The sequence below is a fragment of the Arvicanthis niloticus genome, chromosome 22, assembly GCF_011762505.2.
Source record: "Arvicanthis niloticus isolate mArvNil1 chromosome 22, mArvNil1.pat.X, whole genome shotgun sequence".
NCBI classification, from domain to species: domain Eukaryota; kingdom Metazoa; phylum Chordata; class Mammalia; order Rodentia; family Muridae; genus Arvicanthis; species Arvicanthis niloticus.
This window is the reverse complement of record NC_133429.1, coordinates 50,761,691-50,833,470: the sequence shown is the minus strand read 5'-3', so window position 1 is coordinate 50,833,470 and position 71,780 is coordinate 50,761,691. Positions and strand designations below refer to the sequence as shown.

Sequence of the window (71,780 nt, the reverse complement as noted above, 5' to 3'; positions counted from 1 at the left end):
AGAATGCCGAAATGGATGATTCAAGATTTCATAAGATATTGATGGCCCAATCCTTCTCTAGCCATGAAAATACACCATCAGGTACAATGACTATATGCTACTACTAATAAAAAGTATACGCCAAATAAAAATTTTAATTCAGAATGTTAATATTAATAAAAATATTATGTTTATAAGAAAAAGTAGCAATATTTTATTAGTCTATCTATAACTACCCACAACTAAATCCTTGACTTACTATATATACATTCATTATCTCATCCATGATCAAATGGATGATCAAAATAAAACACACAAAAAAACACCTATAACCTTGCACTCATATAACAAGAATTTATAGAATAAAAGTATAGCTAAAATGTCAAACTACATCCCCATCACTGACCAAGTTTAAGTGAAAAGCAACAAAACAAACTGCTTGTACAAAAATTAAGATATAGATTATTACTCAAAACACCCCCAAAAAAATACACGGAAGCATCAGCAACTATTATACATCAAATAACCAAAAACTACTTACAGTCAAACCAGTAACATTTAAATACATGCATATTATAAGGACAGCTAAAGTGGCTTTTTACTCAGATTGTCAGACTACTAGATAAAAATTATACTGATGTCCAAACAAATAAAAATGCACAGCTGAATGAAATAACAAAGATAATTCAGGATTTAAAAACCAAATTCAATAAGGAGACAGAAACATTGTAGATAACACAAGATGAAGTGAAAATAGATTGAAAAGCTCAATATCCCAGCTGAGAATTCAGGAAAAGGCTTTATAAGTAGGATGAAGTGGAAAACTAAATATAAGGACTTGAATAAAAAACAGAAGATCTATGCCAAGTGATCAAAGAATATGATTTTTATTGATAATTTTTATTTACTATACATCCCAATTGCAGCTTCCCCTACCTCTCACCTCCCCTCCTTCCATCCTTCCTACCTATCTCCTCAGAGAAGCGGAGGTATCCCATGGATATTAGCGCTCCTTGACATATCAAGTCGCAGTAGAATTAGGTGCATCGTCTTCTATTGAGGGTAGACAAGGCAGTCCAGTTAGGGGAAAGGGATTCAAAGGCAGGTAACAGAGGCAGCCCCTGCACCTGCTGTTAGGAATCCCAAGTAAAGACCAAGCTGCACATCTGTTACATATGTTTAGGGGGCCGAGGTCTGTCATATGCATGTCCTTTGGTTGGTGGTCCAGTCTTGACCCAGTTAATTGACTCTATAGGTTTTCTTGTGTCCTTGACCTCTCTGGCTCCGTCAATCCTCCCCCTCTCCCACAAGACTCCCCAAGCTGTTACTGATGATCAGCTGTGAGTCTCTATTTCAATCAGTCGCCAGGTGAATCCTCTCAGATGACAGTTATGCTAGGTGCCTGTCTGCAAGCGTAGCAGAATATCATTAACAGTGTCAGGGGAGGGCTCTCTTTCATGACATGGGTCTCAAAGTGGGCCAGCCATTAGTTGCTCATCCCCTCAATTTTTGTTCTCTCTTTATCCCTGCACATCTTGTAGGCTGGGGAAAAAAATGTGGATTGAAGGTTTTGTGGCTGTGTTGGTCTCCCCATTCCTCCATTAAAAAGCCTTTCCTGAGTTTGGATTCCCTAGTGTTGGGGAATTTCAAGAGCAGGGAGGTGGGGAATGGGAGGATGGTGGGAGCATACCCTCATAGTAATTGGAGGAGGAGGGATGGGGTAAGGGGTTAAGCATCAGTGGAAGTGGAGGGCCTTGGTGCCTGAAAGTTTGGATTCCCTAGTGTTGGGGAATTTGAGAGCAAGGAGGCAGAAATGGGAGGATGTTGGGAGCACACCTTCATAGAAACTTCCAGAATTATATGGATTAGACACAACAGAGGCAGGCCACCAGGAGACTAGATTCCAGAATTCAAACAAAAAATTATCTTGATATTAAATTTTGTTTTGAGAATTGTATATTGCAGAATGATCAGCCTTGGTGTATCTACTCATCAAGCAAGCTGAGCAGACCTGCTCGAACCTTTGATGTTCTGGAATTCCAGATGAATGCAGTGAAGACACAGCATCAAAGGCTTATCAGTTTACTCCCCCCCCACACCTTCTAATATCTCAACACCCATAATCAGCTTGAAGAAGTTAATGAAGAGTCGGTGTTCCTATTCCCTGGACTTGGGGACTGACGTGGTTAATATTGAGCTGTCTTTTTAGGGAAAAGTAGTGGTTCTGTTGGAACAGGGAGGATTAGCTAGGATTTATTGCATAGCCATTACCTATTCTTAGAAATATGTATAATTGTTATTAAGATGAAGTTATAATTTCTTAAATGGTACAAAATTTATTTTGATTTCAAATTTAAGGTTTTCATTGGTACGAGCTTCTTGTTGATATAAAAGTGAGATGAATATTGTTACTCTCATAGGCATTGTGCCTGTATAACACATTTAGGAATACAAGGCTTAGACCCAGTCCTTCTTTAACTTTTTTAACAGATTTGAGATGGTTAGCCTGTGAGTTAAGGGCCTATAGCAAATTCATGGCTTGAAGTTTATTGTTAGGGTGTTTTCTATATTTTATTTAGAAATAGCTGAGAGGAGTTAACAGACAACAGTCCAGATTACCTTACATGGATAGTTGGTTTTCAAAACATCAGAAGTCCACAGAATTGACATTACAAACATTTCTGTAGTAATGTTCATTTTGATTAGAGACCTGTCTGCTCCTGACAGCTTCCTGTCTTGGATTCTAAGAAGAAATTGAGCATCTTTGGAGTTACTCCAGTTTTGGTGAGACAGCCACTGGGCAAGAATTGCCTCTTTCCATCTACAGACAAAATACTGTCCGGAAAAGGACACACTTACAGAAGAGTTAACTGAATATATCTGCCCAGACAGAGTAATCCGCCCTTAATAATTCTGCATCAATAGGTCTGTCAGATGATCCTGGGCCAAAGCTGAATATTTGATGCTCCATCATTCTTTAGTATAGGGACTGTCCAGGTGTTCAGCAGTCTCTATAAATTGGCTAAGTTTTAGAAGCTATGATTTGTGCTTCCCATAATTTCAGTTAGCTCAGTCATTCTGGATTTCTGACGAGGTTGAAAACTTATAGTCTCATAGCCAATCCTGGCTATTTACTTTGAAAGAAAAGATTTGAGAGGATGGTTTTCAGCTGACATTCATTCTAAAGCCAAGAAAAAAGCCAGGTTCAAAACTAAGTCTTTTAGTTAGGAGAGATGACAGAGGTTCTGTTTAGTCAACAAAATGATGGACTGGGTATTACGTCTATCTTGCACCTTACTGACACAAATTGGTATAGTTATGCTCTAATTGTATTTTGAGAAAAAGTTTTATTTTAACAGGAAGGGGTGATATGTAGGAGGAGCTAAGGTGGGAGGAGTATGGAAAGAAAGAGGTGGAGTAAGGAGAGGAGGAGAAGGAGAGGAGGAGCTAGGTGATGAGAGAGAGAAAGAGAGAGGGGGGATGGAGGCAGATGTTCACATGTCTCTGCCAGTCAAAGATGGTTAATATATCTAGGTTGGGTATTGAGTTATACTTCTGATTGATATTGAGCATTACTAAACTTATAAAGCCTTTGGATAACATTTAAAAAATGTATAAAAGCAAAAAGAAGAAGGAGGCCTGGGATATGGGTTTTCTAGGAAGGGGAAATGGGGAAGGGGGATGGCATCTGAAATGTAAATAAAATATCAAATAAAAAATAAATTATATATATATATATATATATATATATATATATATATATATATGAAAAAAAGCCTTTTCTGGTTACAGGAGGTGGTCATTTTAATTTTCATATCCTAGAAGTCTTAGCTAGGGTCACCCTCATAGACTCCTGGGAGTTTCCATTGTCCTAGGTTTCTAGTTCGTCAGAGAGATGGCCTCTACCAGTTTCAGTTCTCTCTCCCAGTACTCACTCCCTCTATCCTGCTCACACTTGATCCCTCCTGTTCCCCTTCCCACCCTCTGTCCCACCCAGTTTCAACCATCCATCCCACCACAATGTGTATTTTATTTCAGTGAGATTCAAGCATCCTACGATCAGCACTCCTTGTTACTTAGCTTCTTTGAGTCCATGGATTATCGCATGATTATCATGTACTTTATGGCTAATAGCCACTTTTTTCCCCAATCTGCTTTTATACCATTTTAATTACATGCAAGTATTATGGTCTGTTCTAGGTTGAGGAACTAGCAATACAATAGATGCAAATAGTCAAGGAATAAGCAAGACAATAAACACAAATAGTCAAAGAACAAGCAAGGCAAGGGGATCCAGTTCATGTGCAGTCACCAAATGCAGACACTGTTGTGGATGCCAGAAAGTGCATGCTGACAGGAGCCAAATATCCACTTATAAATGACTAAAGACCATGTGCATCTTTCTGGGTTTAGGTTACCTCACTCAGGATGATCTTTTTAGTTCTGTTCATTTGCCCACAAATTTCATGATGTCTTTGTTTTTAATGGCTGATTAGTGCCAGGAGCCAAGACTCCCTTCTTCCTGAGAGCAAATGTCAGTTAAGCAGATAGCCTGAGTTAAGGAATACCTTAGTGCCCTTCTTCCTGAGAGCAAATATCAGTTAAGTAGATAGCCTGAGTTAAGGAATACTTTATTGCCTTTCTTCCTGAGAGCAAATGTCAGTTAAGTAAACAGCCTGAGTTAAGGAAGACCTTATCACCTTCCTGCCTAGGAGAGAAAATTAGCAACTTGAGCCTAATAAATGTTTTATTGCCCTCTTGCTTGTGAGAAAGTGATTTGGGCTAAGGAATGCTTGCAAAGAACTTAACAATTACCAGATGGCCCTGAATCCTGACCCTCCTGCCTGCTTGCCTTTATAAGGCATCCCAAACAATAAAGTTTAAGCACTCGATCAGGCATTCAGACCTGTGCTTCTTCTTTGTGTCTCTTGTCCCATCTTTCACCCTCTCTTTTCTAGGGTCCCACCAGCCAGGGCACTTGTCACCCAAAGTGTGGCCCTTTGGGTTGGGGTCTGATCAAACGTTGCTTCCACAGGGACGACCTGTGGATTGATGCTTCTCTGGAGAAAAGAAAGAAGATCCACATTGTGATCGATGCAGAGTCACCCGCCTGCGAGATTGATCCGGTGAAGGTAAGAGACAACAATGCAATTATGGGACAAGCATTGAGCAAACATGATTTGTTCTTAAAGGGTCTCAAAGAGTCCTCAAGGCACAAGGATTAAGGGTGAAGAAAAAGGATCTTTAAAAATTCTTTAATTTTATTGGTGGTGTTTCCCCAAGAGGGAACTATTGATGACAAAATGCTACACCTCCTAAGGAGGAGATGAAAAGTTAGACCTTGAAAATGAGAGAAAGAAAGGGCTAAAACAGTTGTCCACTCTCAGGCGTGTTAGCAAAAGAAAAGGAAAAGCCTATTTCAGAGCCCTTTTGGGAGCAGGAGAGAATCAGGAGGTTTCTCTCTGGCTCCTACTGGAGAGATTCTTAGTTGTGCTTTCTCTGTCTATTGTCTGTCTTTGGCCAAATTTGTCCAAATTTGTGTCGATTGTCTGTCTTTGTTTCATTGTGTGAATGATTGTTGTTCTGTTTCATGTCCAAAAGAAAAAAACTGGTTAAAAATGGCTGGCTACTCACCCCTTGATTTAGCTTAAAACCTGCTTAAAAGGCAGTCTCAATTTACACAACAGAAGCTGATAGACAAGTTACCCTGCTCTGTGGCTGGAAGTAAGGCACAGCAGGAGGAACCCTGGCAGGAGTGATTATTTGCGTAAGCTGCTCTTAGAGGGACCAACAGCCTTTTGGCTTCCACAATTTAAAAAAAAAAAAAAAAAAACTGATGGCTTTTTTTTCCTAGAAAAATTTCTGTGACAGTGTTTATTGGCTTATTTGGTTCAACAAATGACAAGGTGCTTTTCTCTTGAAATTACAGCTAGAAAAAGTAAGAAAAAAATTTGTTTGGATAAAATATATAAGATGTGCATCTACTTCATTTTTTGTTTCTGACTGCTGTTAAAAGTATTAAAATGTTCTACATGTCTTGGTTATACATTATTAGCCTGTAAGTTACTGGGTATGATTAAAAATTTGCAACTTTTGGTAACAAAAAGCTGGATTAAAACTGATAACTCAGGGTTGGAGTCATTCAGAAACCAGATGTGTAAAGGATCAGATTTAAAACATCTCTTTAATGAGATATTAAAAGCTTCACTACCATACATTCATATATAAGAACTGGCAGCCAAACTTTGTAAGATAAAAGTAATACACTTGGTGTTGATTTTAGAGAAAATAGGCTTAGCAGTTAAGAGCACTGACTGCTCTTCCAGAGGTCCTGAGTTCAATTCCCAGCAACCACATGGTGACTCACAACCATCTGTAATGGGCATCCAATGCCACCTTCTGGTGTGGCTGAAGACAATGACAGTATATCCACATACATGAAATAAATACATAAATCTTTTTTAAAAAATGGTTTTGTTTCCCAAAGTTGTGGTTATACTCTAATATTGCAAAAGTAACTTGAAAAAAAAAAATAATAAACTGCCAGTATTCCATTGGCTGCAGTTGACAGTTCAATCACAAGCTTGAGAATTTCTGACTCACCCATATTTATGGTTGAGAAGAGGATCGGGCAAGTGGAGATGATTACAAGAGTAATATGAGTTAAAAACAGCTGTGGCACAGTACAACCCTGCTGCCACTTTTATTAGATACAGTGGTAGAGGCAAATTTAGCCCCCCAAGATTGAAAAGGAGATATCAGTGGGAGTTTTGTCTGGGATCAAACAAGGCCCTGATGAACAGTTCCTCTTGTTACACAATTGGCTTATAAGAATGCTGATGTGGCCTGCTACACAGCTATCTAGCCATACAAAGCAAAGACAGACTTACCTAGAAGATTTATGAAACTTGTGGGACATTACAGCCTGATTTGCCTACTCCAGCTGCCATTCCAGGAAATACATATAAAATTATTATAGATTTAGAAGATTGTTTTTATATTATTCCTTTACATCTTGATGATTGTAAGAGGTTTACATTTAGCGTATTTGCTTGTAATTTTTGAGAGTCCATGAAGTGATATCATTGGAAAGTTTTGCCTCAAGGAATGGCTAATAGCTCTTCATTATATAAAAAATTTGTTGTTGCTTCAATACAAAAAGTTAGGAGTTGGAATCTTTCAGTGTATATCATTCATTGTATGGTATTTTATTAGCTGATCCCTCTGAAGGAGTTTTAATACAAGCCTTTGCTCTCATACAACGAACTTTAAATTTTTGGGGAGTACTTGTTGCCCTAGAAAACATTCAAAGGCAATATCTTTTCAATATTTGAAACACCAGTTATATTCCTAAACAAATTGTGGCACAGAAAATTTAAAAAAAAAAAAAAAAGATAGTTTACTTACTTTAAATTATTTTCAAAAAGCTTCTAGGAGATGCTAATTGGATAACACCTCACCTTAAGCTCACCACAGGAGGACTTAAACCTCTGTTTGATGTTCTCAAGGGGGATGCAAATCCTAATTCCCCTAACAATTAATTGATGAAGGAGGAATAGCTTTGCAGAAAGTAGAGGAAGCTGTTAGATATCAATAGATATATTATGCAGACTGGTCAATTGTTGGCTGTTTCACAGCAGTTCTTTGGCAAAAGGGACCATTAATGTGGATTCATATTTCTTTATCTCCAAAGAAAGTTTTAACACCCTGTTCTGAAGCTGTTGCTGTGTTATTACAGAATTGTAGATCAGGATCACAAAAGTATTTTGAGAAAGAACTTAATGAAATATTCCTTATTCCAAACAGCAATTAAATTGGTTATTAAAGAATACTGATATTTGGCCTATTACATGACCAACTTTTTAGACAAATTCGATAATCATTATCCAAGAAACAAGTTGTTACTGTTGGGAGCCGACTTTAGTAGAAAGCGGCTAGATCAACTTTGCAGCCATCTGGAACCATATACCCTGATGAAAGACTTAGTTGTCAAAAGCCTATAACAGCTGAAGCACACTCTGATAAATATATTGTTTATCCCACATAGCTTGTTTTGCTGTTTAGTGACCTCAGCTGTATGGTGCACGTGGTAAAGTGTTTTCACCTGTGTTCTCCTGCTTGTGTATATAAATACCTCAGAATTCCCTTCAAAAAAAGAGACTTGATCACACCCTGTCTTGTCTCCATTCTTCGAGTCTCCTGCCCCTGCAGCCCCCCTCTCTCTCTTGACCACAGCGTTGAGGCAGAGTAAAGGTTACCAACAGTTACAGTTTTCCTTGATGCATGCTTTTGTATTTCTCATAAATTTACACATGTAGCCCATAGAAAATCTGTTTACTGTATTTACAGACAGCTCATCTAATGGGAAGACAGTATATGTAATTAGGTCACATGTTCATTCTCTTGAGTTTCCCCCTGCTTCAGCACAAATAGTTGAATTACATGCTGTAGCCACTGTTTGAAATGCTGAAAAATCAAGCTTTCAATTTGTATACTCATAGCCAGTATATAGCTCATGGTTTATAATTGCTTGAAATTGATCCCTTTTTAGATGTTGCTAATTCTCAAATTTTACAAATACAGCTTAATTTAGGCAGGAGAGGGGGAAGAGCGTCGGCAGGAGTGGGGGGGCATAGGACCTTGTTTTAGGAGATATTTAGAGTTGCAATATAAAAAAAGTTTACTTGTCTAAGTTACTATACCACTGTGGCTGGCCTGCTTTCTGTGATCCTCTGAGGCCAGAAACTACAGTTTCTGCCACTTAGCACCTCATCCTAAAAACAGCCAAGGATTAAGTCAACAGCCTTTGTTCTATCTCGGCAGGAACAACTGGGCTCTAATTTATGCCTGCTAGTCTGAGGCCATAGAAAGAAAAGACACTTAGAGAAGTTATTGTGGAGTTTATTACTGAGTGTGTAAAGTTTCCTGTGAAAGCTATCTAAGGGGAGAAGTGGAAAGGTCCTGAGTGGAGAAAAGGGAAAAGTTCTATTCTATCTCTCCATTGTATCTGCCTCTCATCTCTTTGTCCTCAGTGCTTATGCATCTTTCAGAATACATGATCACATGCTGCAGGGTTCATCACAAGTTCATACCAAGGGTCAAATCATAAACTGAAATAGAAGTTTGCAACAGAGGATATTTACATACATATTCATTAGGAATAATTGTCTGGTTAAACACCCATCACCTGTCTGGCTCCACAGGTTCACTGAAGGTTTGAAGCTATAACTAAGTTATTAGTAAAGTTTGGCATAGATAGGCCCAGGCAATATTTTCGCTTCTGTCCTGGCACCTATAGTAAATCATTGGTTCCCTTTTAATGACTTTTGGCTAATTGTTTTATGACCTCTTGGAATGTGCTCTGAGTAGGAAAAAGTCTAAGAGCAATTGACTGATGACACTTGGGAGACTGGCAGAGTTCTCATTGCAGTTTTGACAATCAGGGAAAAGCCTAATGGCAGTCCCATTATAAAAGAGCTTAGTAATCATTATTATTATAATGAAGGAGTGTTGAATTCTATCAAAGCATTTTTCAGCATCTAATGAGATGATCATGTGGATTTTTTTTCAGTTTGTTTATATAGTGGAATACATGGACAAATTTTTGTATATTGAACCATTCATCCCTGCATCCCTGGGATAAAGACTACTTGATCACAATAGATGATGTTTTCAATGTGTTCTTGGATTTGGTTTCTAATTATTTTATTATTTTTGCATTAGTGTTTATAAGAAAAATTGGTCTGAAATTCTGTGTTGTGTCTTTGTGTGTTTTAGGTATCAGGGTGACTGTAGGCTCACAGAATAAGTTTGGCCATGCTCCTTCTGTTTCTGTTTTGTGAAATAGTTTGAGGAATGAATGTTGGCTCTTTGAAATTAGCTCTTTGAAAATCTGGTAAAATCCTGTACTAAAATCATCTTGTCCTGGGCTTTGGGGCTGGGATGTTTAATGACTATTGTTTCCCTGATCTTTATTTAACTTTGGTAAGTTGTATTTATCAAGAATATCATTCATTTCATTCAGATTTTCCAATTTTGTGGAGTAAGTAAGTAGGTTTTTTAAGTAAGACCTAATGATTCTTTTGGATTTCCTTGGTGTCCCCCTTTTCATTTCTGATTTTGTTAATTTGAATATTCTCTCTCTCTGTCTGTCTCTCTCTCTCTTTCTCTCTCTCTCTCTCTCTCTCTCTCTCTCACACACACACACACACACACACACACACACCTTTTAGTTAGTTTGGTTAAGGGTTTGTCTATCTTGTTGATTTTCCTCAAAGAATCAGCTCTTGGTTTCATTGATTGTATTGTTCTTTTTTTATTCTAATTTATTGATTTTAGCTCTGAGTTTGCCTATTTCCTGCCATCTACTCCTCTTGGTTGTATTTGCTTCTTTTTGTTCTAAAGCCTTCAGGTGTGCTGTTAAGTTTCCAGTATGAGACCTCCCTAATTTCCTTATGAAGGCATCTAGTGCTAAGAACTTTCCTCTTAGCACTACTTTTGTTGTGTCTTATGAGTTTGGGTATGTTGTGTCAACAAAAATGATTGAATTCTAGAAAGTCATTTTTTTCTTTATTTCTTCCCTGACAGAGTGATTATTAAGTAGAGAATTGTTCAATTTTCCTGAATTTGGCAGCTTTCTGTCTTTTCTGTTGTTGTTGAAGTTCAGCTTTAATCCATGGTGGCCTGATAAGATACAGGGGATTATTTTAATTTTCTTGTACCTGTTGAGACTTGTTTTGTGACCAAGTATGTGGTCAATTTTGGAAGAGGTTCCATGAGGTGCTGAGATTAGTTTCTGCCTGGATGACCTGTCCATTGGTAAGAGTGGGGTATTGAAGTCTCTCACTATTAATATGTGGGGTTGATTGTGGGATGTAAGCTTTAGTAATGTTCTTACAAACATGGGTGCCTTTGCATTTGGCGTATACATGTTCAGAATTGAGACATCATCTGAGATAGCATCTTGGTAGGTTTTTCTTTTGATAAATATGAAATGTCCTTCCCCATTTCTTTGGATTAATTTTGGTTGAAAGTCTATTGATATTAGAATGACTATTCCTGCTTGCTTCTTGGGTTCATTTGCTTGGAAAATCTTTTTCCAGCCTTTACTCTGAGATAAAATCTATCTTTCTTGATTAAGTGTGTTTTTTGTATACAGCAGAATGATGAATCCTGTTTCAATTAAATTTTGTTAGCCTGTGTCTTTTTATAGGGGAATTGAGTCCATTGATGTTGAGAGATATTAATGACCAATGATTATTAATTCCTGTTATTTTGATGTTGACAATGGTTGTGTGTGGGGGGGGGGGTTGTTGGGAGCCGACTTTTAACAGAAAGCGGCTATCAGCTTTGCAGCCATCTCAAGCCATATACCCTGACATGAGACTTGTTTTTTAACAGCCTACAACAGCTGAAGCACACTCTGATATCCCACATCCCACATATTTTGTTTTGCTGTTTACTGCCCCCAGCTGCAAGGCGCACTGGTATCCATACCTGCAAAGCATGCGGTTCACGTGCTATCCACCTGCTATCCACGCTATAGACGCCTGTAAGGCTTACGTTATATCCACACCTGCAAGGTACATGGTATTCACATGCCTACAAGGCACGTGGCAAAAGCCTATAAATACCCCAGATTTCCCTTCAATACAGGAGACAAGAGAATACGGAGACAATGAGAGAGACAATAAAGGAGAGAGGGACACAATAAAGGAGACTTGAGACTTGATCAGACCCTCTGTCTTGTCTCCACACTCTCTCTCGCTAGACCCTGACCTGCAGACCTAAGCGGCAGCTTGGGCCAGGAAACAATGGCCACCAAGCATGGAGTGGAGAGGGCCGCAACAGGGGGTTGTGTGTGATTTCCTTGGCTTTAGTAGTATGGAATTACCTACTTCCTGTGTTTTCTTAGGGGTAGTTAACTTCCTTGGGTTGGAGTTGTTTTTTCTAGTATCTTCTGTAGGTCTGTTTTTGTGATTAGATATTGTTTAAAATTAGTTTTGTCTTGGAATATCTTGTTTTCTTCATCTATAGTGATTGAAAGTTTTGCTGGGCTGATGTAAAAACATCAGTCCATGGTCTTTCTGTCCTTTAGAGTCTCTGTTGAGAAGTCAGGTGTAATTCTAATAAGTCTGCATTTATATGTTACTTGGCCTTTTTCCCTTAAAGCTTTTAATATTCTTTCTTTGTTTTGTACATTTAGTGTTTTGATTATTATGTAGCTGAAAGACTTTATTTTCTGGTCCGATTTACTTGGTGTTCTGTAAGCTTCTTGTATGTTTATAGGCATCTTTCTTTAGGTTGCAATTTTTTGGTTTTGTTGAAAAATATTATCTGGGCCTTAGAGCTAGGAATCTTCTCTTTCTTCTATTTTTATTATTCTTAGGTTTGGTCTTTTCATAAATTTTGTGGATGTTTTGTGTCGGAAACTTTTTAGATTTAACACTTTCTTTGATCTATGTATCGATTGCTTCTATCCTATCTTCTATGACTGAGATTCTGACTTTCATCTCTTGTATTCTGTTGTTGATGTCTGCATATGTAGTTTCTGTTCTCTTACCTAGGTTTTCCTTTTCCAGGATTCCCTTAGTTTGTGTTTTCTTTATTGTTTCTATTTTTATTTTCAGGTACTGATCAGTTTTATTCATTTCTTTTGTTGTTTTTATTGTTTTATTGTATTTTTCTGGATTTCTTTAAGGTATTTATTCATTTTCTCTTTAAAGGCCTCTATCATCTTCATAAGATTAGATTTAAGATCATTTTTTATGCTTCAACAGTGTCAGTATATCCATGGCTTGCTAGGATAGCTGTGTTCTGGTTCATATTGCCCTGACTCTTGTTGACTGTGTTTCTATGCTGGCCTTTAGCCGTCTGGTTGTCCCTGGTGCCAGCATGCCTTTGAGAATGCAGGCTGAATTGTGGACTAGAAAATGGAGCACAAGGGAGAAGAAGCAGTTTACTGCTGGTGGGTATGCTTTAGAAGGATTGGGGAAATGGGGCTTTACCTGGCTGTCCTAAGTCTGACAGGCATCTGGGAATGCAGGTATAGTTGTACACCTGAAAATGGAGCAAAAAGGATAAGGCACATTGCCTGCTGCTTGGCATGCCCTAAGGGGGCCTGGCAGCCAAAGGGTCTGGGACAGGGTCCTACCTCATTGTCCCAGGTGCTAGCAGTCTTCTGGGAATCCAGGAAGATCCACAGGTTGGAAACCAGAGCTCAAGAAACAGGGAAAAGCTCATCACTGCTGGGTGTGCCCCAGTGGGACCCACTAAGAAAGCAGGGGATTAGCAGGTCTCTGGGAATACAGGCAGAGCTTTCAGTATATCCTTTTTTTTTAAGATCACAGGAAAGAAATATACAATAAATGTGAGTCACCATCTTTAAAATTTAATTAATAACATTAATTAGTCATTAATTAATTAAAACAATTAATTTGAACCTTTAAAATTTAAGCAGAGATTGTTGGGAGTGACCTTGCTTATACATTAATGGCCTAAGTCAGCCATAGGCCTAAGTCAACCATAGGTCTAAGTCAACCATACATGCCTATTAACACAAAGTCTTGGTCTCTGTGGGAAAGCACTAATCCTAGAACAGATAGCTACAGATCTTGTAGACAGGTAGCCCTGGTGGGAAAGTACCAGCCTAGATAAGAACAAATGAACAATAGATCTTATGGACAGGTAGCTTTGGTGGGAAAGTACTAACTTAGATAAGAATAAATGAATAATAGATCTTATGGACAGATACACATAGTGACCTGTTCTGCCCTGCATCTTCTGTGAACTTTTCACCCAGCCAATATCCTGTTCTAGAAGACATCTGTACTCTCCCTGAGAACACCTATGCTCTCCAGAAACAAAGAAGACCCTGGGCCATCACCCTCCCCACATCCTGCCTCTATGTATATATAACCCCGTGTAAAAAAAATTAAAATTACAGCTTGATCAGACTCCAGACAAGCCATTGTTCTTTGCGTACCCCTGTCCCCCAGTTCTCTCTTCCCAGTTCTACAGATCCTAGTTCAATGCCCTGTGGGACTGGGACAAAAAAGAAATGAGGACAAAAAAGAAATCCTAGGACAGTGTCATAGACCTAATCTTTAACAAGATTATAGGCGAAAAACTTCCTCAAGCTAAAAGATATATCCATATAGTTAAGAAAAACAGAAAGAGAGAGAGAGAGAGAGAGAGAGAGAGAGAGAGAGAGAGAGAGAGAGAATTTCATCTAGACAAAAGCAAAATTCCCTAGAAACTCACTAGAGAATGTCATAGACAAAACACTAAATATACAGAACAAATAAAAATATTGAAGGTTACAAGAGGAAAACATACAAGTCACATAGAAAAGAAAAGCCATCTACTTCTCCAACTGTACTCCTCAATTACTTGCTGTTTGAATCTTTCTCAGTTATTTCTTTTCCAGCAGTCTTCCTGGGTTATTTCTGTTCCTGCAGTCTGGTGTTCTGATGAGTTCATTCTAGCACATGCTGCTGGTCCATCATGTCCAAGGAAGACCTTCTGTTCTATTCATCCTCTCTTCCTCCATGGTCCTCCTCCCTCTCTCTTCTTTCTCCTTCTTTCCCCAGGGTACCTACTTGTGACCCCCCCAACCCAGTAACTCAAACTCCACCTCTATTCCCCTCAGTAATTGGCATCTGCCAGTTTTATTTAACCAATAATTTCAAATTGGGGAGTAAGATTTGTACAACAAAGGCTGGTGTACATGGGAATTTGCCCATCTTGGGGAAACCAGGTGTTGGGATACAGAATTTAGTATATGAATACAAGGAGGACCAGACCAACTCCCAACATAAATGATAGATAGATAATAGGAATATCCTACCTTTTATAAAAGAAATCTTGCTTATTTTGACAGTATGAATTGAATAAAACTGAAGGGTAACATGCTAAATTAAATAAGCAAGATACTTCCACCCCTACATAAAGAACTATGGACAGTATTAATGGCTGATGGGAGAATGAAAAAATGAAAATCAATTTTATCAGTGGATGAGCCCCTGATAGGTTATTCAATTCCAAGTGGTCATTCCTAGACACAAACACATATATGGACTCAGTTGTGTGTGTGTGTGTGTGTGTGTGTGTGTGTGTGTGTGTGTGTGTGTGTGTGTGTGTGTATGCTCTCATCTTTATTATTGTGATATATCTAACAGTAATACATATACAGTCTCAATGTCAACATCAGGTATATTCTTCAATAACCTTCTACCTTATTTTTTGACATAGAATCTCTCATTGAGCCAGGAATTTACCAGTTGACTAGACTATCTGTACAGCAATCCTTGGACTCTTTCTATCCTCATTTCCCAAACTCAGACAACTCCTGGCTTTTTATGTGAGTACTGGGGATCTAAACTCAGATCCTCATGCTTTTCCAGCAAGCACTTTACTGACTAAATCATCTCCCCAGCCCAAGGACTGTATTTGTTAAGAAATTAAAACTATCCTAAGCATTGTGCATATAAGAGTTTTGAAATACATGAAGTAGAAACTGATAAAGACACAAGAATCAAAGGACAAAATTTTTACTGTTGTCAGAAATTTCAATACATTTATGTTAATAATTAATTAAATCAATGTCCAAAAATTCAATAGTAGGCAAGAATTAAGCAATAGCATTCATCAACAGGATCAAACTGAATTATTCAGAGAACACTTCAACCAAATGACAGCAGAACTATTCTAAAGTCCACAGACACTATTACCATTCCCATGACAGACAATATTTGAAGGTCTGTAAGAAGCCTTGACAAATTTGAAAGAATTAAAATTATACAAAGTATGTTCTCTAACCAATTGAAATTAAAGTGAAAGTCAGTTTTGAAAGATTTATGGCATGAAATCAGAAGTGGGATTATTTGGATGAGAGACCTGTAGGCTTATATTTTTCAAAAATCTGGTTTAATAAGTGTTCTTAAATGCTTCAACCTCCCTTCTAGCCCACTACCCACCAGAGGTAGTAGGTGGGGCGGGGAAGGTTAATAGAAAATGGGTGTTGTGGACCTGTTTAAAAATAGTTCTTTGGGGCTATTCAGCAGTCCAGTCCTCTAGCAAAACACCAACACAAATCAGCAGCCACAGTCCAGGCCACTCAGCAATTATGACTCATAAATCAATAATAGCAGTTCGATCCAGAAGAAACTGTGAGGCTCCCTCAATCAACCCAAATCTATAGAAGCAGCAAGAAGCCACAGGAATATCACAAGAGGTTCTTTGGTGAGTTATTCTCTACGAAGTCATGACATGCGAAGATCAGCAACACAATGCAAGACAAACCAATACTTAGTCAGTGAAAAGTAGTGAGGCAACACAAGACAAAGTAATGACAGAGCCTCCTCCTACTGTCTGTGGGGACATATTTATATTCTTTCTAAACATCTCTAATGTGTCTGCTTCAACATTCTTTCATATATCTGCGTTACTAAAACTTCCTTTCACCTGTGTCTGCTTCTGCAAAGCATCATATGACATAACTGAGTTTCCAAAAAGAACAGAAATTTCTACTTCAGAGACCAGAAGAATGGGGGGGGGGGGACTGATGTGCAGCAAATATCAGCAAAGATGTGTGAAACATTATAAGAAAACCCAATACTTTATACACATACTAAAACTATTTAATAAGTTTCTACAAAAAAAAATGGATTTCTGTGAAGCATATTTAGAAGATCACCAGAATTTTTCTAAAGTAGTCTTTATAGAGATGTGTAGAGCTCATGTTTGATAATTAAAATAATTATAGAGATATCATTTAGTCTTAATCTTAGTCACACAGCAACACCATCTATAAGGGAAATGGATAGTGTTCTATCTTGACACCTCACCACAATCAATAAAACCTACACTCAGTAACTTTGGTTCAATTCAAAGAATGTGATTCAGAAAATTATTAGTCTCAGTCATAGCCCATCAAAATATTCTATAAAATTTTGCTCAATAAAAAAGTATCTCAGTTTTCTTTTTACAGCCTATCCCTTTCTCCAGAAAAAAAAATTCAGTCAACATCTTTCAAACACAGGAAGCTAGAAGTGATATGACATAATTAAGTCAGGTAAAAACCCTCAGTTAAACAGCACTGAATGGAATGAGGTGGGCAGTGGAGACACCTCTTTCAGTGAGGGTGATAGAATCAGGCCTATAGGCAGCTATTCCATCCTTTGACACAAATACCAATGTGAGAAGCAGAGAGACAATCAAAAAAAAAAAAAAAACTGTATTAACCTTTGTTGTGTAGTCATAGGTCAGGGCAAACACCCAGATACCAAAAATTTTTATCTCAGTGCTTGAAAAGAAAAAAATCTCTGTTGGCTTCAAATATATAAAGCACTTTTGCTGCCTGTCTTTTTAAAAATTGCAATCAGAAAATTATGTTATGAAGATTTAGTCAGGGTAGCATGAGGAAATCACCAAGTTTGAAGTTTAAATATTGGTAAGCCTCTTATTGGGAGAAAGCCATAATGTGGCTTGCCAAGGAAATGAAATCTTTGAATTAAGATACGCTTTCACCCTGCATCAGAGTTTCACCCTGCATCAGTCAGAGGCTTACTGACTGGTCAGGTCTCTGCTTTCCAGAATTTACATCTATAAAACATGAATTGTTCTTTATTTTATTTGAGAGTAAGTATTTCATTTTGCATGAGATCTGTGTCAAATATAAATGATATATAATAAAGCTGGGCATGGCAGAACTTTGCCTCTAACCCTAGCACTCAGAAATGGAGGCAGAATCAGAGGTTTGAGGTCATCTTTAGCTACATAATCCAAAGAGAAATGTATACTCAATGAAAAAATCCAAACAGAATTCAGACAACATTAAACCAACCTCAAGGTCTCTGAGGACATTTTCCCTTTGCTCTACAAATTTTCACGAGGTGGATTACACCATCAACTTGTTAGTAACTTCTGAAATTGAGTCACCAAGGACTCTTGTTGTTCATGCAGTCACTCTGTGTGTGCTGGTAGCAACATAAAATGAATGCTGAAGTCACAGAAATTACAGGAAAGCCTGTCTCTGTTCCCTCCCCATCCCCCAACCCTAGAAGATGGATAAGCAACTCTGACAGTCTGGAAATTTTCCTGATCTTTCATATCACCTGCTTTTTCAACAGAAAGGGTGCTGAGAAATCTAGTGTAAGATGTAATTTTAGATGTGGTAAGAGGGAAGGACACTAAGGCTGACCTCATTCGAGAAGAAGCAATGAATGTCTAACTTATGAGGAGAGAGAGTTGTATGCTTATGTGAAGACTGGGGTCTATGGTGAGATGGTAAAGTGTGACAGAACACACGCAAGTCCCCTCACTAGCTACTACTCCAAAAACTGTGCTTCTCTCAAGGACCTCCGATGAATAACCATCAAACAGCAAGTATGATTGTGATCTACTTTTTACCATATTCTCAAAATGCAGACAGGGCACAAATAGATTTAAATTTTGGGATTCACTTCATGACAATGGACATTTCAGAAAAGGGAGAGAAGCAATTGTCAATCATTTCTGATAAACTGTTAGTCTGAGGAAGCGAAGCTGGAATTATTGTATAGTGGTCACTCTTTTCTTAACTATAAGTTGGATAAAAGACAGTTTCTACTTAATAAAAATAATAAACTATCGAAAATGCTACCTACCCAAAAAAATACCACTATTCTAAAAGAATACAAACAGTATCTGTTTCAGAAGGTAGTAGAAGAACCCTCCCATCCCCAGTAGGTACTAAAATCATTTCAGCACTTTTTGGTAAAGATGCAGCATTCAAACTCTTCCTAAGCTTAAACATTCATTCTAAACATGAATAAGATCATGAATAATATCGTAAGTATATTTTTAAACTCTATAATTAGAGACTCTATGAAGAAAAGAAACTGAATCTTAAACACTCTTAGAACTCCCAAACTGACTATGTGGCTTTGCAAAGATTAAATCACTGGGGAATGTCTGTGAATATTAATTGAAGCAGTATTTACAGGGAAGAGGCAAAGGTTATTATTCATTGAATGAAATTGTTTCAAGCTCTATTTGGTCCAAACTACAAAAATAAATAACTCTCCATCTCCCAGGGATTTTTTTTCTAGCCTAACAGAGACTCTGGGTGTGCTCGTTAGTGTTATGAAGTGAGGGTAAAGCCACAGGCTTAGCAGCATTGTTAGAAGTGGTATCCACTTAACTTGTGTCAAAACACAAGTCCCTGAAATCTGACACACTACTGAGTCAAGCACTTCAAATGTTAAGAGAGTGTGTGTGTGTGTGTGTGTGTGTGTGTGTGTGTGTGTGTCATGAATGAAGATCATTCCTAGCAAACAGAAAAATAAAAGTTCTGATAAGAAGGCAGGAAGATTGTAGAAGAGACTGAAATGAGAGTACCAATGGCTGACATAAAGTTTTTAAACATTATACAATTAAATGAAGAAAAGGAAGGAAATGAATAAATGAATCTGATCAAACACTGTCAGTCTTCCTCTAGCAAATACATGGCAAGATACTCAGCCAAGGAGAAGGGCAGGTCTCCCTGTTTCAAAATCACACATGTGAACACTGAGCACTGAGCCTTGCTAACTCAGGTTTTGATGACAGTTTTGATTGCCAGATTTTGGAGGAAATCAATCTGAATGAATAGAAGAAATTATGACTAGCAGCCAGGATAACTAAGAACAAGTGTCAAAAAGCAAGAATGGAATCACTTAACTGTTTGTTACCCTAAATTTAAAGCCATGTTTTTACTGCAATCTTGTGTTGCTATATCACAGAAATGGAAATATCTGCTATTGTTGTAGCCTGCAAGATCCCTTTGGGGATAACTTGCTCCTAGTCTCAGTGTTATGCTCTGTAAATAATGGATATTGTGAAGTATTTATATGAATGAATATAGGTTGGTTATTTATTTGAACAATAAGAAAAGTAAGAAACCAACAATATTTGTGATGCTTACCTAGAAAGACACATATCTGATACAACTGAGATATATATTTCAATACATAATAAATTTTTATTTTATCTTCTAATATATAATTTTGCATAACTTATTAATAAGTTCTTGCATTAGCCTAAAGGTGCTGGTTGAATAATTAATTCCTACTAATAATACAAAATAGTACAGACTAGTGCAGTGGTTCTCAACCTATGAGTCATGACTCCTTTGGGGTCAAACAACCCCTTCACAGGGGTCACCTAAGTCCACTGGAAAATACAGATATTTATATTAAAATTAATAACAATAGCAAAATTACAGTTATGAAGTAGCAATGAAAATAATTTTATGGCTAAGAGTCATTACAACTGTATTAAAGGGTCACAGCAATCAAAATATTGAGAACCACTGGACTAGTATATTATTTATTATAAACTACTGTTTTCCTTATGAAAATAAATTTATTACACTTTCTTTTACAGGGTAAACATTTGAGAACAGCTGCTTTAAAACAAATTTCAATGAGGGTTAAGTCTCAACATGAAGCTTAAAAGGAGATGTGACTGAGCTGTGGTATCATACTGTGGTTCTTGAAAAATGTAAAATTGAGTACAGAAACCCTTGAATGCTTGAAGGTACTAAAATGGACAGTGGTGAATGCCAAAGACAAAGGTAGTGTGTTTTTGTAATTTGTTTCCTGATTTATATGGGCCCAGGGCTCCTATATGTTTGGGTGAATAAAGTAGGGAGGTAAGCAGATTGATGAATGGGTGGTAGATGATAGATAGATAGATAGATAGATAGATAGATAGATAGATAGATGATACATAGATAAAAAGCTAGGGAGATAGATAATAAATTGAAAGATATGTGATGATAGATGATAGATAGGTAATAGATTATAGGTAGGTAGGTAGGTAGGTAGATAGATAGATAGATAGATAGATAGATAGATAGGGTTATAGATGTATTTAAAACCTAAAAACAACAAAACTTAGGAAATAGTTGATGGGGTAGTAGGAAGAATGACTCAGATAGAGAAACAGCAGAAATTGTTTCCATAAGTTAGAGACAGACACTGAAGAATGGGTGTGACTAAGAGGCCAGGGCTATGAGATAAGCAGACCTGTAGACCATCCTGGCTCCATCCCATACCTAAAGTATCACAACAGGACTACATCAGGTTTGTGTGCAAACTCTAGAACATTTCCTTACACCTTTCAGAGATCTCAAAAAACTTACTAAAAAAAAATAATGCTTTTTACTGCCAAATACAGTAATGAAAAACCAAAGGCACAACACTGTATTTTACACCTCTCATCTCCTTATTTAGAGTAAATATGAATTTCAAACAACAAAGTTGTCATTTTAAAATGAAATGCTACTGTTACAATTAATGACAATAGCACAAGATGGCCAACATAAAATCCTAACTAGCAAATATTTCTTGGTTTTAGAAATAGAGCATTACGGAATGATGGAAATGAAAAAATATTAAAAAGATGAATGTGGAGTGAAGAACTCCAGAGTTATCAAGAGTTCTTTCAGGAAGAGTAAAGTACAATCTATACCTTAAGGCAAAATAGCAGAGACAATTGTGTGCTACACAAACACATGATTTATGTTTGGTTTGGTTTTTATTTGAAATGTAGATAATGTAGAAATATCAATGAATTATATACATAAGAACAATACAGATATTTCCATAGAAGCCACAAACAAGGACACTGTCAATATGGTTGTATTAACAAATTGATTGTCAAGTGAAAGAAAGTTGCATGCATACAGGCTCACTGGCTGTGATGTTCATTCAGGTTACATTGCCAGGTTCTTCTGACACTTCTCTCTTCAGGTCCAAAGACTCATGACTTCCACACAAGACAGGGATGAGAAATCATACAGCAATAACAACGTTCATCCTGCTAGGGCTGACAGATGACCCAAAACTACAGGTTCTAATTTTTCTATTTTTGTTTCTCACCTACATGTTGAGTGTGACTGGGAACCTCACCATTATCTCTCTGACACTTTTGGATCCCCATCTTAAAACACCCATGTACTTTTTTCTCCGAAACTTCTCTTTCTTAGAAGTTTCATTCACCACTGTATGTATTCCCAGATTCCTGTACATGATGGCTACAGGAGATAACACCGTTACTTACAATGCTTGTGCCACTCAGTTGTTTTTCGTTGTCCTCTTTGGAGCAACGGAATTTTTCCTCCTGGCTGCCATGTCCTACGATCGCTACGTAGCCATCTGCAAGCCCCTGCACTACACCACCATCATGAACAACCGAGTGTGCACAGCTCTTGTCCTCTCCTGTTGGTTTGCTGGCCTGTTGATCATCCTCCCACCCCTTGGCCTAGGCCTCCAGCTGGAATTCTGTGACTCCAATGTGATTGATCACTTTGGCTGTGATGCCTCTCCCATTCTACAGATAACCTGCTCAGACACGGCTTTTATAGAGAGAATTGTCTTGGCTTTTGCCATACTGACACTCATCATTACTCTGGTGTGTGTTGTCCTCTCCTACACATATATCATCAAGACCATTTTAAAGTTTCCTTCTGCCCAACAAAGGAAGAAGGCCTTTTCCACGTGTTCTTCCCACATGATTGTGGTTTCCATCACCTATGGCAGCTGTATCTTCATCTACATCAAGCCTTCAGCAAAGGAAGGGGTGGCCATCAATAAGGTTGTATCTGTGCTCACAACATCAGTTGCCCCTTTGCTCAACCCATTTATTTATACGCTTCGAAACAAGCAAGTGAAAGAGGCTTTCAAAGACACAGTAAAACGAATTGTCTTTCTCACAAAGAAGTAAGTTTTTCAGGCTGACTTAAACTTAAGTCTAAGTTGCCATGAGCAGCATCCACTCCACGGACTTGACAATCTGTGACTTCCTCCTTCCATATAGATGCAAGATAATTTCTTCCTAAGAACAGTTTTCTCTCATAATCCAAAATTGAAAATCAAGTAAGTTGTTTCACCTTTTAAGTTTATTTCATTTAGAATAGTTTCTTCAACTATTATATTCTTCAAAGATTAGATTACATACATTTCCAGTGTCATACAAAAGACGTGCAAATAACAGTTGTGTCTCTAGTCATATAGCCTTCTCAAGACATGGAATCTCAATGCCTACATTTCACTCACTAAATCGTGTCTCACTTCTTGGGAATATTTCAATCTCTGGCCCTGACTCATCAAGAGTAATTAAAGACATTTTTTAAAACCTATACTACATTTTAATATGACCAATGTTTCAATGTGGAGCAGCAACAACTTTCAGTACTGATATTTCACTGGTTTGTCTCAGAACTCACATGATGGGGATGCTGACAAGCCTACCACTGCTTGGTGTACAGCTGTGCTGCCCATTCTCTGAAGACTAAACATCTTCCCCTCCTATTCTGTCCTGTATAATAATCTTGTCATAATCAAAGAACTGAAGTTCAACTCACCTTTCAGCTGCTAATTCAGGCATTTTGGGGATAGCTTATCCAGTGCCATCAATATATCAGTATCTGAGAAGTTCATGTGCATCAGTATGATACGCTCCTCTGAAGATCCCTACTGTACAAGTCAGGGTTTGAGATCTAAACACCTTATTAAAAAGCAAAAGGAAAATGAGACTAGTTAGTTAATTTTGTTGGAAATTTGTAGATAAGCATGAAATTGGGAACTGAACGTGCCTTTGAGATGGAACCCATATGTGAACTTTCTTGGTGTCTATATGGGAAGAAAGATGCAAGATGATGGTAATTGCTTAGATATGTGCACAGATTACACATTAGCAATTAACTCTGAGTTACCAATAATGCATTGGTGTTGCATTAAGGAAAAAAATAAAAGCACTTTTCCTTGGTGTTGTTTAACCAAGAGTGAGTCCAAATTTGAACTCTCTACATCATGTTCCCTGTGTCTTCCATCCTCTGTCTGTTGCATTAGTCTGAATCTATACCTGTATCAGTATCAGTCTGTCCCTGTGTATGTCTGTCTGACCGTGTGATTGTACCTGTCTCTTTCTGTGTGTCTATGTGTCTATGTGATTGTGTGTGTGTGTGTGTGTGTGTGTGTGTGTGTGAGACATGAGCTGTATGTTCCTGTATGTGTTTTCTGTGTCTGTGACTACCTGTGTGTCTATCTGTCCCTAACAGTGGGCTGCAGTCTATCTTTATTGAACAACACAGGAGCATCATATGGAAAGAAAACCCATACTTTACAGAAAACGTTAACAGTTTTAAAGGGATTAAGTAACTGGCTCCAACTGATCCCAACCAACCCAGATAACAAACATTGATAATCAATCAATATCTACAAGTGGTTGCTTTCAACCTTTATGGTATTTTTCAGAAAGTAGTTTACAATTTATGTTTGCTGCTTTCAGCAAATGATGTATGGGATGTTGCCTGGGTCAGGGGCATTGGAGAGTACATAGTTTGAAATTACAGCTATGCACTAACTTAGGTTGTAAAAGTTAAATATAGAGAAAACTCAAGGCAAGTAAGGTTGGTTTTTACATTTTTCCTCTTAAAGGCAGTTTAATCTAATGGTTTGGGTACACAGTAGGATAGCAGTCTTAAGTGACTTCAAGGTATATTATTAACTCCAGCTATGAAGTGCAGCAAAAGTTCCAGACTCTCAGGATGTAAGAGGTATTTTCAGAATATTGCATCATCACAGACATGTGCAAAGTGATCTACAAAGAAAAAATATGTTATGTTCCTGTCTTTAATTTATTGAGCTTGTACCATGTGTAAGTATTTTTCTGTAATGGAATGTTCTTTTTTAATTTTTTTTCTGAGGAAACTGTGAAAATCATGGATGGGTTTGGGGAGGTTGGACAAGAATCATCCAGTAATCATCCAGCAATCATAATAAAAGTAACTTGGACCAAATTATTAAAATGCTATTGAGTGATAAAGCCTTTTCATTGTTTTCATGTTATGTAATTGGGAAAATAAAGTTTTATGCCTTTACATAGCTATTGAATAGCTATGTAAATAGCTATATAAAAATAGCTGTGTACATAGCTATTTCTACCAAATATCTTCTAATTGATCAGGTATATTCAGAATAAGATATATAAATATATAAATAGTATATATAAATAGTATATATAAACTATATAATATACTATATAAAATATGTAACATATTATAATATAATCCTCCTTTATACTACAAAAAATATTCATAGGAAATAAGAATATTCTCCAAAAAATTTATTCATTTTATGTTTAAATTTTCTAAAACATCAACAAAACATAACTAATGTCCTCAGGCTTCCTTTCTGATAATTAGGCACACATGTGCAGGATCTGCACGTTTACTGTTGTGTTAATGATGTCACCTGAAGTATGACTCCATAGCAAGCAGAGTTTATAATAGTTAATCTCCTTATTTGCTTTGTACAATGGTAAAAGCTAAGAATATTCTAAAGAATCACTTAGCTAGGTATGGTGGTACACCTGTAATCTCGACACTTGGAAAGCAGGGGGAAGAAGGTCAGGAGTTGAAGGCTATTAGTTAGAAAGTTCAAGACCATCCTGAACACAGAAACCTCACTCAAAACATGAAAAGAAAATGTTTAAGATTTTTTTTTTCCAATTTACCATTCAAGAACCAAGTATATTTGGATAGGATAAACGCTCTAGGTTAATTAGGTTCAGAAAAGGCAACCATCTACCTGTGTTCTAGAAAATAGGGCGTTCTCCTCCTGGTCACCCAGTCAGTAAGAGAAAATGTAAATCAGGCCACATTGTGCCGAGTCTTTAGAACCTTAAGACAGAGTACTTTTGGAGGGAGAGTGGATATAGACAGAAAATTGATAATTAAGGCCACTTGCATCATTTCCTGCCACTACTAAAGCTGACTTTACTAAGTTTGATCAACCAAAATATTCAGAACTTTGTACTGTGGCAGGATTTTTTCCTGTCCATTGTATTTGCAGTGGAGCTTGGTGATTGGGCAGTAGAAGAGGTAGGTGGAGTGGGGAGTTGGGAGGAAGAAAGGGAGGAGGAGAAGGAGATAGGAGGAGAAGCACAATGGGGGCAGATGTGCATGTATGTCTAGGAGTCTCAGGTAGTTATTCATATCAGAAGGTTAGATATTGGTGCCGTGGTCAGAGCAGGAACATAAAGCGGGAACATGGCATTGGCCCAGGAGCTAGCCGGAGCTGCACCAATTTGTTAAATATCTCCTGCTACATTGTACCATTTACTTTTGCATAAAGATTAGATTTTCACATGGAAATAAATTTTTTCCACACATATCTCCAAAGGTATGTGTCTACACAACCTTGCTGTCAACCTTTCCTTCTTTTTTTAAATTTTTATTTATTTATTTATATTTCAGATGACATCCCCTTTCCCCATTTCCTCTCCCTAGAAACCCCCTATCCCATCTCCTCTCCTACATTTTGCTTTTAAACCATTTTAATTACCTGCAAGTACTAAGGTCATCTCTAGAGAACCTTCCCTTCTATATCCCCTCAGAATTACCAATTTCTTCCATCAGAAAGTTTTTCTGCTAGGGCAGCTAAAGAATGCTGAAAATGGGAGAAGTAGTCTTCCCCAGGAAAGAGTGCACCAACTGGTTATCAATATAAAATGATCATCTCTGAAAACATACACACAAGTAGCATCATACAAACTTAGCAGATTATATTTAGGAATGTATATGTATTCCAATGTGGGATTTGTTTCACTTTCAGAAAGAAAAAAAAAGAGGAATCTTATCATTCAAGTAGAGTGTCTCACAACATTCCTTCTCTTGGTCTCTATGACTATTATTCAAGTTTGGACTTCTTAGGAGAGAAAATGTAATGACATTGACAAGCTACATTAAAGGAATAAAGAAACCAAATGAAAGAGCTTTAACAATTTAACTAACAAAATATTCACAAGTTAATTAATATTTGAAATTTTGTTTGGCATTTTTTCTATAGCATACAAAATACAAAAGAAAAAAAGTCCCCAAAGGCAGTAAGACAATAGCTGAGGTGTACAGCCATGAAAAGCTAGCAATGCCACAGGTGACACACTGAAGTGTCATGTGAATGATTGACATCATTAGTATTTCCAGAAAGGGAATCCAGGTGGCTTTGTGTTATCCACCGTGTGCCAGGCATTACCCTAAAAGATGTAAGTGAAAATAATAGGATTGCCACAATACACCATGTTTATTGACTAAACGAGTTGATGTGACTATAAAAATAGACACATAAGCCATCATAAGCCGATACCCAATGTGTCTCACACAGTAACAGACATACAGTAATCAAAATGTTCTATGTCTTTACTCTCACAGTGTGATAAAACCTTTATTGTGACCGTCCAACATCCACTATATTCCACTGACCTTGCTAAATTAATCAGATTCATGGATGGGAAAACATATTCACTAATGAATTATGCCCTTGCAAGAATGCTTACCCATAAAAGAGAACAAAGCTATATACTGGTCCTTTTTTGGAGGGCTATATGATTAATTTTTGTTCCTCAATTCTTGTCATTGTAAGTCCAGAATAACACTTGTAGACATACCATATGTGCTTTTATGTACATATTATATATGCAAATGTTACTGCTTTTTAATTCTGTGAAGAGAGAATATTTTTATTACATAAATAAGTTTAAACCAAGGTGTTATTTTGGATCTAGAAAGGTGATAACTCAGAATGTAAATTGCTGCCAGCTGTGACAACCTGAGTTTAATCCTTGGCACCCATACAGCACAAAGAGAGAACTGACTTCCCAAGTCATCCTCTAAATTCCATATTCTCTTCTTATTCTTTTTAATAATCACTCATTTATTCATTCAATTACTTGGTTGTCTGTTTATTTATCTATTTGTTTATATTTGTATGTGTGAGTGTGAGTCTGGGATCACACATGCCATAGCATACATGTGGAGACAGCACCAAACACTAGCCTATTACTTATTGTTCAGACTTTCCAGAAAAATCAGTAATTAATTGACAGTGTAATTAATAACTAATAACTGTGCCAAACTTCTCTAGTGCTAGCCAGGTGGTGGTGGTGCATGCCTTCAAACACAGCTCTTGGGAGGCAGAGGCAGGCAGATCTCTAGTTCAAGGCCAGGCTGGTCCACAGAGTGAGTTCCAGGAGAGCCAAGGATATACAGAAAAATCATGTCTCAAAAACAAACAAACAAAAAATCTTGTCTAGTGCTAACTGTCCACACTGCTCTTTTAAATAATTCTGACAGGCAGTCATGTGACCTAGTTGGAATAAAGTAAAACTCACTCCTCCCTGACAATCCCTGTGTGTCTGACAGTTTTCTTCTCAATTTTGTTGTTAGAAGGTTGGTACTAGTGGTATCTTAATGGCCCTTTTCCCACATACACACTGTCTCCACACTTTAGTTCAATAAATCAGAGTTGTTCTTTGATATACTGAACAAAAAACTCATGCTCCCAAGATCATCCCATCTCTAAGAAACAGATCTCACCCTCACACACAGACTTTGCTCCAATAATCAACACCTTCCACCTCTGGATCATCACCTTTCACTAATCTAACAACTGATCCCATGTCCTCATACGTATGTAACTGGGAGATGACTCAGTGGTTAAAGTGCTTGCCATGTAAGCATAAGGTCAGAGTTCAGATCCTCAGAACCCAAGTAAGTCCAAGTGGGCCTGCAGGAATTCCAGGAACTCCAGTCTTAGACAACAGAAACAAAGGCTCTCCAGAGCAAGCTGACTAGCAAGATTAGCCCTGTGGATAAGCTCTGGGTTTGAATGAGAGATATTGCCTCATTGAACAGGGTAGAAATGTAGTAGTAGAAGATAATTAAGCCTCGAACCTCCATATGCATGCACACATACATGCATGTGCATGTACACATGTGCCCACATATATGCAAACATAGCACACATGCATCTCACATATACATACAGAGGAAATTAGGAAAAATTAATACCAATATCCTGGAGGTTGGGGCATGAGAATTAAGAATTTGAGACCTGCCTAACCTATATAGCAAAACAATGGGTATGGTGGCTGGAAAACAATCCAATTTAGAAATCAGTACTGGAATTTTAAATAAAATATTAGCAAATTGTTGAATTATTCTTTTTTCTCATAAAAGAATGATGGCCAACCTTTGATTTGTATTAGTGATGCAATATTAATATTAGTAAATGTATTTGTACCTATTTTATCAACACATTTAGAAAACAGGAAGCTGAATATTTGTTGACTATATAACTTTCTGTATGAGGTTTGATAATTTACTAGGTACAAATTTTTGATAAAATTAGACATTAGTAGTAACTCTTCACAGACTATGAACGAGTTAATCTTGAACTTATATTAAAACTAAATTAACTTGTTGCAGGATATTTGATCACACTGTGAACCCTAAGATTGTGTTGTTCACTGGAAAACCCTGTTTCTAGTGGCTCTAGGTGTGGCTCATCCGTAGCACCCACCTTTAATCTCTCTGACAGGCCCTTACTACACCTTTAATTCCAAACATTAAAAATAAAGATAGTTTTAGAAGGAAACACCTGTTTTTGAAATTATGTCTAGTTGAGTGGCAGATAAGGTGATGAATGAGAGAAAGATTTGACTAAATATGATATGCCCAACTCTCACAAAAAGAAAGAGAAAAGAGGGGCTACTTTAAAAAGAGAGCAATGCATAGATAGAGAAGGAGGCAGTTTTACCACCAGAGTTTTACAGTCAGATTTGAGAGAAAACAAGCTAGACACAGGAGAAAACAGAACGAGCCAGAAAATGAGAAGGAGCTAGATTAGAACACATTGCCAATGCTAGCATGAGGCCAAGCAGAGCAATTCAGGTGAGGCTGAGAAAAAGAAGCCAGATTGAATCAGTTAGTGTGGAGAGGAGTTTTGAGCCAGAACAGCTGAGTTGATGAGCCAGGCAGAGTTCAGAAAGAGCTAGAAAGGGTGAGTTTATTCAGCCTAAGTCTCAGAGGCTAAAAACATTCTAGGCCTAGATAAGATTGTACAGAGGCTAGAAGCTTCCAGGACTAGGCCTAGGTTAGTAGACTGAGGCAGTGAGCCTTGGAGACGACAATTTGGCAAATAAAAGGTACTTTTGTCCTTTACATTAGCTAGCTTGACTCCTTTCTACTCTAGCTGTAGGTTGGGAAGTAAATCAGTTTGACAGTGGTTTATTGTAAACAGTGGAAGAGTGAGTGCTGAGTTCCCTAAGAACTTCTAGTAATGAGTCACACAAATAACAAAACATGCCTCAGGTTGAAGAATGCCCAGACATGAGAAAAAGCTATTCAAATGTGATAGCTTTTTTAATGACCTCCCACAAGTCCAGCATCTCTTGAGAAATCTCTGAGGGGGTTCTTTGAACTCCATTGAAGAATCCCTCAAGCAGTAAGAAGAAACATGAAAAGAAACTTTTTCATCGGACACATTGTCTTGCACCTGACCAATTTCTAATTCTATTGTTGTAACTCTCTCCAAGGACTCTGTTCCAAATGATAGCTGTTTAAATATTTTCTCCCAAAGTTCATTTTATTATATTGTTAATTAGTGACTTTTTAAAACCATGATTCCCAAAGGGCCTTTTGTTTGTTTAAGCAGATGATCCCTAAACTCCTGTGGAAGACCAAACAGATAAAATTTATACCATTCCTGTTAGTATGGAATTTACAGGGAAAGCTATTTTCCTGTGTAAAGGTCAAAGACATTGATTTTGCCCAAATCAAAATGGATTTCTCACAGCCATAGAGGGCTTAAATTCTTTTAGCTCTGCAGAAATGAATTAGCATCTTTCCAGAACCAAAGTCAGAAAACATCCCTTACTCTTTGACTTTTAAAACTTATTGAAAGCAAAAGACATTTAAGGAAAACCTGGCAAATTGTGTGAGCCAAGAAGCTCTCTACCTGTTGCTAATGAGTGCAAGCCCCTGGGTACATTAAAAGCTTTGTGGTAATGTTGCAGCTAGCAAGTGCCTGCTCTGTGGAAGCCACGAACAGAGACCTGAACAGTGAGTGTGATTTGCTTAGACATGTTCATTGTACATCACTCAGAACCTGAGTAATTAAAAGTTGTAAGGCAACTAGCTTTGACTTGTCTCAGAACCCAAGTCCTAAAGTAATTGCTAATATTTCCTGACAGGAGTAGCTCTCTATGTAACAATAAAATGTCAGTCTATTCTGTAACAACTGAAATTTGAGTTTTAATAAGACTTTAGTTGGGGGATTTCAAAGGTAAAATAGCATATTTTAGGAAGAGAATATAGTTTCTCATGTATGAGATCTTGGGAAAAATTCTATTCTCTCAATATAGCAAAAATGGCTCCCTAATATTTGCTTCTTGCTGTACAACTTCAATGCAATTCCCTCTACTTGATAAGCAATCCCACAAGCCATACATGAGAGAGTAAGTCACTCTGTTAGTAAGGTAATAATAAATCAATGAACTCTCCTAAACAAATTTATTGATTATACTTCAAGTGTGCCTAGGATGCTAAGGAGTGTTTAGTTTTGAAAAGACAGAAATAGAATATTATAGATGTATTGGGCTTATTGTAACCTGAGAACTTTTCAAGGACTCAGCCTGTATCAAAAGACAAAGAAAGGTAACTGGCAACTAAGGAAAGGTAACCAAATCAACTTCAGATGTGGTCTGGTGTGGTGATTTCCTGACCAGCCTACTGTACCTAGGAAGGAAGGAAGCAGCTTATACTCCAACCACTTATTACACTCCAGTCAGATTCCTTTCTACAAATCCAGGGTCGGAGAGTTCTGAGGTATGATCTGATCTCATGTAGGCATAAACACTGTTTACCTTCTCAGCAAGAAAGGAGGGGAGACATATTTCCCTAATCTCAGGAAGGAACACATATCAAGATCACTCTGAAAATACAATGAACCAGGTGAGAGAAACCATTCACATCCCAGTAGGCATATTCCTGTTCTATTCTAGGAACAATAGAAATTGGAAAGATTCCAGCTGTTCAGTTGATTTACTATCATTGTTATTGTTATTAATTAGAGCCACCATCTCTGTACAATGTTCCTTAGCCCAGAAATTAGAAGCCCTAGACAGTCACTCATCTTGATGCCTACACGATCAGCAGCATCACAAAGGAGTTGCTGATCATTTTCTCAAAAGATAAACAGGAAAAGTCTATCAGTCAATCAAACAGCTGAGTGGGCAAAGGCTTTCAGTTGGGTTTCTGTAGTCAACTACTTGGCCTCACTTCCTACTTTACTACAAACAATGGCATAATATGTCCGGACCCAGCTTTCCCTATCTGTAAATGATGATTAGCTCATGTTGAGAATTAAATGACATAATCTAACAGCATCTGACTTTTGGTATCTACCATTACTATTTCTTGGAGAAGTTTATGAATTATAGTTTGCCTATTAAGTTGAAAATAACAAACAGATATTCTTTACCCTGTTCTTATTACATTAAATGTTCTAATTACATTAAATGCCTCAATATTCCTAGGATGGGTGATATAAGTACAGTTATTAATCCCTAAAGCATTAAATAACTTGTTTTCTAAATCTCTTTCTTTTGTTGTTTTGTTTGGTTTGGTTTGGTTTTCGAGACAGGGTTTCTCTGTGTAGTCCTGGCTATCCTGGAACTCACTCTGTAGACCAGGCTGGCCCTGAACTCAGAAATCTGCCTGCCTCTGCCTTCCAAGTGCTGAGATTAAAGGCATGCGCCACCACTGCCTGGCTCCTATAACTCTTCTTAATGGGAAGTAGAAACCAGAAAAAAAAAATCAAGAAAAACATTCCTAAATTTTTCCTAACTTGATATAGTGAGGGGAAAAAAACTGAGCTTAGGATTTAGCAAACTTGACTTTATTTGATTTCTGTCCCTAGCAAGGCTGATGACACTCTGACTTTTATCTTCAAAATTAGAGAATTAGCTACAGTTAAGGTGATTTCTATGTCTTAATTTATATGGCAGTCTTAAGTCCTTGATCATTTTATTCATTGTACCCTGGCACCCATTTAGTTAAGTTTTATTGTTCTCTTATAGTCAACAAACAGAAAGAAATAAGGCAACATGTGTAAGCTGTCTCATGTAAAGAACCTGGGCCCACTCAGAAGAGACTCAAGAACCAGATTTCATGTGGGCTCAGCTGCACACCTTCAGAGAAAAAGAGAGAGATGAGATGAACAAAATTGGACTCCTCACTTATAAGCCACTTCCTCCACCACTTCACTATTAAATTCAAATAACTATTATTATTATTATTATTATTATTATTATTATTATTATTATTATTACTATTATATTTATAAGTGTATGGGTGTTTTTCCTGTATGTATGCCTGGTACCCATGAAAGCTAGACGAAGGCGTTGGATCCACTGGATCTGAATCTGGATCTGGAGTTGGAGACATTTGGAAGCCACCATGTAGGTGCCCCTGGAAGAGCAGCCATTGCTTGTAACTGCGAAGCCATCTCTTCAGCCCTTCAAGTAACTTCTAAGATTATTGATTCTATTATTCTTACTTAGAAGTAAAATTTTATTCTTACTTATAGATAAAATAATCTAGTACAATTTGAAGAGATTATGACTAAAAGTGATTATCTTCTGATACCTAATAATTATCTCAAAATACTGAGACTGTTCATTAAAAATTTTAAATTTTAAACATCAAAAGACTGATAATATAACTTCTCTGTACTTTGCATGCAATCGATCAACTGTGAAGGACAAATGGGCTGGCTTCATTCACTCCACAATGTCCAAGGTGTCTGTTGTGCTCAAGGCAATGAACCTGTCCTGGATTTACAATTGTCGGTGAAACAGTCATGATCCATGTTCTCACAGGCTTCACTATACAGGATAAAAGGTAAGTGGATAGATAGATAGACAGACAGACAGACAGACAGATAGATAGATCCCTAAAGTTATAATGAGTATCCTAGCAAAAACAAGCTTAATGATGTTTCTATAACATTGCAAGTAGTGTTATAGAAACACAATATAACATAAATGATTCTCCAAGAGGATATTTTGAAAGGCCTTACTTAATCTAAAATCTTAAAAACAAGACTTATTCATGATAGAATAAAAGCAGAGCATTTTGGAGATAAATGGAAAAAAAATCTATAAAACTCTTTGGTGGCAAGAACTTTAATGTCTTCAAAGAACTGAAGCCTAGCACAGCTACACAAACAAAAGATGAATCACACAGTACTGTGGTCATGAGGGACCTGTAAACCAGGGAGAGATGTTTGAATCTCATTCTAAGGGAAGTGGAATTCCACTGAGCATAAGAATGGATCTCATTTGGAAGTGAACATGGTAACAAGTACTTTTAAAATAAAGATGCAAATTTTAAAAAATTTTTTAAAGGAAAAACAAACAATGGATCTCATGTATGTGTATGAGTGTAGGGGAGAGGTGAGAATTTGTGAATATGTGTCTAAATGTATGTCTCTGGATGTATGTGTGCAAGGTGTGTTTAAATATGTGTTGTGTGTGTATGAGTGCATGTACATGTGTGAGAATGTGGGTGATTGGGAGTATGTGTGTCTGAATGTGTGTATATGTGTGTCTGAGTATGTGGAGGGGTGTTTTTGAGTGTGTGTGTGTGTGTGTGTGTGTGTGCATGTGTGTGTGAGTGGGGGGTTGAGATAGTACTCACTAAGCAACCCAGACTAACCTTGCATTTGTGGATGAATTATGTATTATATAACATGTATTATATAACATGTATTATGGACATTTATAACCATGCTGGGTTAGTCTATAGAACACTCTGGGTCTGTCTTTAGAATAGAATGCCAAGAACAGTTTTGTATACTTTAAAAAGGGAAGAAAAACATGAGGTAATTAGTGCACAGTGTGGATTTTAATAGTCAATCAGAAACAGAGGTTGAAGACACAATTTTAACTTCACCGCCTTGACAGGAAATCAAAATAATGACCATGCTGAGAGCTATTCGCTCATGACATTACAAACTATGCATATCTAGGATAGTGTTTTTTTACTCACCAACCCTAAACATTTCCCAGGCATCTGTTAATCAAAGAATGCCCAGCTAATTGATTTAATATAATAAAATAATAAAATACTATGTCAGTATAATTGTAGGAAACTATAAGAACTGGCCATCTGCTTCTTAGTATAATTATCTACAGCATTTAGTCTAAGTACCATTAACTGCTAGTCAGCTACCACCCTGGTAACATTTTATTAGCATGTAACATGAAGAGTGGAGGTGGAAGTTGGAACTTGGAGGAGTAGAGGGGAAGCTGTAATCAGGGTGTATTGTGTGAGAAAAGAATAAATAAAAATTTTTAATTACATCACTTAAGCTAACATTTGTGCCTCTTTCTAAGTTCCCTCATACTGGCAGTCCTTATCCTCAATCTAATGTCTCTTATTTTCACAAATAGAAAAGGCCACAGTCAGGAATCAGTGATGAAAAATTATACAGCAATAACTACATTCATCCTGGTAGGACTAACCGATGATGCAAACCTTCAAATTCTGCTTTTCATATTTTTGCTCTTAACCTACTTATTGAGCGTGGTTGGTAACCTGACCATCATCACTCTCACACTGGTGGATTCCCACCTTAAAACACCCATGTATTTTTTCCTCAGAAATTTCTCCATTTTGGAAGTCTCATTCACAACTGTCTGTATTCCCAGATTCCTCTACACAATGGCGTCTGGGGACAATACCATTACCTATAATGCATGTGCCACTCAATTATTTTTTGTTATTGTTCTGGGTGTGACTGAGTTTTTCCTGCTGACTGCCATGTCCTATGACCGCTATGTGGCCATCTGCAAGCCTCTGCATTACACCACCATCATGAGCAACAGGGTCTGCATTCAGTTCCTTATTGGCTGTTATTTAATTGCTTTAATTATTGTCATCCCACCTTTTTCCATGAGCTTCAAGCTTGAGTTCTGCAACTCCAATGTCATAGATCACTTTGGCTGTGATGCTGCTCCCATTCTGAAGATCAGCTGCTCCAACACAGAGTTCATAGAGCGGTTTGTCTTGATCTTGGCTGTGCTGACACTCATGTTCACATTACTGTGTGTGGTAATGTCTTACACATATATTATCAGAACTATCCTGAGATTCCCATCAGCCCAGCAAAGAAAAAAGGCTTTTTCTACTTGTTCTTCTCATATAATTGTGGTTTCTATCACTTATGGCAGCTGCATTTTCATCTATATTAAACCATCTGCAAAAGAAGGAGTGGCTGTAAATAAGGTTGTGTCTGTGCTCACGACTTCAGTTGCTCCTGTTATGAATCCTTTCATCTACACTCTGAGGAATAAGCAAGTAGTTCAAGCTTTCAAAGATATGATCAAAAGGATTGCCTCTATGGCAAAGAGCTAAAGGACCCCTGCAATGGTTAATAAGGTTAACGTAAAAGGATCTGGAAGTACCTAGAAACAAGACTCTGGGCATGCTTGTGAAGGATTAGAAGTTTACAGAGGTGGGAAGGCCCACTCTAACTGTGAGCAGCATCACTCCCTGAGCTGGGTTCCTGGGCTGAATACAAAGGAGACAAACCTGAACCCTGGCATTCATCAAGCCTTGTTTTTGGTGGAGGATACAATATGACCACCTGCATCAAGCTCCTGCCACCACCCATGCCATAATGGACCACACCCTCAAAGTATGAGCCAAAATAAACCCATCACATCTTTAGTTTCTTTTGCCAGTTATTTCATCACGGCAGTGAGAAAAGTAACTGATACCAAGATTTTGAACAAAGAATTGGAGCCATTGCCATGATTGACTTGACTGTGTACTCATTAGGCCTTTGGAACTATTTTAGGATGAATGTCAAAAAGTTTGGAACTTTGGGCAAGAAAAGACCTCAAACACTATAAGTGAAACATTGTGAGACATTTCAGTTGTAGTTTGAAACATCAGGAGTCTGAGAGAAGTGTGGACAGAGGAGGCCTAGCTCATTAGGTTTTAGGAGGGAATAAGAACCATATCAGGAACTTAGCAAGGGGCTATTCATATGATATTCTGGCAAAGAATCTGACCGAGTTCTGACCATGTGCCAGGAAAGTTAATAGAGTTGAATTTAAAGATAATAGACAAATTTAGTTGATGGAAGATATTTCAAGGCAAAACAGTACTCCAGCTGTTACTGTTTGCTCAATTTATCCAAGCCTACAATAAGAAAGAGCAAATATTTAGACAGAGAGTTTTTTTAAGTCTCTTAGTTGTCCACAAGACCCAACTTTTGAAGACATTTGAATGTGTAATGCAGAGAAATCAATCTGGCTGCTTCACCCCTACTGGCTAGCTTTCATAATATTAGAAGGCTCCAACTTTACAGGTTGTTAGAAAGAAAAAGTCATCAAACTGAATTTGCTTAATAGAATGTCAATCTGCCAGATAAGATGTGCCTGTAGTGAAATAGTGTTCTAGTTGTTATTGGGGCAAACTAAGTACTGAAGGGATTTAAGGCATATTCTGAAGGAGGGACTTTGTGGCTGGTACTGTGTACCTAGTCATAGGTCCATGGCTAGAGAGACCATGAACCCTAGGGAAGAATCTACTGTTTCTGTTTTGCTAAATTGAGGTGGTGTCAATTTGTCTTCCAAATATTTCTGTTTATACCAGTGTGTTAGTGTTACCTTCAGCCTTGATCAGAGATGTCTTTTTAAAGTGAAGAGCAATGAATGTAGAGACTCAATGGCTGGTCAAGGTTCTGAGAAAAGTGACTTTTCAGTGCTCATCCTTCAATGGAACTTCCATATCACTCTTTCCAAGGCTCAGGAAACATCATCAGAAGAACAGTCAGAAAGAATGTAAGAGCCAAATGATGGTGGTGGGGCAGAAAATGCTTTTAAACATGACATGGCCCCATGCACTTTAAAATTTGTAGAAGCTTCAGTTACCTTCACGGAATAAGCCCCATCACCTTTCAATCATGGATGGGAAAGGAGCTTATGAAGTCAAGCCCCTCCCCAGAGATCCATTGGCTGTTGATGGCTACTAGAGGGGATTAAATCATTGTCTTCAATGGTGTAGACAGGAATGAGTTACCCATGCTCTGGTGGATGTGTGTGGCCCTGGTTAAACTCAATGAATCACAAAACAAAGAGGCATGATGATAGGAAGGGGACTGGTTAAAGGGAGGGAGTGGAATAAGACAGGATGGGGTTGTGAATGGGATCAGATTGCTTTATACACAAGTATGAAATTGTCTGAGAACAAATTAATTTCTGTAAATACACAGTTTGGGTGAGGAAAAGAGCACAAGTAAGCTTAAGGTGCTGAGCAGTGATAATCAAAGAAGCAGCTATCAAGTTGGGAAGTCGAGGACATGGGAGAGACTTGAAGGAAGGTAGTTAGGAGGAATTGGAGGGGGAAAGGAAGGAGGGAATGTGATATAATTCTGTCTCAGTTAAAAACATATTATAAATAAAATATTTGTTTTAAAAGAGGCTCCTTCACTGGAACAATAGGAAAGATTCTCTTAGAATAAAATGTTACCCATCAAAGATTTCAAATTATGAAAATACAATCGACTGGAAAGAGAGCCTGAACTGAGACTACGTCTGAAGGAACTCTCTGCTTGAAAACAATCACCTAAGAGAGTTTTATGCTAGAGTAAGCCAGGAAGGCACAGAGGTCTGTGATCCAAGGGAACCAAGCTCCATCTGGAACTAGCAGTACAATTTAACAGTGTCACCCATGTACTGGTTCTGCAAGTAGGAAAGGACAAAACTGAGGGGCCCATATCATCTTATCTCACAGTTCCAGACAGCTGCAGCTAGGCAGTGTGAATCAGGGTTGGAGTCTGTGCAAGGAGGTCATGAGAGGCCATTTCATGAAACTGTGAAAGTAAAACCTAATTTGCAATAGAGACCTCAGGATGCTGGAGAATCTAAGACCATGGAACATCTAAGAAAAGCTACAACATGTAATGGAGCTGGCCTAAAAAAGAGGTTATTTGTGCTTTAGGGAGGCAGAACTGAATATGTGGGAATATCTAAATCCTTTGTCAGTCACAATTACACATCCCAGAAGTCCAACCTGGACCTGCAGGATTTAGTGTTTGCCCTGACGTGTTTCATTCTTGCCTGGTCTTTCCTTGCTTTGTCCCTATTCTTCCCTTTGGAATGAGAATGTTCATTCTGTGCCATTGTATAGTCTAACTATAGGACTTGTTTTTTATGTTACAGACATTTACAGTTAAGAGATTGCCATGAGGGATAGTTTAACATATGAAAATCCATCAACATAATACACTATATAAACAAACTCAAGGAAAAAAGTCACATGATCATCTTGTTAGATGCTGAAAAGACCTTTGAGAAAATACAAAACCTCTTTATGTTAAAAGTCTTGGACAGATCAGGAATTCATGGCACATACCTAAACATAATAAAAGCAATATATGGCAATCCAACAGCCAACATGAAATTAAATGGAGAGAACGTTGAAGCAGTCTCATTAAAATCTGGGACAAGACAAGGCTGCCCACTGCCTCCCTATCTATTTGATATAGTACTTGAAGTTCTAGCAGGAGCAATTAGACAACGAAAGGAGATTAAGGGGATAAAAATTAGAAAGGAAGAAGTCAAAGTATCATTATCTGCAGATAATATGATAGTATACACAATCGACCCCACAAATTCCTCCAGAGAATTCCTACGGCTGATAAGAAACTTCAGCAAAATTAACTCAAACAAATCAGGAGAGTTCCTTTATAGAATGATAAACAGGCTGAGAAAGAAATTAGGGAAACAAACTCCCTTCACAATAGCCACAAGTAGCATAAAAACACCTTGGTATAACTTACCAATCAAGTGAAATATCTGTCTGACAAGAACTTTAAATCCCTGAAGAAAGAAATTGAAGAAGACCTCAGAAAATAGAAATATCTCCCATGCACATGGATTGGTAGGATTAACATAGTGGAAAGTGCAGTTTTACCAAATGCAATCTACAGATTTCATCCAGTCTCCATCAAAATTCCAACACACCTCTTCACAGATCTTGAAGGAAAAATTCTCAACTTCATATGGAAAAACAAAAAACCCAAGATAGCCAACACAATTCTCCACAATAAATGATATGGGGGGGGTATCACCATCCCTGACCTAAAGCTGTACTACAAAGCAATAGTGATTGAAAACTGCATGGCATTTGTACAAAGAATGACAGGTCGATAATTGGAATAGAATCAAAGACCCAGATGTAAACCCACACACCTATGGACACTTGATCTTTGACAAAGAAGGCAAAAACAGACAGCGGAAAAAAGGAAGCATCTTCAATAAATGGTGCTGGTCTAATTGGTGATCTGTATGTAGAAGAATGAACATAGATCCATATTTATCACCTTTCTCAAAGCTCAAGCCCAAGTAGATCAAACACCTCCACATAAAACCAGATATGCTGAATCTAACTAAACAAAAGAGAAACTGAGAAAGAGCCCCAAACTCATTGGCACAGGGGGAAATTTCCTAAACAGAACCCCAACGGCTCAGGCTCTAAGGTCAATTGACAAATGGGATCTCATAAAACTGAAAAACTTCCATAAGGCAAAAGACTCCATCATTAGGACAAATTGGCAACCTACTGATTGGGGAAAAAAAAAATCTTCACTAACCCTACATCCAGAGGGCTAATATCCAAAATATATTTTAAAAAATACTCAAGAAGTTAACCTCCATAAAACCAAATAACCCAATTAAAAAATAGGGTACAGAGCTAAACAGAGAATTCACAACAGGAATGGCTTAGAAGCACTTTAATGTGCAAAGTCCTTAGTCATCAGAGAAATGCAAATCAAAACAACCCTGAGATTCCAACTCACACCAATCAGAATGGCTAAGATCAAAAACTCAAGTGACAGCACATGTTGTCAAGGATGTGCAGAAAGAGGAATACTCCTCCATTGCTGGTGGGATTGCAAACTGGTACAACCACTCTGGAAATCAATGTGGAGATTCCTCAGAAAATTGGAAATAGCTCTACCTGAAGACCCAGCTATGCCACTCTTGGGCATGTACCCAAAATATGCCCTGCCATGCCATAAGGACATGTGCTCCACTGTGTTCACAGCAGCCTTATTTGTAATAGCCAGAAGCTAGAAACAACCCAGATGTCCTTCAGTCTAAGAATGAAGAAACTGTGGTTCATTTGCACAATGGAATACAATTTAGCTATTAAAAACGAGGACATAATGAATTTTGCAGGCAAATGGATGGAACTAGAAAATATTATCCTGAATGAGATAACTCAGACCCAAAAGGACATGCATGTTATATTTTCATTGATAAGTGGATATTAGCCAAAAAATACAGAATACCTAGGATAGAACCTACAGACCATAAGAAGTGTAAAAGCAAAAAGGCCCAAGTGAGGATGCTTCAATCCCACTTAGAAGGGGGAAGAAAATAATCACAGAGGCAGAGGGTAGGAAGGACTTGGGTGGGAGATGGGAGGGGAAAAGGGGAACAGGATCAGGTATTGGGATAGGGAACAGGAGAGAAGCCCAGAGGACTAGGAGAATGAAAGGAAATAAGCAGGCTGGGGGTGGGATGTAGGGGGACCCTGTAGAAAGCACCAGAGACCCAGGAGGTGGGTGACTTTCAGGACTCAATGGAGGTGACCTTAGCCAAAATGTCCAACATTGAGGAGAGAGAACTCAAAGAGTACACCTCCAGTAGATAGACAGGGCCTCAAGTGGAGGGATGGGGTACTAACCTACAGTCAAAATTTCTGACTCAGAATTGTTCTTGTCTAAAACAACTGCAGGAACAAAAATGAAGGCGAGACTGAAGGAAAGGCAGAGACTGAAGGAAAGACGGTCCAGTGACCAGCCCAACTTGGGTTCCATCTCATGGGGGTGCACCAAAGCCAATATCATTATTGATGCTATGATGTGCTTACAGACAGGCACCTGGAATGCCTGTCCTCTGAGAGGCCCTAGCAGCAGCTGAGTCAGACATAGATACTTATACCCAACCATTGGATTGAAGTTGGAGACCTATATGGTTGAATAGGGGGGAAGAATGAAAGAAGCTGAAGGGGAGAGTGACCCCATAGGAAGACCATCAGTCTCAAGTAACCTAGACCCAAGGGAGCTCCCAGAGACTGAGCCACCAACCAGGAGCATACATGGGCCAGTCCAAGGCCCCTGGCACATATATAGTAGAGGTTTGTCTGGTCTGGCTTCAGTGGGAGAAGATTTGCTTAATCCTCAAGAGACTTAAGGTCCCAGGGAATGTTGCAGCTGGCTTGCTCTACCTGGCTTGAGACAAAAGACTAACAATGCCTGAATAGTTACTATGTTGCAGCCTGCTCCACTCTGCCTGGCTTGGCCTTTCAAAGGCTGGAATTAAAGGTGTTCGCCACCACTGCCTGGCTTCTAGAAAGAGAGAGAGAGTGGGGATAAGGAGAAGAGACACAAGGAATGAAGACAAGACAGAAGAGGTTCTGATCAAGTCTCAAGTCCTTTTTTATTGAAGGGAAATATGGGGTATTTATACACTTTTGCCACGCCCCTTGTAGGCGGGTGGATATGACATAAGCCTTGGAGGCGTGGCTAGCATGTAGATAGCTGCTTTCTAGCCACTTTCTGCTAAAAGTCGACTCCCAACAAGGGAAGAGAGAGGTCTGCCTGGCTTGGTGGTGGTGGTGGGAGCACCCTCTTGGAGGGAAGACAGAGGAGGAATTGGATGAGGAATTGTGGGATGGGAGACTGGGATGGGGGTCAACTTCTGGAATGCAAATAAGTAAGATAATTAAAATTTTAAAAAAGAGATTGCCTTGAGTTTCAAAATAGACTTGTGCTTTCTACTTTTAAACAATGATGGAACTATTAAAGACTATGAGGAATTTTTTAATTAGAGTGAATGCATTTTTCATTATGAGATAGCCATAGCCCTACAGATAGATGGAGGACAAGATTATGCTTTAAAAGTGAGATGTTAGTGTTTCAAGTTGACAAGAGGTGGCTGTGATTTTTGTAGATAATTGTCAATTTTATATCATATAGCATTGCCTAGGAGACAAGCTTCTGGGCTTGCCTGTGAGGAGTCATAGCGAGAGGACTAAGCTAGACTGACTCTATGACAGGTTCCAAACTGACATTTCAGAAGACTAGGCCTAAGTCTCTGTTTCCCAGAACTGAGCAAGTCTGGGCAAGTCAGTTCCTGGAAAAACCACAGCCCCCAGGCATCTGGCCATCTGTCCTGAGACAAAAATAGTCAGTCATAATGAGGCAGCAAGTTTTCAGCTTTCCCCCCTCCCCCCAACAATGGTTCTGGAAAGTCTCCAATCCCAAAGTCAACCATACCCCTAGAGATAGAGCCAACCAATAGAGATAAAGATCACCTACCCCTGGAATTCCCTTAATCTGTTTTAAATTGAACCTGCGAGCTCAACCCCAAGTCTTTATTTTGATGAATGGTAGACCCCTGCATGCAGGATTTCTGCAAAATAGATGCTCTTTGTTTTTGTATACTATTTGAATCTAGGGTATCATTCTTCAGCAAATCATAGACCCTTATTAAGTTAATGGTGGTGAGAAGATTCATCTTAACTGTGAGCCTCACAGGGCTAAAGTCCTGGGCTGAATAAAAAGAAAAAAGCATGCTGAACACAAGTATTCATTACTCTCAGCTTCTAAACTGCAGACGCCATGTGGCTAGTTGCTACAAGCTCCTGTTACCATGAGCTCCCTCCCATAATAGGCTGCACTCTAAAACTGTGAGCCAAAATTAGCCCTTCCTTCCATACATTTTTTTATTGTTTGATACTGCACATCTTTTATGAATTTCATACTGTATATAATGTGTTTTGATCAAATCTGTGCCCAAACCCTGCCTTCTGATTCTTCTCCTGTCTCCCCCACCACCACTTTGCCCTCTCAGCTTCATACACTCATTTACTATTGTTTTAATTTATGTATTTATTTATTGTTGGTGTCCAGGATTAGACACACACTGACCACTTTGATCTCAGATATGATGAAAATTTATTGAATGCTTGATTCAAGCTGATCGATCAGGACCACAAAAAAAGGACTTGGGAGTCTAATTGTACCAGTCTGTTCTTAGGACAGGCTTTTTATAGGGGAAAAAAAGGTTCAAAAGTTTAAAAGGCAAGAAGGGGAGAGGTACAACATTTTGGCTAACTAGACAAAGTATTATCAGGTAAGCTATAACCTGATTGGTCCTCAGTGAAGTAAGAGGGATAGTGGACAGGTAGTAAATGGGAATTTCAGAACATTGAGATAACAGAGCATAAGTAATACAACCATAATGTTTTGGCTTATTAGTAACATTCTTTTGTGTCAGTTAAAGTGATAACTCATAAAAAGTGGATGAACTTAATTTCACCTGATGAACAACATGGAAGCTACATACAAAATGACTACAGTTATATCAGACCATATCATTTACTTTATATCCCAATCGTAGCTTCTCCATCCTTTCCTCCCAGTCTCTCCTTCTCACCTCACCTCACCTCCCCATCATCCTCTCTTCCTCCCTTTCTCCTCAGAAAAGGCTCAGAAAAAGGGAGGCCTTCCATGGATATCAACCCACCTTGATAAATCAAGTTACAGTAAGACTAGGCGAATCTTCTATTATTGTAGCTTGGCAAGGCATTCCAGTTTGGAGAAAGGGATCCAAAGGTGGGCAACAGTCAGATACAGTTCCTGCTCCTGCAGCATAACAGTTACATATGTGCCCAGGGCCTAAGTTCATCCAGTGTATGCTCTCTGTTTGGTAGTTCAGTCTCTGTGGGCCCCTATAGGATACGCTCGTTTTTTTTTTAAAAAATACACTGAGTACATTTAGTGATACCTTTATGGGCAAAGCTGTGGGGCCACCTTCTGGAACATGGGTAGCCTCTTAGGGCTCATCACTAAAGAAAAAAAAAGAGCAGTCAGTGCTCTTAACCACTGAGCCATCTCTCCAGCCCCCAGAAGGAGTATATACTTTTAGCAAAACTGCATTTGCTGGGCATGACAATATGGTTGCATACATGAACTAACAGTGGTTGTGACTGCATAAGATCAAGATAGCCCAAATCTTAGCTTGGATGAGGGAGGGGATGAAGTCCCACCCCTGACTGAGGAGCTATTGGCAATTGATAGCTGCCAGGGTAGCCTGAAATCCAATCAGAAAGTGATTCATTATTTTCATGTTTCTACCACCATTGCACCAGAGGGCATATCTTGCCAAAACAATTATTATTGTAGCTCACATCGTTCTTGGATAGATAAGACTACTGATGACTTTGCTTTCCTGGTAACATGCATAGAACCATCCAGCACTGTGAAAGCTAACCAATAGGGATGAAGCTTTCAGTCAGTACCAGCTTGATGATTCCATGCCCTATGATTTAAATGCACAGAATCTTCAGCAATAGGTTTTACCAATGTTTTAGAAAGTAATGAAGAGCAATAGCAACAGCCTGTAATATTTCAGGGATTCCATGGGAACCCATTAACTCAGAAGATGTACCCATAACTGGCTTTTTTTTATTTGGTAGCCTACAGTGCCTGGACAAGGCACTATCCACCAATACAAGGGTAACTCCACTTATACCCCTTCTTATACATGTTAATATATTTAGGAATCTTTGGTCATAGTAAGTTTCCATATAGTATTTTCAAGAATCCTTAGTATTAATTCGTTATCCCACCCTTTACACTGTGGAAGAAATTTAACCCAGCAACATGAATACCCTAATAATGTCCAAAGACGTTCTAGGTCTGTGTAATCTAGCTGGAGTGCAACCATGCCATACCTTTGATCCTTCTGTCAGGAATCCTTGGCACATACCTTTAATCCCAAAAAAAGACATCTAATTGAAGGCAGACAAAGTGATGAATCAGAGAAAGATTTGACAGAATGAGTCAGAGATAGGATACACCCAACTCTCATGAAAACACAGGAAAAAGACTCTATTTAAGAGCAACACAAGGAGAGAGAGTCTGCCAGGATGCTAGCAGTCCAGTTCAAAAGTGTCACCAAACACAAATCAGCAGCTAATGCCAGGAGTTCTCTGCCATGCCTTTCTCAGGGGTCTTGCCTCCACAAAGCATCACATGAGTCATCATTGACAATCAGAAATTTCCATTTCACATATATATAGTGGAATTTTATTAAACTATTTAAAATGAAACCATGACATTTGTTGGGAAATTGATGCAATAGAAGGTCATGGTGTTGGGCCAAATAAGCCAGACAAATAGCATGTTTTTCTCTCATATGCAGAATATAAATTTTAATTTATACTGTGTGTATATATGCATGCATGTGTGTGTGTGTAGTCATGAAAGTAGAAATGAGAATATGTCAGGGGAGGAAGCGATCTTAAAGGAGAGCAGTGGGTGGGGAAGAAAATAACAGAACTGCTGTGACAGAAGAATGGAGGATTGTTTGTGGGAAAGAATGACACTAGCAAGAGGGGCCAATGGGAAGGAAAATACGTAAGAAGAAGATGAATAAGAAAAAAGTATAATCTATCATAAGCATTGTACCTGTATAACACATTTAGGAATACAAGGCTTAGACCCAGTCCTTCTTTAACTTTTTTTTAACAGATTTGAGATGGTTAGACTGTGAGTTAAGGGCCTATAGCAAATTCATGGCTTTGAGTTTATTGTTAGGGAGTTTTCCATATTTTATTTAGAAATAGCTGAGAGGAGTTAACAGACAACAATCCAGGTTACCTTACATGGATAGTTGGTTTTCAAAACGTCAGAAGTCCATAGACTTGACATTACAAATATTTCTATATTAATGTTCATTTTGATTAGAGACCTGTCTGCTCCTGACAGCTTCCTGTCTTGGATTCTAAGAAGAAATTGAGCATCTTTGGAGTTATTCCAATTATAGTGAGATAGCCAGTAGGCAAGAATTGCCTCTTTCCATCTACAGACAAAATACTGTCCAGAAAAGGACACACTTGCAGAATAGTCGACTGATTTTATCTGCCCAGACAGAGTAATCAGCCCTTAATAATTCTGCAGCACTAGGTCTGTCAGATGATCCTGGACCTGAAGGCTGAAGATTGGATGCTCCAACATTCTGTAGTATAGGGACTGTCCAGGTGTTCAGCGGTCTCTATAAATTGGCTAAGTTTTAGAAGCTATGCTTTGTGCTTCCATAATCTCAGTTAACTCAGTCATTCTGGATTTCTGATGGGGTTGAAAATTTATAGTCTCATAGCCAATCCTTGCTATTTACTTTCAGAGAAAAGGTTTGAGAGGATGGTTTTCAGCTGACATTCATTCTAAAGCCATGGAAAAAAAGCCAGGTTCAGAACTAAGTGTTTTATTTAGGAGAGATGACAGAGGTTCTGCTTAGTCAACAAAATGATGGACTGGGTATTAGGTCTATCTTGCACCTTACTGACATAAATTAGTATAGTTATGCTCTAACTGTATTTTGAGAGAAAAGTTTTATTTTAACAGGAAGGGTGATATGTAGGAGGAGCTAAGGTGGGAGGAGTACAGAGAGGAGAAGTAAGGAGAGGAGGAGGAGAAGGAGAGGAGGAGCTAGGTGATGAAAGAGAAAGAGAGAGGGGGGCCAGACATGGAGGCGGATGTTCATATGTCTCAGCCAGTCAAAGATAGTTGATATATCTAGATTGGGTATTAGGTTACTCTTCTGATTGATATTGAGCATTACCAAACTTATAAAGCCTTTGGTTGACATTAAAAAAAATTGTATAAAAGCAAAAGGGAGAAGGGGGTATGGGATAGGGGTTTTCTGGGGAGGGGAAATGGGGAAAGGGGATGGCATCTGAAATGTAAATAAAATATCCAATAAAAAATAAATTTAAAAAAATGAAAAAAAAGAAAAAAGTATAATGACAAATATGCATGAAAAATTCTATAAATATACACATCACTTTGCATGCTAGTAAGACAAATTGATTACTGTGCTACATTTTGCTTGACCACATTTTCCTGGTCTCACTACCCTAAAAATTAAATGACATTTTATGTGAGACGGCATTTATACAGTGACTATTTTGCCCTGTGAAAATCTAGTGTTCATTAGCAAGTAGGTGATTAGCCAGATAAATTCATTCTTGAGAAGTTGTCCCTAGGTAGAAATATTATATATGTGTATCTTAAGACCCTCTCATCCTTAAACTGGAGATCTGTAAGTTTTTCCTTAGAAACTCATAGGACAATCTCTACCCTTACCTTACTTTAAGCATAACACTTTTACTTGTTATATGTTTCATTTATGCATGTTTTCTCAAAAAAAAAAATGAAAACTGCTGTTTCCTGCCTTTGGCAACAGTCTACACATAGGCTGATCAATAACATGCTAGTGGTGTTTTAAAAATATGGCTTTTCAGGACCTTTATGACCTCAGAATCTTCCACCTAATCTGCCTCTCCACAGTCAGGACCAGCTGTGACTACCCACTGGGAAATTAAAATCTAAGACTCCATACTTCCTCCACAAATGATGCTCTCTTACTTACATCAGAGACCCAATGGCCACTCTCCAAGCTAGACCTTCTGGACTTTCTCCCTCTCTGTAGTGTAAGATTGTCCCCAACATTAACAACAAAGAACACTCATTAGCTTCTTTCACACCTGGATCCCCAGGGCTGCTTGAACTTCTTCACTCAATTGATCCCCCAGTGCATGTTCTCAGTTCAGCAGATGTTACTTGTGGCACTCGGGGTAAAGCATCATCTGGGGTTAACTGTGGGTTCATATTCTTCCTTCTGAGGACATCATGAATTCTGGACTAGGAAAATCCAGGACTACTTTTCTCCTAAAGTCCTTCAAATCGCTGGCTCTTATTTTTAAAGATTGGATGTCCAAGTACTTTGACTCTGCTTCAGTTTGACTGAGCTGGGACAGAGATCATCAAGTCCCTACTACACTGAGAAGAGACAAGAAAGCAAAAGGCTAATTCTTAGGACAAGAAACCCTAAAAAGTCATGGATTTCTATAACACAGAGTGATGGCAGCAAATGAAGAAAATGCAATATAATTTATATTATTGCCTAATTGTATAGTTTATAATTTTTATCCATTCTTAGAACTTTTAGGGTTAAATTATAACTATAACTTTTTGGATAGTCAGGTAAGGAAATGTATTCCATATTTATAGTTTAATGATATCACTTCTCTGTGGTTGTGAACCCTGAAACAAATGCAGCTGTAAATGTTCAACCTCTTCCAGAAGATCCCAGGTTGGTAACTAAAAGAATATTCACTATATCAACTTTTTTTATTATTTTGAGTGTATATATGTTTTTTTAACATTCATGTCTGTGTACCATTCATGTGCCTGGTGGTTGTGGAGGGGGAGCGTTAGATCCCCTGGAACTGGAATCTGATGGTTGTGTTCCTCCATGTAAGTGCTGATAATCAAACCCTGGTCCTCTGGAAAAGCACCCAGTGCTCTTAATCTCTCATCCATCTCTCCAGCCCCATATGTAATCTTTCTTGATTCTTTATTTCAACTATGGATTTCAATCCACTTAGGTCATTATGTCAATATAGTGAGTTGAAACCCACATTTGAAAAATAAATTTAAGTACAATAAAAATAAAACTAAAAATGTATTTCATGCATAACAAGAATGTCCTGTAAATTTTAAGATATAGATAGATAGATAGATAGATAGATAGATAGATGAGATAGAGTTTACATTTATATGTGAAATTAAAATTAATTCTGTTCAAAAATTCTTAAAATCTGGTACTTTATGAATTTTTATACAAACCATAACTAGGAAACACCCTGAATAAATCAATAAGGAAGGAAGTTCCCAGATAATGTGATCCTTTAACCATATAAGCTCAAAAATAAGGAAATTTGAAATGTGTATAAAATGTCACACATAGATTCTCTTTAAAGACCTTATATCTAGTAGTTGTGACACATACTATAATTCTACCACTTGAGAGGTGGAGGCAGAACAGTTAGAAATTCAAGGGTATCCTTGACTATATATTTTGATGCCAGCCCAGGCTACACAAGACCATGCCTCAATAAGAGACAGACAGATAGACAGACAGACAGACAGACAGACAGACAGACAGACAGATGACAGACAGACAGAAGAGACAGAGATGCCATGGCTTCATGTGATTTCCTGCAAAGTATTTTATATGTGATTTAGCATATTATCAAAGAAAACAAATCTAGTCTAGAAATTAATGAATCCCTGCTTTAAAATGCTTGCTTTAAAGCCGGGCAGTGGTGGCACACGCCTTTAATCCTAGTACTTGGGAGGCAGAGGCAGGCAGATTTCTGAGTTCGAGGCCAGCCTGGTCTACAGAGTAAGTTCCAGGACAGCCAGGACTATACAGAGAAACCGTCTCGGGAAAAAAAAAAAAAAAATGCTTGCTTTAAAAATTCTTAGGTTCCTAAAACTCCTCCAGATGTTAATAAAATCTCCTCATTCTTATAGCAAAGTAAAATTCTACATCTAAAGACTGCAAATGTGTTTGAATGAGTACATATAGTCTGTTACTTTAAATATAATACTTTATTGACCTCGCCCTCAACAGGTATGTAGAAATGACAGGGTGACATTTTGCTGATGCACAGATCTGTGACGACTAACAGACAGGCACATTCAAAAGAGACTTGGGATATTTGAGTCAAAATTAAAATCTGTACATCTTTAACATCAAGAAAATTAAAAGAGGTAAATAAAAGAAACATGAACAATTACTATAAACATGAAAGACTACATGAAAATGGTAAACAGAAAGAGGAGTCTGGACTAGAACCTGTCACTTGACAAAGAAATGACCCTGAATCGTATCAACCACACACAAGGGCAGCTCCCACGTTCAGGAGCAATAGGACAACACAAATGGAACTGCATGCTCCAGTGTGTGTGTGTGTGTGTGGTGTGTGTGTGTGTGTGTGTGTGTGTGTGTCTGTCTGTCTGTCTGTCTGTCTGTATACATCTGTATGTGTGTGTCTATGTATAGAATGTATATGTCTGTGTGTTTGTGTGTGTGAGAGAGAGTGTGTGTGAGTGTGTGGGATGTATCTCTGTGTGTGTATCTATCTGTCTGTCTATACATGTGTGTATGTGTGTGTGTATGTGTATGAGTGTGTGTGTGTCCATGTGTGTGCGTGTGTGAGTGAGAGAGTGTGTGTGTGTGGGATATATCTCTCTGTGTGTCTGTCTGTCTGTCTGTCTATATGTGTGTGTGTGTCTATGTGTATGAGTGTATGTGTGTCTGTGTGTGTGTGTGTGTGTCTGTGTGTGTGTGTGTGTGTGTGTGTGTGCTCATGAGCATGTGTGCTTGCATGTGTGCATTTGTTTTAGTTTTGTTTGGGGTTCAGTTGAAGAGAGAGGAAAAACATGAAGTTGGGTGGGTAGGAAGATAGGAAAAGATCTAGGAAGGGTTCGGGTAGGACAAAGACTATGATCAAAATATAGCATATGAAATTCTCAATAAATAAATAGAAAACGCCTTAAAAGAAAGCAAGGCTAGGGACAATAAATTGAAGGCCATTCTGAAAGAATGCAGCAGGCCCAGGCATCTGGTAATCATCTAATGTTGTACAGCCATTCCCTGCTAGAAGGAAGGGGGCTTATAAGGGTCTGGAGGCTCAGACAGGTACAAGACTCACAAGACCCCACTCTGGGCTTGCTAAGCAGTAAACAACTGCTGGAGGAGAGTAGACCCAGCAGAGATGTCTGTAAGCTGATGGGGCATCTCCAGTGGTGAAGCTAACCTCTTCTGTGATGTGACTGCCTTGGTGACACCAATAGTTCTCTCTTGGAGAACTAACAAGTAATGTGTTAGTTCTCCAAGAGAGACTTGAGTGGAGCCATTTCTATTTTCTGCTACCAATATTCTCTCTGGGTTGAATATATGTTTGGTCACATCTCCTCAAGAAAAGTCACCCCCACTGATCACACAGAAATTTGGACATTGTTTGTGAGACAGCTATTATTTCTTTTATGCTGGCCCAAGAGTAAGCTCCATGTGAGGAAATACAAGAATTTTTCTTACATAGGATATAAATGGGAATAGAAAAGGCCAAGCAAATGGGCCATTGGTCTGAGAAAGCTCATGGTCCATCTCATTCTGTCTTCTGCAGGTTCCACTGGTGTACATCAGAACACCTCTAACTTTCTCACCCTGATTACTCTTTTTCATCTTGACACTCAAGTTTGTTTGTTTGTTTGTTTGTCTGTCTGTTTTTTCCAAAAATGAAAAATAAAACTTCATTGACTGAATTCATCCTTCTAGGTCTCACAGATGTCCCTGAACTTCAGGTGCCAGTTTTCACTTTTCTTTTTCTTGCCTACATATTCAGCATAATTGGAAACCTGACCATCCTCATTCTCACCCTGCTGGACCCACATCTTCACACTCCCATGTATTTCTTTCTCCGGAACTTCTCCTTCCTAGAAATTTCTTTCACAAACATCTTCATTCCCAGGGTCCTGGTCAGCATTACGACAGGAAACAAGAGTATTAGCTTTGCTGGCTGCTTTGCTCAGTATTTCTTTGCTATCTTTCTTGGAGCAACAGAGTTTTATCTTCTGGCTGCTATGTCCTATGATCGCTATGTGGCCATATGCAAACCCCTGCACTACATGGCAATTATGAGCAACAGAGTCTGCATCCAGCTTGTGCTCTGCTCTTGGCTGGCTGGTTTAATGGTCATTATACCTCCCATCACTTTGATGAGTCAGCAAGACTTTTGTGCCTCCAACAGGTTAAATCATTATTTCTGTGACTTTGAGCCTCTTCGAGAACTCTCCTGTTCTGACACAAGCCTCATAGAAAAGGTTGTCTTTCTCGTGGCATCTGTGACCCTGGTGGTGACTCTAATGCTGGTAACTCTTTCCTATACATTCATCATCAGGACGATTCTCAAGCTCCCTTCAGCCCAGCAAAGGACAAAGGCCTTTTCCACGTGTTCCTCCCATATGATTGTCATCTCCCTCTCCTATGGGAGCTGCTTCTTCATTTATGTTAAGCCTTCAGCAAAAGAAGGAGGTACATTCAATAAAGGAGTAGCCCTACTCATTACTTCAGTTGCTCCTTTATTGAACCCCTTCATTTATACCCTAAGGAACCAACAGGTGAAGCAAGCATTCAAGGATACAGTCAAAAAGCTTGTGAACCTTTAAACAATTGAAGAATTGAATTCTTACTGTGTGCCAAGGTCTCTCACACTGACAAGGTACCCAATTAAGAGACTGACTCCTGTGTGAAAGTTGAAGATACATTTCAGCCTGTTAAGTGTTAATGGAATGATCTGAATAAGATTTTAAAACTGGAAGGCAATTGAGTTACTGAGTTGTCTGAATTAGAGCCATCAAAAGGAATAACATTTACTCTGAGTTCTGGCAAGTAGAAATAAAACAAAATAGAAAAGAGGAATCAAGAACAAAGGAATATTGTAAATTGGCATAAAATTTTTCAATTCAAGGAACTGGAAAAAAATCTCATTAATTTCACTCAGACCAAATTCAATAAGGGGAAAAATAAGAGGAATTGTTTTGGTTTTAAACTAAATTAATTCCTCACTTAAAGTAATTAAACATGCCATAGTGTTCAGGCACCTGAAATTGGATCAGATTTATGAATTTTTAGCAATTACAATCATATAGAATCTGCACTGTAGATACCTGATTATATAGAAATAGAAGAGACTTTAAAGAAAAACACTTTTTGGCGGAACTCAAACATTAAACGCTAAAGATCCTCTCAATTTTAAATAGTAAAGGGGGCAAAACCAAATAATTTAGAAAAGCAATAAAAATTCATGTGGAGAGTAACTGAGCGTGGCAGCAGACACACTTGGTCTCAGCACTTGAGACATACAGGCATACTGATCTCTTGTGACTTCAAAACCAGCCTGATCTACATACTGAGTTCTAGTCCTGCCAAAGCTACAGGTGAGACAACAAACAAACAAATAAACAAACAAGCAAACAAACATGAAAGTCTCATGAAACAGGTTGCATAGGTTGCTCTGGGTGACATTGGGCATACCTTTAATCTCAGCACTCAGGAGGCAGAGGCAGTCAGATCTCTAAATTTGAGGTCAGCCTGGTCTACAGAGTGAGTTCCAAAACATCCAAGGCTACAGAGAGTGAATACCATATGAAAGTATGGGGAAAAGTTGTGATGATTTATTTGATCTTAGCCATCTTCAAATGTGGACATTGGAAGTAGAGTAAAAAGTCAGACCAGCAGGTAACTGGTGACTGGGAGCCAAAACATAAGAGAGTGATTAAACTGAGATTCAAAATAGATGGATAAAACAAACAGCAACCCCAGTTTATTCCTCCCCATGGTCCCTTTGCTCTCTCATTCACAGTACACCATAACTATGGTGATACATTTAAGGTATGTATTTACCTCTGATCTGTAAGGCTCAGGAGTACAGGGATAATCTGTTTTTATCACAATTCCAATCCCCCAAGACAGACCTACTAAAAAGCTATTGAGGTCATGGTTGAACAAATGAACTCTAGAAACCAAATAGAATTTAAGTAAAGAGCTTCACCATTTAAGAATTTATATTCTGGCAATAATGAACCAGCAAGGAGTGCTTTATACGGACTTCTTACATTTGTCTGAAAATTCCACCCGGTTCTATAAATGAAGAAAGGGAAGCTGACACAGTGAAACAGCTTATGCATGACACAGAGTCCAGAGCCAAATCCCTCTGGTGCCAAAGCTCACCTGGTAAGTACTACACCATCCTGCCGCCTTAACTGGCTTAATAGTCATTACTCTCAAGGTTGTTAAGTGTTGTATTGCTGGCTTTTGGTCTATTTATCTCTCTCTTCTCTGTGAGCTCAGTGTAAAACTCTTTAGAAAATTTAAAACACTGGGTATTAGGACTATCTTGTACCTCACTGGTACAAATTGGTATAATTATGCTCTAATTGTATTTTTGAGAGAAAAGTTTTATTTTACAGGAAGGGTAATATGTAGGAGGAACTAATGTGAGAGGAAAAGAAGGAGTAAGGAGAGGAGGAGAAGAAGGAGAGGAGTGTGGGGAGCGGAACTCAAGATGGCGCCTGGCTGGGTGCCAGACGCCCCTGGTGTGTTGGCTCACCATTTCAGGAAGCCTGGGTGGCATGTAGACTAGGCTTTACTGTGCATGTATTTTGCTTGTTCATCATTACATAAGATCGGGCCATGTGACATATGTGTGCAGCACCAGTTGAGAATGACTGTGTGGCAGGTTTTGATTGGAGAGGACACAGAGATTTAAGGGCTGGGAGCTAGAGCTCAGGGGCTTTTTCGGTACTTCAAGGTTCCTGAATAAACAGTGTTGGGAAGAAGATCCCGTGTCCGTTGTCTTTTGTCTGCTGGTCGGTTCGGGAGGCGACAAGTGGTGGCCCATATACAGGCACTTCAGAACTCATCACGGTCAGGGCAGCTAGCTGGTAAGTTCCCAGGTAAGTGAAACAAGGGAAAGGTTCTTGGAAGAGACTATAAAGTTCCTGAGGATCAGGACAAGTTGCACCAAGCACCATAGGGAATTCCACCTCTTCAATTTCACTCAGTCAGGCACTCCGGGGGCTCTTGAAAGCAAAAGGAGTAGGATTGAAGAAAGCAACTGTAGAGAAGTTTTTGCAGGCAGTGGATGAAGTTGCACCTTGCTTTTCTGTGTCAGGGCATCTCACAATGCAGAGTTGGGAAAAACTAGGAGAAGACTTAAAGTTTGCCGAGGAACAGGGAGTGCTGCCTACTGGTGTGCTTCCGGTTTGGAAGTTGGTACGATCTTGCATAGAGGATAAGGAAGAGAAGTGTGTTAAGGAACTAGCGAAGGGTAGTGAGGCTTTGGAGCAGCTGAGAGAAGAGAGATCCCAAAAATCAGAAGCAGGGTATGATTCGGAGAGTGAGGAAGTTTTGAAGGATGAGTTAGAAAGCCTGGCCGAGAGCTTGAGTAAAACGAAACTAAAAGTCCAGCCTAGTGCTCTGGGACTGCCTCGGCTGCCTCCATACGCCCCGTTGTCATCAGGACGGAGTTTCAATCCGGAAGTGTGTAGAGAGTTGAGGGCCCAAAGTGATTCAGGAGTACGCTGCTTTCCAGTGTTTCAAGATGCCTAGGAAAACTGTTACCATGAGCCCCTAGATTGGAAGATTATTCAAAGGCTGGCCGAAGGGGTGCGGGCATATGGAACCAGCACAGCCTATGTGGTGGCTCAGCTGGAATCTCTGCATAGATATGCCATGACCCCCAGTGATTGGCAGAATCTTGTGCGAGCCTGTCTGACTCCTGGCCAATATTTGGATTGGAAAGCTTATTTCATAGAATATTCAGCTGAATATGTGGCTCAGAACTTGACAGCCGGACAGCAACAATGGGACCAGGACATGCTTTTAGGGCAGGGTACATGGGCCAACTGTCAAACTATGTATCCTTTACAAGTCTGTGAACAAATTAATCAAATGGGGACAAGGGCAGATCAGCAGTATGAGTGGATTGTTTTGCCTCAGGGCATGGCAAATAGCCCCACTATGTGTCAGCTGTATGTTGATGTACCTCTAAAAGAAGTTAGAAAGACATTTTTAAGAGTGAGAATTTATAACTATATGGATGATATTCTTGTGGCTGCCCCAACTAATCAATTATTGGAGGATGCCTATCATGCCATTGTAGTTGCCTTTAGGGAAAAACATTTGATAATTGCCCCCAAAAAGGTGCAAAAGGATGTAGTTGTTAATTACTTGGAGACTAAAATATTTCCCGAAAGTGTTACTCCTCAGAAGGTACAAATTCGTACAGATACCCTGCGCAGCTTGAATGATTTTCAAAAATTATTAGGAGATATTCAATGGTTGAGACCTTACTTACATTTATCTAATAAACAGTTATAATCATTGTATGATATTCTTCCTGAGATCCTGATTTGAATTCCTCCCGACAACTGACAGATGATGCTAGAAAAGCTTTAATGCTAGTGGAGGAAAGCATTCAAAAGACAGCTTTGGGACACAGAGATGAAGCACAGGGGGTGTGGCTATGCATATTACCTACTGAAAGACAACCAATACAGGTGCTTTGGCAGGGAGCTCCCTTATTATGGATATATCCTAAAATTTCTCCTGCTAAGACACTTTCCCATTATCCTACAGCAGTGGCTCCACTTGCCCTGCAGGGACTTCAACAAAGTATTCAGTATTTTGGATGTCAGCCAGAGAAATAATTATACCCTATACAGCAGAACAATTTGAAGTATTAACAGCCACCATAGATGACTGCGCTATCTTAAGATGGTTTTTTTTTTTTTTTTTTTTTTTTTGGCAGTATTATTGATAATCACTTACCTAAGGATCCTATTTTACAACTGGTTATTGTGCATCCTGTGATTTTTCCTAAAATAACCAGACAGCATCCATTGGATAATTGTCCCCTTATTTTTACTGGTGGTTCTAAATCAGGGTGTGGAGCATATTTGGTGTATGGATCAAGTCCTGTAGTGATTAAATCCTCCCCCCACAAGTTATAGAACTTAAAATTGTAATTAAAGTTTTTGAACAATTTGATGGAACCTTTAATTTGTTGTCAGATAGTCAATATGTGGTGAATATTTTAAAATACCTGGAAGTTGTAGGAAAAATAAAGCTTAAATCTACCATTGGATTGTTATTAGTGGAATTACAAAAATTGATATGGAGCCGTACCTCTCCCTTTTTGTGCAGCATATTTGAGCCCATACAGGGTTGCTAGGTCCCTTGGTGGAGGGCAATGATATTGTAGATAAAGCTTCCAAGGTGTTAGAAGGTTTTGTGATGGGTGCTGCTCTTGAAATGAAGAGAGAGTTCCATAAACGGTTTCATGTTAATTCCAGAACCTTAGCATCGTGCTTTAAATTATCTCATGCAGATGCAAGAGAAATTGTGAAAACTTGTCAAGATTGTGTACCCTTTTTGCCTCAAGCATCATTGCGAGTCAACCCTAGAGGCCTTCTCCCATTACACTTGTGGCAGATGGATGTTACTCCTTTTTCTGATTTTGGACGATTAAAATATATTCATGTTTCCATTGATACTGCATTAAGTATTATTTATGCCTCTGTCCATACTGGAGAAAAGGCACGCCATGTTATGGCCTACTGCTTTGAAGCTTGGGCTACATGGGGCCAGCCGTGATGCTTAAAAACAGATAATGGCCCTGCATGTACTTCCAACTCCTTTTTAAGTTTTTGTCAAATGATGGAGATCCATATAACACATGGATTACCCTACAATCCTCAAGGACAAGGCATCATAGAACAAGCTCATCGTACTTTAAAAGAATGTCTTGTAAAACAAAAAGGAGGAGTAGCTCATGGGTGTTCTCCCTGAGAGAGATTAGCCATTGGTTTATTCACTCTTAATTTTTTAAACCTGGATAAGCAAGGACGCGCAGCGGCTGATCACCATGTTGTGTCAGATGCACCTTATAAAGGTCATGTAATGTGGAAGGACATTATAACTGGAAAATGGTATGGACCAGACCCAGTATTGGTATGGGCAAGAGGTTCTGTTGTGTATTTCCTCAGGATCATCAACAACCGATTTGGGTCCCTGAGCGCCTGACCAGAAGAATGAAAGAACCTTCAGATAAAGAAGATGATGGGAGTGGTGTGCCTGCTGATGCTCTTCATGATGATGCCCCTGATTGAAAGACAGAATCTTCATTGGGGAATCTTATCAGTATTCCCTAAACCTTTGCCTATTATGCATTCTGCTTACGGGAAATTGGTCCGGGTTGATGGATGATCTTCTTTGAAAACTACGGCAGTCTATTGTTACCATCAGTTCTACTTGAGTGGATGTGTCCTTTGCATCTGGCATGGCTGATTGGATTCTATAGGCAGTTTCCCATCTGAGGGAATGGGCAGGCTTGGGGGCCTTGGCTCTTTACTTATCAGTTGCCTAGCATTCTGGTGTCTGAGTCACATGAGAGTTAGACATGCCCATGATCAAGACCTGATGGTACAGACATTTGCATCAGTGGAGCTGGGACAGTCGCCGCAAGTATGGCTAAATATGATTGGAAAAATCGATATGGATATATGGTTTAATGAGAAGGACCATTGCCCAGCAGTTTTGAGGAGGTCTCTGTGAACCAGTAATCACAGGGTGTCAGGTGGCACTGCAAGGGATGTCCTTGAATTATCTCAAGGTAGATTCCCTGAGGGATGTGCCTGATTGCATGGAGGTTGACGCTGAAATCCTTCCCCCATGAGAAGGCGTCGGGATGGGTATGATTAGTAGACCTATTGCACAATGAGAGGTCCAAAAATCATTACAATGCCCCACACTTGTCATCCTGATGGGGATTAGGCCTCTACCCTCCTGTTAGAAAATAGTAATGAATACCCTATCCTCTTTTTGTCTGAGGTCAGTAAGACTTCTCATCAAATCAATAAAAAAGGGGGGAGATGTGGGGAGCGGAACTCAAGATGGTGCCTGGCTGGGTGCCAGACGCCCCTGGCACATTGGCTTACCATTTTAGGAAGCCTGGGTGGCACATAGGCTAGGCTTTACTGCGCTTGCATTTTGCTTGTTCATCATTACATAAGATCGGGCCATGTGACATATGTGCTCAGCACCAATTGAGAATGACCACGTGGCAGGTTTTGATTGGAGAGGACACAGAGATTTAAGGGCTGGGAGCTAGAGCTCAGGGGCTTTTTCAGTACTTCAAGGTTCCTGAATAAACTGTGTTGGGAAGAAGATCCCATGTCCGTTGTCTTTTGTCTGCTGGTCGGTTCAGGAGGCGACAGAGGAGAAGCTAGGTGATGAGAGAGAGAAAGAGAAAGAGAGGGGGGGACATGGAGGCAGATGTTCTCATGTCTCCACCAGTCAAAGATAGTTGATATATCTAGGTTGGGTATTGGGTTACACTTCTGATTGAGCATTACCGAACTTATAAAGCCATTGATTAACATTTTTTTAAAAATTGTATAAAAGCCAAAAGGAAAAGGGGGCATGAGATAGGGGTTTTCTAGGGAGGGGAATTGGGGAAAGGAGATGGCATCTGAAATGTAAATAAACTATCCAATAAAAAATAAAATAAAAAAAGAAAATTTGAAACACACAAAAGTCCATATTACTTCACCCTTTAGTTCTTTACTTCTCTCAAGATGTTTCCTTCATGGTGTCCGATGCCTGAAATTCTAGATCTCAGAAAGTAGTTGCACAAAGATTCAGAGTACAAGACTAGCCTGAGTTACACAATGGGTAATGGTTGTTCCCTATGGTGGTTCCCTGTTTTATCTTCTTAGCTAAGACTTTCAAGAATAATGGGTGTATGTATTAAATATTCAGTGGGAAGAGTTGTGTCAACAGTGACTGAATTAGCAAGAATTGAAATATTTATTGAACTCAACTATTAGTGAACAATTCTATGCAAAATAAAGATGCAGACAAATTTCAGAGATTTTTATGTTTATATAACAGCATTCTTTTACACAAACATCTGTTGCAACTTTTCTGACCTCCCATCTGTGGACTTCCTGGTGTCATGGACCTAATTCCTTCCTAAATACATATATATTCACTATGTAGCACCATTAGAAACCTAGTGGACAAAAACTGTGCCCCTCTGAAACAACCATCTTTAGTGCCTGGCATCTGGTGAATACTCTGAATACTTAATACAATAATGTCTCTTGTTTACATTCATCCATACCCGAAAACTGTCTCATCATTTTAGTACCGAGCCTTGTTATAGAACCCATACCCTCAGGTGTGTCTCCTTTCTTCCTGATCGTCTCTATTATTATTAACTCTTGTATTTAAAATGTATATTTAAATATCTTTTAATAAATACCAACTCTGCTTCATACTGGCTAGTCCTGAAATTCTTCTTGTGTCAAAGACAAGGATCCAGTTATATCTGAACCAAGGTCCCTAAACTGAACATAGGGTCAGGAACTGTCTCTACTGAAATTGACTTATTCTGAATATGACTTTCATTTCTCAGACCAGTATTATTATCTAACTAAAAACCTTGATGCCATTTTTACCATTGTGTTACCTCATGATGCTTTTAGGATTTATTTGTTTGATTTTATGAGTGTTTTACTGAATGTATGTGTATGTGCACCACATGAGTGCCTGGTACCCATGGAAGAAAGGAATCTGTTTTTAAATTTATATTTTTAATACTTGTTTTGTTGCTCCCCTTTTCAGTCCCCCCTTCAAGAGGCCTTCATATCATCCCCCTCCCCTTTGCATCTGACAGGGTATTCCTCACCCCAAATCCCTCATCCAACCACCCACCTTCAACTTGCATCCAAGTAGTGGTTTTCCATTTGGCATGTTTATTTTCACAGAATTAGCTCTTTGATGAATTGTTTGCACAAGTTTCTTTCTTTGTATCTTTATTTATTTATTTATTTATTTATTTATTTATTATTTCATTCTTATTAATTGCTGCTGTGATTTTGTTTTTTCCCCATTTACTATCTGATAATTTGCTTTGTTCTTGTTTTCCAAAAAACTTAACACATATCATTTGTTTGTCTGAAATCACTTGCATTTTTGTGGCATTTATTACTGCAACCTTCCCTCTTAGGATGGCCTTAATTCTGTCCGATCTTGTCTTGACTATGTTCTTTTTTCTCATTGAGTTTATGTACTTTTTATTGCTGTAAATATCTAGCTTTATTTCATTGAGGTCAAATAGAATATATGGTATTACTTTTATTTTTTTCATATTTGTTGAGACTTACTGTGTATACTAATATTTGAGCAATTCTTTTAGAAGGTTCCATGGGATGCTCATATGTATTCTGTAGTGGGTGGGTTGTTCTACAGATATCTGCTAAATACATTTGATTTAAGAACATAAGTCCAATGATTCTGGGTTTTTCTTTTCAGAGCTGTAGGGCTGACAAGATGACTGGTCTCTTAGTAAGAATAGGGTATTGAAGTCACCACAATAACTGTGTTGTGGTTAACTTCTTGGATTAACATCTAGTAGTATTTGTAGTGTGAAATTAAATGTGCCTGTGTTTCGGGTGCATATGTTTAATATGTAATATCCTCTTAGTGTATTGTTCCATTGACGTATATAAAGTATCTTTCTTTGTGTCTTCTGAATATTTTTAGCTTGAAGTCTATTTTGCCAGATGTTAGAATATCTACTAATGCTTTGGTTTTAGTTCTATTTGCTTAGAATATCATTTCTGCCTGTTTACCCTGAGGTGGTATGTAACTTGACCACACATGATTTTCCAATCTGAGCTCCATTTCTCACTCTAAATTCCCAAGAAAGAGATTATAACTCTTTGAGTTTGTCTCCAGTCTATGTCTAGTGCACATTTCTCTGGTCTGTTTCATTATTCTCTGGTTTTCCCAAAATAAAGTGTGAATGTGGATGAGCTGACCCACAATACCCACTATAAAACAATGTCTTTCTAGCCTCCTAGGTCAAGTATTACCCAAGGCTCTGTAGTAGCTTACACAAGCCTTTCTTCCTTATCATACTGTTCTTGCGTTATGATTACCTCTCTGATTTTTTATTCCTACTGTAATAGTATATATGTGTGCCTCCAGTAACCTCTCAACATTATGTCTTTCTAAAGATTTCTGTATGCTATAATTATGTATCACATAAGCTTCCTCAAATGTTTATGATTGCCACATTTATCAATGAGATATTCCTATCTAGAGTCAAACAAAGTTGGAGGTGGGGCAATTTCACGAGTTAAAAGCAGATTGATTGTCTATAAGCAGCCTCAAATCAGCAAATAGAATCTAAAATTGCTGTTACATATAGTAGGTTGGCCCTTGGCCAAAGACAAGCACCAATCTTTCCAAGACCTTGTGCCTCTGCATCAGCAGATCTTAAAACCCTCTTGTCAAGGGGACTTTTAACTGCTGTTGGGAGAGTCACATGGCAATTATCCCCATGTAAAAATCTAGAGAATGGGGTTGTATAGGTTTTTTTCAATATTAAAAATGATAGAGCAAGAATGCCCATAAGTATTTTGAAGGACAGTCTTATGGAAGAGATAAAGTAAAGACACAGCATCTCTAATCTTCCATCACAAGACTATGATCAAGGCACAAATGCTGTTAGGAAAGAAGAGGAACTGCAGGACATGGTGCTACAACCTGCCCATCACCCATGCTCCTTGACCAGTGTGTGAGTTCACCACAGCAACACAAAGCAAAAACATTATGCCCAACACACAATCAGCTGCACAGAAAACATCTCATTTCCTATTTCCTGATATTATATTTAATCATTATTGTCACTGTCATTTCTTTGCGGCTTTTGTATTTTGCTAATTTTTATCTTTTATCATTTCATACATGTATATAATAAATTTGGTCATTTTCACCTCCCACTGGCCTATCTCAACACCCTCTCTCACCCACAAAAACCCTTCTTCTTCCCAATAAATCCTTCCACTTTCTTGTGAGTTATTGCTGCAGCTGCAGCTGTGGTTGTTGTTGCTGTTGCTGTTGCTGCTGCTGCTGCTGCTGCTGCTGCTGCTGCTGCTGCTGTTGAGTTTGCTTGATTGGTTTGGTTTTCTTTGTTTTCTTCTTTTGTGTTTCCTATTGAATTTAAGTAGGCTTTTTTATTCATTTTTCAAGCAAATCTTGGTTATTCCCATGAGTATGGATGAGCCTGCCACTGTCTTGCCCCTCACCATAGTCAAGAAGCACTTTGCCATTCACCACCAAGGTTTGGTCATGCCCCAGGTATAGCCAATGTCTGAATTCCATATTGGGCTGGAAAACTTTGATCTCCTATAAAGACAAGAAGTCCACCAGGTCATCAAAGTAGCAAACCACAACTAAGGTAGCCAATGAGAGATCAGAATCCAAGGATGGAGATGGAGTTACAAACTCCTTATCATCCAAGCACAGTGATATGATGTGTCTTAGCCTCTGTCAGGAAGGAATACAAAAGCTCAGTGATTATCAGGCAATTGTCATTCCCTCTGGGAAACTCCATCTTCACACAATCACTACCAGAGTCTCAGGGCCCTCATTGTTCCCAGCACCTCACTGGAATACTGAGGGCTTCATGCATGAACATACAGCATTATTTACAGGATCATGAACATCTTGGAAGTGGCTATCCAACTGAAGAAAATGACAACTTTTCCCTCATTTGCTGATGGCTTCCTCTTAGATTCCTCAGAGCCTTTTTAAACTTCTTCACCACTCCCCAATTAAAACTTCATGTTAAAGGTTCTTGGCAAGTAGTAGTGTTCATTAGCACACTCTAGGGGTGGGTCTCCTGGGATTTTCACTTCTTTCCTCAACTGACATGGTTGAGGTCTCCTCTGAATTGAGCTGTTTAAATATGCTTTAGAGGTAAGCTCTCATGAAATGCCCTTATACTCTGAGTTATTCAGAGGGCTGAGACAAAATCATTTGAGCTCAAGCAAGCCAGCAAAATAGCAAGACCCTGTTTCAAACAAACAAGCAAGTTAGTAAGACTGCTGCACCAAAGATGCTCAAATCTGCTAATCAGAGAAGAAACACATAACCAGACTCAGACCAATTAGAACAGACAAAGTGAGGCTTTGAAGACATACACCTTTATGAGGTTTTTATTAACATTTTATTAATTCATAACTTGAATAAGTCACATTTCAGAGATGCTGGATATCCAGGTGTCAGTAAATTAATACATTTATGTTAACATGGAATGAAGTCACAAATGAATGCTAAATTGATCATAGAAAGATGAGTAGGCTTATCCTATTAAATTTTTTTAATTTGTGAATTGTTGTGAATAATTATTTCATTAAAAAGCAATGATGAACAAGCAGGCAAGCCTTACACCATTTTCCATCTGTTCCTGGCTCTTAAGTCGTGATGCTTCTCATGGACATTCGTGATTAGAATCACACAGAATTTGTTCTAAAGGCCAAAGGTATGTATTGTCTAAGTTTATAGCTGCATTAACATTATTTTTGTGATGTTAAATCATAAAGTTGTACATCTTTTTATTAAAACACATGCTTGTTTTACAACATTGAAACAACAATTACAGCTATAAAACAAAATGGCATCTGATAATGTTTTCTGTTTCCAGATCTTTGACTATGTCCTTAGCAGTGTATCAAATACATCTTTCCAAATGAGTTCAGATAAGTTTTCCATTTATTTTTATTGATCTAAAGTGCATTTTGTAATTCATACATAACAAAAGTATTATATTAATGAAAATTCACATTGTTCCCAACTTTTAGCCAGGCATAATATTGCATACTTCTAAGCTCAGTACTTAGATTCTTGGGAGACTGATGCAGATGGAGGGTGATTGTGGCCAGTCTTGGCTTTGCAGAAAGACTCTCACTCAATTTTTTTCAACTTTTATTATTTACAAAGCCAAAACAGATACCTTTGTACAATTATTAATGCAGAATTATATGGAATGTACACGTAGTATTTCAAATGACAACATGGAACACTTTACAAAAATAATAATAATCATTACCAGAAGATGCCAGAACCTGGAACTTCAAGATTGGACCATATGTCTTGTTAATAATACATTCTTGGAGAAAACAAGAAGAATAGGTTCCTCAAGTTTCAGATATGCTCAGGATGGGGTCATAGGCTTTCCTTATTACAGTGATCTTAAAAATCAAAACAACATAAATTACAAAAAAATCTTGATATTCAAGGCTTCTAGGTGGAACACTAACCTTTCTGGAAAAGAGTAATATGACCAGTGACCTGGAGTACCTTTCCTGATTTCCTGCTGAAACTATGTCTATAGGAGAAGGAAAGAGACAGCACTCATCCAGGAGGCTGGGTGAATATAGAAGGAAGTCCCAGTCACTGACAAGCAACTCCCCTTTCAGTGATAATGCAAAGCAGTACCTGAAAGTCCCTCCTTAAATCATTTAATCTCTTTCCTTCACTATAACAGATCACTTGGTGCCCTGAAAACGAAACTCAAGGTATAATTCTGTAACAAATAAGCTTTATACACACTGTCTTTCTAGCCAATTTCCAATATTGTGTCAGATGAAATTAATGTTTCCTTTCCCCCGCCCAGATCTCCTCTGTTCATCAGTTCCTCTCACACAATGTGTTCTTTGATGTGTTCTATACATGAAACTGTCTTGCTCCACTATAACTCCCCTTTAGGAAATATCCTTATTTACCTTTCAATTGTTAGAGAGTTTTTTCTGAGTATACATCATTCTATATTTTTCAGCTTTTAGAATAAGACATCTGATGCAACTCTGTTGTTTCTGCCTCTGTGTGTGTGTGTGTGTGTGTGTGTGTGTGTGTGTGTGTGTGAGTTGGCCTTTTGTCCCTTATAGCTTTTAGTAAAGTTTCTTTGCTTTTTACTCTTGACATCTTCACTAAGATATGTTATGGGAAGGTTCTGTACTGGTCTTGACTATTAAAGGTCTTAAATGCTCTCTGTGTACAGATGTCTAATTTTTCCCCTAGGATTGGAATATTTCTACTATAATTTCATTAAATAAAATAGCTATGCCTAATGACTGTATCAGCTCCCTCTTCCCCATCAATGGATCCTTAGATTTGAGCTCTTGAATATTCCAGACTTCTTGGAAGTTTGAATCACATTCATTCCATTTTTCTCCTTATATATGTCTGCATACATTATCATCTTAACTTTGTCCTCCATTCTCAAATTTTATTCTTCTGAATGATCTTTTATTAATGTTTTCTGTTATTTTGCTTTTAGTTGATTGATTCTTTCATTTGTAAAGTTTCTGTTACCTTCTTTCTCAGTTCTGTTTACTTTCTCAACTTACTTGCTCAATTTTTCTTTCTTTTTGTTGAATTTCTTCCCCAAGTCATTGACCTTTTTTTTAAAACTTTGGTAGCTTTATTGTCTAGGTTTTGAATTGATGTTCTTGCCTTGTGAATGTATTTATTCCAGTCATATATAGTGTCAGGGATCCTTTTAAAAATGGACTTTGGATTTCCTCTCTGATCTTTCATCTATGTTCTAGTCCAGGTGCCTTTCATTGTATTGAGATTGTGAGAAGCAGCCAAAGTACAGAGATTTGCAAGGGTGAAGAGGCTGCCATTGTCTAGTTATCAAGTATTGCTCTGGAACTTCAGAATTTGGAGACACTACAGCACTGAAGGGCAGGTAGGTGGCTGAGAAGTTAATTGACCTACTAAGCTCAGACTTGTGGCTGTCAAACTCCAGGGTTACTCTCAGCTAAGGTCTGTCCCCTTCCTCCTGAGGGTGGAGTCATTCACATCACTATCTGAGCCAAGCCTCCTACAATTTGTCAGCACCTGGTCTGCCTGCTTTTCACTCTTGCCCTTTAGGCTGTGTCACAATGAGTCTGTGGCTGGTTCAATTCAGGTTCTCTGATTTCTTGTGATTCTTGGTTCTCAAGCACCTACAATTTTGAGTAATAGGTTTCCTCTATAAATGCCATCTGTGGTGGTGGTGTGGATATGCTTGGCCCATGGGAAAGTAGCACTATTGAGAGGTGTGGCTTTATTAGAGGAAGTATGTAATTGTAGATATGGAGCGTTGAGGTCTCATATGTACTCAAGACTGGCCAGTGTGATTCAGAGCCTCCTGGCTGCCTTTGAAAGACAGTCTCCTCCTGGCTGCCTTCAGATCAAGAAGTGGAACTCTTGGCTCCTCCATCACCAAGTCTGCCTGCATGATGTCAGGCTTCCCACCACGATGATGATGGACTAAACCTCTGAAACTATAAACCAGCCCTCAATTAAATGTTTGCCTTTATAAAAGTTGCCTCAGTCACAGTGTCTCTTCACAATACTAAAACCCTAAATAAGATCCCATCCTTCCACAGCCCTCTAAATTATACACTGTGCACAATTTCCAAAGCTCTTCTTTTTTTTTTCCTTCAGAAGTAATTGTCTTTCTTATTCTGACTCTTCTTCACTGGGTCACACAGAGGCAGGTTCTAGCACATCATCTTATTCAGAAGTCTCTAGCAGAAATAGCTTAAGAAAATGGTGAATGAAGATGTTTGTGTCAAATTATATATTGTGTTATCTACTGCACATAATTTTGATAAGGAACTTAGAACTCAGAGCTATGGGGAAGACTCTAGGAATAGTCAAGGAAATGGGGCTCTTACAATAGTTCCATAAATATTCACAAACATATTCCTCATCTAAATAAACGCTATTTACTTGAGTTCTCAAGGTAGAATGTAAACAGCCCCCATCTATCTAAGGTTTTCATTAGAAACTCTTAAATGAGGTTTGGACCTTTTGACTTGAAATTTTATCCTCTAGCCTCAATAAAAATCACACACTTACCAATAAATATAAGTACAGAAGAAATGCAGGAGCAGTAATCTAACCGGAGATGCATCATCTGTTCTTTAGCTGACACCATCTAGGATGGAAGAAATGGGACCTGACAAGAAGATCCCCAAAGCCAATAAACATAAAAGATACTGGCAATGATGGACCACAGATTCCAAAACTCAGAAGGAAGGTGGGGACTTTTCAGTTACTATAAATTTTAATGAAATCATTTACCTACTGAAAGGTTCTTCAATTGTGAATTAACCTCATTTCTTCTCCTACGAAACCAAGTGAGAAAAATGAGCAAGATACCATTGCAGGGTTTGTCATACTAAAAGATCAAAAGTGTAGGAATGCTTCTGTTGTGTACTTGCTGGTAAACTTACCAGGCTCCAGGGAATAGTTCTAATCCAACACCACACAATTGGCTGTGGTTAAACTAAGTGGACCAGTCAGAGGACAAAACTAAAAGTCATGGGAAAGTGACAGATCAAGAGGAGGGTAGGGGAGAGACAATAACCAGAACACATTATAAACATAAATAAAACTGTCAAAAAATAACTGAATCATATTTTAGTAAAGGCTTGTTCAAACAAAACTTAAAAACAGAAAATAATTTGGGTGTTTGCTCAGAAGAAAAGCATGCAGAAATTTGTAAGTAAGATGGCTAGTAAGATGGCTCCTGCAGCCTGAGGGGAAGATGTTTGCTGCAATTCTACAGAAAAAAAAAATTTACCTATCTTAAATATTCTGAACTCCTGCCCTATCACTGACTCAACACCTCTGTGTATTCACAGGCAGCCAGTGTTAGCCATTAAAAATCAGACTGTGACTGAATTCATTCTGCTGGGGCTCACAGATGCCCCAGAGCTTCAAGTCTGTGTTTTCCTATTTCTCCTCCTCACATACATACTCAGCGTTCTAGGGAACCTGACCATCATTGTCCTCACACTGCTGGATTCCCACCTCCAGACACCCATGTACTTCTTCCTCAGGAACTTCTCCTTCCTCGAAATCTCATTCACATCCACTTTTACTCCTCGCATGCTCTTCAGCATCTCCACAGGAATTAAGACCATCAGCTTTGCTGGATGCTTCACTCAGTACTTCTTTGCCATCTTCTTAGGAGCCACTGAGTTTTACCTTCTGACTGCCATGTCCTATGACCGCTATGTGGCCATCTGCAAGCCCCTGCACTATACCACCATCATGAGCAACAGGGTCTGCACCCTGCTGGTCCTCTGCTCTTGGGTGAGTGGGTTCCTAATTATCTTATTCCCAATCATCCTGACCAGTCAACTGGATTTCTGTGGGTCCAATGTGCTCAATCATTATTGCTGTGATTATGGGCCCCTCATAGAAATAGCTTGTTCAGACACAAGACTGCTGGAACTCTTTGACTTTGCCTTAGCAGTCATGACCTTGATTGTTACCCTGGTGCTGGTGATTCTCTCCTACACAAGCATCATCAGGACCATTCTAAAGATCCCATCTGCACAGCAGAGAAAGAAGGCATTTTCCACATGTTCCTCCCACATGGTTGTCATCTCCCTCTCTTATGGAAGCTGCATCTTCATGTACATAAAGCCTTCAGCCACAGAAGGGGTTGCCTTCAGTAAGGGTGTAGCTGTACTCAATACCTCAGTTGCCCCTTTACTGAACCCATTCATTTACACTCTAAGAAATAAGCAGGTGAAACAAAGCTTCAAGGATATCACTAGGAAGATTGTAAATCTCCAATGAATCAGATGACCTCAGACTAAAGAGGAATTCTGGACAACAGTCATCAAGTCCATCCACACAGAAACTCAAAACCAGCTTCTCCTCCTAGTTAAAGCATCATCTGAGATGAATTTACCATGGAGACATCTCAACTTTACATTTTAGACTTTCAATGATTTTTGAGCAAGATATTTGTAGTGAGAGTTTTCGTTTTGGTTTTGGGTTTTTTTTTTTAATCCAGCTATGTTATATAAACATGTTTTTGTTTTAATCCCAGGTGTGGAATATGGGGTAGCTTCAGATTGCTCACAACAGCAGACTATTTGCCTCTGGCAGTGGTCTGGCAGAGGTGTGATTTGCCAGCTGCAAATAGTTTAATTCTGAAGACTCTAGAGATGGTAAAAATGCCAGAGCCCAGAGAAAAGCAACACTCTGAAGTGGAGGAAAAGAAGAGAACAGGGAGGCATGGCTGTTCCTCCTACTGGTTCCTGCTCCTGCTGCTGATCTTTGTGGGGGCCGACTTTTAGCAGAAATCGGCCATCAGCTTTGCAGCCATCTTGAGCCATATACCCTGACATGAGACTTGGATTACAATAGCCTACAACATCTGAGCACACTCCAATAATCTTGGTTTAGGTACCTTGGGTGTGTGAGATTAAAGGTGTGTGAGATTAAAGGTGTGTAATCTAAGAGTATGACTTAGAAGTGTAGAGATCAGATTTAGAGACAAGACCTAAGGGCATGATTAAAGGTGTGACCAAAAGGCATGGTTTAGAATATAAAAGGCAGAAGCAGACGGTAGAGAATCAAACACAGCAGACAGAGGAGACAGAGAAGCAGACACTTAGAGGAAGAGAGACTGAAGAATAAACGGGATTGAAACACACTCTGTCTGGTCTCCATTCTTCGAGTCCGTCCCCTCTCTCTTGCTAAACCCTGACCCGTGGACCAGAGCGGCAGCTTGGACAGGGATACAGTGGCTGCCAAAAGCGGGACAGCCCGGGCCTCAACATTTTGCTCGGGCCACAACATTTTTGGCTGCCCGAACAGGGACTAGTGTGGTTCCCAACATTTTTTGGCACCCGACCGTGGGGCTAGTGCGGTTCTCAACAGATCTTGCTAGTGGTCTAGAGAAAAGAAACAAGAAATCAGAGCTATCCTGACTATGAAAGTTGGACTTGCCTAAAGGAACTTGATGCCCCTATCCATCAGGAAGTAATTTAAAGAGACTTGTCCACACCCTCTTTCCCCTCTAACCTTCTCTCTTACCTAGTGTTGGAGTATTGGAAGGAATAAGGTTGGAAAGGGGGTAGAGATAAAAGAACCCAAATAAAATAAAAACAAGCCTACAGATATTTAAAAATACATGCACAAATGAATAGTCTTTTTCTCCTCCTGTCTTTCATAATATAGCTATTTAAAAGAGAAATACATTATTTGTTGTTGAATATGCTTGCTACAGGTATTTTAAGCAAGTATAATATAGCTTAATAGGTTCTCAGTTTGGGACCTAGCAAGATGGCTCAGTGACTGAAGGCACTTGCCATCAAGCATGACAACCTGAGTTCCACCCCTTGTGCTAACATAGTAGAAAGAATTGACTCCAGAAGAGTGTTCTAAGACTTCCACTTATAAGATGTTACACATGAACATGTACACACTTATATACACACTCACACCACATATATACTACACATGCACACAAAAGGTATTTATTTACATATTTATTTACTCTCTCTGTATCACCTCATCTGTGTGTTTGTTTGTGTGTTGGGAGGAAGGCACAGACAATATGTGAACACCAAAGGTGTGAACACCAAAGGATAAGTTGCAGGACTCAGTTCTTTTCTTCCACAAAGTGGGTCCCAGAGATGGGAAAAAAATCATGGGGCTTGGCCTAAAGTGCCTTTATCCTCTCAAACATCTCACTGATTCTGTGTTACTTA

General features: G+C 38.6%; 5 protein-coding genes across 10 annotated transcripts in view; all 5 read left to right on the top strand.

Annotated features, from left to right (window-relative positions):
• LOC143435740 (olfactory receptor 6C2-like) overlaps positions 1-136 on the top strand; it is a 4,871-nt gene extending 4,735 nt beyond the window's left edge. The window contains exon 2 of the mRNA XM_076919193.1: positions 1-136. This exon is cut by the window's left edge and continues 944 nt beyond it. Coding sequence (XP_076775308.1) covers positions 1-19 — 19 coding nt within the window. The 3' untranslated portion in view covers positions 20-136.
• Positions 137-17,987: 17,851 nt separating this feature from the next.
• Positions 17,988-24,858, top strand: LOC143436404 (olfactory receptor 6C2-like). Its single transcript, XM_076920739.1, has 3 exons — positions 17,988-18,366; positions 20,386-20,575; positions 21,756-24,858. The coding sequence occupies exon 3, from the start codon at positions 21,790-21,792 to the stop codon at positions 22,726-22,728; it is 939 nt and encodes a 312-aa protein (XP_076776854.1). The 5' UTR covers positions 17,988-18,366; positions 20,386-20,575; positions 21,756-21,789; the 3' UTR covers positions 22,729-24,858.
• Positions 24,859-30,582: 5,724 nt separating this feature from the next.
• LOC143436403 (olfactory receptor 6C2-like) lies at positions 30,583-37,931 on the top strand. Of its 3 annotated transcripts, XM_076920736.1 has the most exons (5): positions 30,583-30,907; positions 31,719-31,798; positions 32,926-33,369; positions 33,608-33,748; positions 35,302-37,931. In XM_076920736.1, the coding sequence occupies exons 4-5, from the start codon at positions 33,708-33,710 to the stop codon at positions 36,263-36,265; spliced, it is 1,005 nt and encodes a 334-aa protein (XP_076776851.1). In that variant the 5' UTR covers positions 30,583-30,907; positions 31,719-31,798; positions 32,926-33,369; positions 33,608-33,707; the 3' UTR covers positions 36,266-37,931. The 3 variants fall into 3 exon arrangements, with proteins under 3 accessions (XP_076776851.1, XP_076776852.1, XP_076776853.1); XM_076920737.1 differs by lacking the exon at positions 31,719-31,798; XM_076920738.1 differs by lacking the exons at positions 30,583-30,907; positions 31,719-31,798; positions 32,926-33,369 and having other exon boundaries at positions 33,461-33,748.
• A 10,518-nt stretch (positions 37,932-48,449) lies between these two features.
• Positions 48,450-58,889, top strand: LOC143436402 (olfactory receptor 2AP1). Of its 3 annotated transcripts, XM_076920735.1 has the most exons (3): positions 48,450-49,092; positions 52,129-55,307; positions 58,401-58,889. In XM_076920735.1, the coding sequence occupies exons 1-2, from the start codon at positions 49,065-49,067 to the stop codon at positions 53,016-53,018; spliced, it is 918 nt and encodes a 305-aa protein (XP_076776850.1). In that variant the 5' UTR covers positions 48,450-49,064; the 3' UTR covers positions 53,019-55,307; positions 58,401-58,889. The 3 variants fall into 3 exon arrangements, with proteins under 3 accessions (XP_076776850.1, XP_076776849.1, XP_076776847.1); XM_076920734.1 differs by lacking the exon at positions 48,450-49,092 and having other exon boundaries at positions 52,089-55,295; XM_076920732.1 differs by lacking the exon at positions 48,450-49,092 and having other exon boundaries at positions 52,089-55,307.
• Positions 58,890-64,213: 5,324 nt separating this feature from the next.
• LOC143436401 (olfactory receptor 6C4-like) lies at positions 64,214-70,720 on the top strand. Of its 2 annotated transcripts, none has more exons than XM_076920730.1 (4): positions 64,214-64,750; positions 66,824-66,961; positions 68,191-68,302; positions 68,910-70,720. In XM_076920730.1, exons 3-4 carry the CDS (start codon positions 68,268-68,270, stop codon positions 69,853-69,855), a joined length of 981 nt encoding a protein of 326 aa, XP_076776845.1. In that variant the 5' UTR covers positions 64,214-64,750; positions 66,824-66,961; positions 68,191-68,267; the 3' UTR covers positions 69,856-70,720. The 2 variants fall into 2 exon arrangements, with proteins under 2 accessions (XP_076776845.1, XP_076776846.1); XM_076920731.1 differs by having other exon boundaries at positions 66,819-66,961.
• The last annotated feature ends 1,060 nt before the right edge of the window (positions 70,721-71,780 follow it).

Coding starts and splice junctions, on each gene's coding strand:
- LOC143436404 (XM_076920739.1), top strand. CDS start 21,790: ATGAGAAATCATACAGCAATAACAACGTTCATCCTGCTAGGGCTGACA.
- LOC143436403 (XM_076920737.1), top strand. CDS start 33,708: ATGATCCATGTTCTCACAGGCTTCACTATACAGGATAAAAG. Junction 33,749..35,301: donor TTCACTATACAGGATAAAAG/GTAAGTGGATAG, acceptor TTTCACAAATAG/AAAAGGCCACAGTCAGGAAT.
- LOC143436402 (XM_076920734.1), top strand. CDS start 52,089: ATGAAAAATAAAACTTCATTGACTGAATTCATCCTTCTAGGTCTCACA.
- LOC143436401 (XM_076920730.1), top strand. CDS start 68,268: ATGATGGACCACAGATTCCAAAACTCAGAAGGAAG. Junction 68,303..68,909: donor TTCCAAAACTCAGAAGGAAG/GTGGGGACTTTT, acceptor GTGTATTCACAG/GCAGCCAGTGTTAGCCATTA.